Source organism: Oryza brachyantha, chromosome 5 (genome assembly GCF_000231095.2).
Source record: "Oryza brachyantha chromosome 5, ObraRS2, whole genome shotgun sequence".
Taxonomy (NCBI): domain Eukaryota; kingdom Viridiplantae; phylum Streptophyta; class Magnoliopsida; order Poales; family Poaceae; genus Oryza; species Oryza brachyantha.
The window spans coordinates 5422620-5477393 of record NC_023167.2 but is presented as its reverse complement, the minus strand read 5'-3'; the positions used below and the strand labels follow the sequence as shown (position 1 = coordinate 5477393).

The following is a 54774-nucleotide window of genomic DNA, read 5'->3' as shown; positions in this document are numbered from 1 at the left end:
AGTATCCATAAAGATCATAACGGTTGAACCTATAGTGTATCTTTGTATTATCTCTTTGCCTCAAAATATCGATTAAGCTTGAGGCTAGATATGTGTCATCCTCTCAATAGCTCAACCATTCTTTTGGTCCTATAATAGATTACTTAACTTCTGATTAACTGCTCAGTCACCTTTAGCAGAGCCATACACTTCCATAATATATAACATCAAGGGGCCCAGAGATATCTCTCCAATAGCGTGACAAATTCTATCTTGATTATTCACATCCCACCTTCATGGTATGCCCGAAGACTACTTTTGTAACTACGGAGTCACGATGTAGTGTTTAGTAGTCCCTAAGCAATCCATTACACATGTTAACAACCATGATAATATCAAGTTAAATAATTATACATCAACACTTGGTGAAAACATTGATGACACATTATATATAGCTCTCGCAGTGTCCCACGTTGGATCTATCTAACATCATATTCTCCAATATGTGTCCACATGATCGATTTGGTACCTCCACACCATGATCCATGAGATATGATAATCCATTAATACATGTGCTAATCATCTAATCATATTTGTTGCATATGTGATATTTAATCAGGGAACCTTTGATGAAATAGTAACTTACAACATAAAAAGTCTCGTAAACGAATCACATATTCATAACCAAGAATAAGTTATCTATCTCGGAGAGCAATGCATGACAATTATGTAAACATAGTATATAATACAACCATCTTTATGATTGACTCTAGGGCATATCACTAATAGTAGAAGAATAGAGGCACTCCCTGTATGGTCCTATCAGTCCATTCACCATCATTAACCCAACTCAGGATGACTAATGGGCAGCATTAGGCCGGTTGATGGTTAGGCCCCCCGTCACCGATCGGTAGGTCCACCAGTCAAAGATTCGACGGTGTTACTATGAGACCATCCACTACATCTCCATCTTGGGTATGTGGCATGTGGAGGGTTGATAGGCCCCCATGGGCTACCGACTTCTAGCTCTGCGAGTCACATAGCATGTCCCATTGGTAGGGATAGAGTATGCATATTAATGGCTTCCCCAGAAAACACAAGACACATTTAATAGAATGTTGTAGACACACTCTCTCAAAGAACCATTATGGTATCTCCTTAACACTATAAAAGAAGGACCTAGCCCAATAAGAGAGGGGCTGGATCCCAAAAAACCTAGAGAACACGTTAACCTGAACTCACTCAACTTGTATTCGAAATAACATCATAAGAACACCCACTAAATCCGCACAACCTAAACTTATATAGCTGCTTTGTTTTTGTGATTTCTCTATGCCTTCACCACACCACTCACCGAATTCGATGCTGTACCAATTACAACACTCCATGTCTTTGATCGATCTCCCGCTTGAGAGTTTCACACACCAATATGGCGGCGCAGAGGCAGCAGAGAAGTTGATAAGGTTGATGGATACTATAGATGCACGAACCTTGGAACAACCTGAGTTGTCCAATATCTGACTAAAATTTTCTTTGTTTTCAGGCAAAACTGATGAGAACGAGAATTAGACGGTGCCACTGCTAAAACGTGGCATGTTTTGGGACTGTATGTGCGAGTATATATTCTCGTGCGTTCTTCTTAATTAATTACTCTATCTTTACAAACTTAAGTACTAATTAAAGGATAACCTGTTGTGCCCGGCCAAGTAGTACAAATTAAGCTATCTAGTGTGACGAAACAACCTTAATTCATCTTTGAGCATCACAAATATTCCATTCATGCCGGCCGTTGCAGCAATCAATCTAGCAGAGAGAGAGAGAGAGAGCGCTAGCTACTACTACTACCGGATAATTCCAACCCACGATTCACACAATCATTCTGCCATGAGCGCCTCCAACAACCCATTTTGTTCTGACAGGCAAACCAGCTATAGTAGTGTTACACATGCACACACAGACAGCTAGCTCTCATGGCGTCACCAGTGCTTTGCTGCCAAGTCACTTCACGCACAAGATAATATTGAAGCTATCTACACACGTAGACCATGCCACACATAACCATACATATGCATCATATGTAGATGGAACATTCGAGCAGATGCATGTGCCATTAGAAGTGGAGATAGAAAATTAGTTCATCAGGGTCAATAGGATCAAAATATACTGTTCTTAATTAATTTTTAGTATTATATTAGCTACATAAACAATATAACAATGGATTTTATCGGAGTTCATCGGGATCGGCTGACCCCGACCAATACACTATACCTCTGCCCCCCGCCATCATGTGCATGAACACAACACACATGTATACTATATATATATATGGCCTTGATTTGTTAATTTACGTTTAACCATTTGTCTCATCCAATTATTTTTTGCAAATATGAAAAATTTGAAGTTATGTTTAAAGCATCTTCGGTAGTAAATCAAATAAATTAATAATTAATAATTATGTAAATTTTTAAATAAAATAAATGATTAACAGCGTCAAGGAAAAAAAAGCAAGTATGTATATATCTAGCTCTAGCTTGTTGCATTTGCTTGCTTGTCCCCGTTGCATTGCCATGACCCACGTAACGGCTGTTCTACATGATGGCGTAGCTAGACATGTATAGACATAGTTGTAGATAGATGGATAGATACATATATTAGCTTTTGTAGGGTTTCATGTGGTAGCTTGGCCCTACTTACAAGCAAAACGGGAGGCACACGTACCCCACACAGGAAGGTGCATGATCAAGGGCAAACCGTACCCTAACTCTTGCATAAAATTAAACATATGAACTAAGGCCACACGTTTGTTCCTTCGGATTAATAAGCCAGATTCGCTTATTTTTCGTGCACACGCTTCATGAACAGCTAAACAATGTGTTTTTCATAAAAAGTTTATATAGAAAATTTGCTTTAAAAATTATATTAGTCTATTTTATAATTTTTTATATCTAATAATTAATTAATCATGTACTAATTTATTACTACGTTTTTCGCGTCAGATAACCTATTCGCGTCCAAACGCAGCCTAATTACTAAATTAGCATTACCGATGCACTTAGCAATAATGTTTATAATTCTTGCGCATATATAATATATTGTTTGTTTGGTAGTTTCGATGTATATATATATCGCGCGTTGGCCGACAAACGCAGGACATTACGCGTCATTCATCTGAAATGCTATATATATACCTACGTAGCTAATTAAATTAAAGAAAGCAATTCATTAAAGAGACGGGTGTCGTGTCATCACACTCGTGTACGTACGTAGAGTAGCTTTTTTGGTAGTCACCGTCTCATTTACGTATATACGATTAGCTATACGTACGTACGTATACGGTTTCTACACACGACGGTGATACGATATTCTACGTGTCGCGATCCCTTTCTGTTGCCGTTCTTGGTGTTGACCTCTTGCGAAAAGTACCATCATCATATTGATTCTTTCCTGCAAGGCCATCATCAAATTAATTATTCGAACTGTGCTTAATTACACATACAACAATGGCATGACAGCACATATATATTTATGCACAAAGAGAGTGATCGTGAAAAAAATCAAACTGCATATTTACAAATAAAAAATAATTTATAAATAAAATTTTACATACGTATTGTTAGCCAGCGATATAAAAGACAACGCTGAAAAATAAACTTCGGTAAAAAGAAACTTTAAAATCAACTCCAAATTTAATGTTAAAATTTCATAATTTAACTTATAAATATAAGCAGAAGTAAAAGGATGATAGTGAAAAAAATTATAAACCCCATCTTTTAACCTTACATGTACATATTGTTGTCAAAATTTAAATTATAAAACTTATTTTTTGGATCGTTTGAGGCATTTCCATCAAGTTTTTCTCAATATAGTTTTAGATCAATAATAGCACAAGTAAAATAATTTGTTGACGAATTATTTCTATCGCTAATACGTTATTTGACATATTTTCAGCAATTGGCTAATCATGGGACCCACGCAATGTTGATTAATGGAAGTGCACGCGCATGCAAGAGATCGAATATGTGGTCGTTGCCACCTACCACTGAACATATATAACATTATTACTTTGAGAAATATATATACACATCTTGCATAAACGATACATTAATTTGCACATAGTATACATTTGTGTCAGTCACACCGACTTTAGTTTGTTGCTTTCAGAAGCTAGCTACCGTGCCTGCGTGCAAGCTAGCTTCTTGCTTGTGTGAACAGGCAATATATATGTGGTATATATGCTAAATTTGTGTGTGTGTATATACAAATGCCAATTTGACAAGAGCTTGGTACCAACCACGCATGCACGTACCGAATTGAACGGTTATTACCGAAAGCTAGCTAGGTTTTTCAACGAAAATTTCCACAAGAGAGGACCACGTACACGTACACGTATTGATGATGTATGGCGATGACGATGTGGCCTCACGGATTTTGAGGTTTCTAGAAGTAAATTTCTTTTAACGGGTACCAATTACATAGAAAGAATATGTTTTAATGAGCACATGAAATCTGCTTAAAAATTATTCGAGGTTATACCTTGCACAATTATTGAATTTCAGCAATATTGCTCACTCGGTACAATTTATTTAATTTGTGATGAAGACGATTAATTTTTTATTCCTTTGCAATGGAGAATTATAATTTGTTAATTTTTATTTTGTCTCAAAGCATCAGCTGTTTATTTTTTCCAAAGAATCCAATAACACAACTTACTTAGTGTCATATAAGGAATCGATACTGATGAGACTTTGTTGGGGCTTAAATATCCTCTGCAGTGCTACATGTGTATATATATATATATATATATATATATATATATATATATATATATATATATATATATATATATGTGTGTGTGTGTGTGTGTGTGTGTGTGTTCCCATCGGTAGTAAAATGGATCACTGCCACAAGGTATGGGAAAGGATACATTATTAACAGACCCCTCCTGTATCACTATTCCCTTTGTCCGGGCAATTCCATGCAGTGACCATCCCCTAATCGATCGAGATTCGTGTGATTAGATGGTGACGTGTGACTGAGTGAGTGAGTGACGAGTACTAGCCTAAGCTCGCCTGATCATCGATCTATCTCATCCGGTGATCGTAGTGGCGAATATCATCCTGAAGAAACAAGACAAAACCAAAGGAAGAACGCTATGCATGCTAAGATTCCCTCGATAGTTGCAGCTACGAAACAACACAGAGGTCCTGTTTAGTTTCTAAATTTTTTTTCCAAAAACATCGCATCGAATTTTTAGACACCTAAATAAAGTATTAAATATAGATAAAATAAAAAACTAATTGCACCATTATGGAAGAAATGTTGAGACGAATTTTTTGAGCCTAATTAGTCTATGATTAGCCATAAGTGCTACAGTAATCAACATATGCTAATAACGGATTAATTAGGCTCAAAAGATTCGTCTCACGGTTTCTAGGCTAGCCGTGAAATTCGTTTTTTTTATTCATATCTAAAAACCCCTTCCGACATTCGGTCAAATATTTGACGTGACACTTCTCCCAGAACCTTTTCCAATCCAAACCCCCCAGAGTGAAGAGAGAGAAGCAGTTTCAATGCCTGCAGAAGCAGGAAAAGACGGGTTTTCCTTTGGAAAAGACTTGCTGTCCCGACAAAGATTTTGGAGCAGCGTACGGCCGGCCGGTGCCCAGCTTGATGCAGGGCAGGCACCATGCTTTGCTTTATTTTGCCCATTAATCTTGTTAATTAATCCATGCCCATATGATATTGGCATGATAGATAGCGCCAGAAAACACGCCATGCAGTATAGTTGATTGATTATGTTATGCAGAATGGCTAGCTGATCTAGGTTTTACGGTGGTGTTTGGATACCAGGACTAAACTTTAGTCCGTGTCACGGATGAATTTGGAATATTAAATATAAACTACTTATAAAACTAATTATATAAATGAGAGCTAATTCGTGTGACAAAAGTTTTTAAGCCTAATTAATCCATAATTAGCACATGTTTACTGTAGCATCACATATGATAATTATGGATTAATTAGGCTCAATAGATTCGTCTCATAAATTAGTCCAAAATTATATATGAGTTTTACTGCAACTGTTGATTGATCGAACCTAGATGTCTCTAGCTATATAGCTTATTTTTTTTCTCGTGTGTTCCTCCACTTTAATTAATTTACTTGGCATCTAATTACTATATTGCACGGCAGTGGATACATTAGCTAGCTTTGTACCTAACAGATGGGTAAGTAGAGCAGCTAAAATTTGAGATAGCCTACTAGTTAATTAATTTTTATATTTTATAGTCATGTAGACCTAACAGATATATGTACCATACATGTCACTGCTTTAGGGTGTATGATTAAATTTGTATTTACTCTATAGGGTCTGCCCAGATGTAAGTACAGTGAGCCTGGTATATCAATCATTCGTGATAATTCTGAGCTGGCTGTTTAGATTGAGAAAATTTTTGAGAGAAGTGTCACGTCAAATGTTTGATCGGATATCGGAAGGGGTTTTCGGACACGAATGAAAAAACGAATTTTATGGCTAGCCGAGAAACTGCGAGACAAATCTTTTAAGCCTAATTAATCCGTCGTTAGCACATGTTGGTTACTGTAGCACTTAAGGCTAATCATGAGCTAATCAGGCTCAAAAGATTCGTCTCAAGATTTCTTCCATAACTGTGCAATTAATTTTTTGTTTCATCTATGTTTAGTGCTTCATTTAGGTGACCAAAAATTCGATGTGATGTTTTTGGAAAAAAAATTTAGGGAACTAAACAAGGCCTTAATTAACGTACACTTTAAGCCACTTGTTTATTATAACTATAACGACAGTTGGATAAAATAGTTTGCATTATTTAGCTAGCTATGTAGGGTTGTATTGAAGAATATGATTAGTACTAGAAGTTTCTTCCCTCGCAAGCGTGTAGAGCATGGGAATATACACAACAAGAAAATGATAATTAATGATCGTTTTAGTAAATGTCCAACTGTAACAAACAAAAGCACACATTCCAAAAAGTTTCATTTTAATCTTCTTTTTTTCATATAGAGTATATTCATCTGTGGACATAATTACTGAAATTATCATATGTGTTATAATTTTCCTGTGTCATTGGTGATGGTGGACATTTTAAAGGTCTTCAATGGATGAATCTGTTCAAGAGCTTTATCATTAGTAAGAGCTCAACATAAGTTTATCATACTCTTTAATTTGACACATGTGATTAGAGCATTTTATATTATTATACATGTTAGTTTATAATTTTATATGATCATTTCTTTGAGATCAATCACAACAAACATGCACAGACCAATTTGTAACAACAATAAATCAAACAAAATCCAATTGGTAAGCTACAAAGGGAACCACAACTAAAGAGCCATCCATGACGGTCCATATCTGACAAGTTGCAAACCGTACCTCAGATACTCAAATACGATTGAGGTTAAAACAGTTGACATCTCAATGAATTGAGCAACCTCAAATTACTGGAACATTTCATATATGTTCTAAAACAGTCTAATTAAGTTGGTCTACTTTTCATGAATGATTCTTACATAAAACATCTCTAAAAAATTAAATTAAGTACAATCAGTGAAGCAAGATGTTTTTTCGTACATACATCTTTTGAAATTTATAAAGTTAGACAATGGGAAGAAAGCCGCCAATGTCAATTTTATTAATATGTGAGCGTGGTCTGGAGAATCAAACATGGGTTACTAGCAGCACGCCGGCTGCTCTTTATCGCATAACGTGTACTCTCCCCATTCTAAAATATAAGTATTCATGGTAGACTATTACTTATTTAATCAATCACTTCTCATTAAATTTTTTTTTGATTTTATCTCCACCTATTCTCACACACTCATATATCCCTCGTATTAAGGTATACCATAGTTTTTTCTTCTCAATCTTAGTTTATGCTAAACAATATATAAATACTTATATTTTATTAAAATAAAGCCATTATGTCACAAAAACTGCACGCATGGTTTTAAGAATGGGCGGTACCAGGAGTGGGGTAGCTTGGGCTGGAGCCCCACGCCTGGCCCAAAAATCGCATGGAAAAATTATTAATATTTAGTTAAAATTTATTCAAAAGATTTATATTTTATTATTAAGCCCTAGGTTTAATAAATTTCTGGTTCCACCCCTGGTTTTAAGTCATAAAAATGTATATATGCTTTCTATCTACAGCTATGCTAGAATACCACCACAACATTCTGAGGTCGAAAATACAGTTGATCGATAGATAGGACGCATGCATATATTCCATATCATCATATGTGACAATTAATTGTCACATCGATCGATTCGTAAATCACAACCCAAGGAAGGCTTTAAAACACCACAGCACAGCACAGCACAGCTGACCAGCCGGCCCTATGCATGGGTTTTATACATTGGTGCATATATAGCTAGGGAACACTAGCTAGCTTAACACAACGACGACGACAGTGTCAATTAATTGGGAATTTGTTTTTGCATGAACACGTACTGGCACGACAAGTGTGTGCTAATTAACGTATAGGGCTCTATCTATATGTAAGCCAAGATCTCAAAAGCAGAGATGCATGGATCGATCGAGAGAGAGGAGCAAAAAAGCAGGGAGAGAGAGAGACGAGGAGCTTTCAGCTAAAGCGGCTTTCACCAAAAGTACAATCTATCGATACACTCTACGCGAAAAAAGACGCCAAATGTTCCTTCATTCATGTACCCTGCACTTGCTTTCACATCCATGTCCACCTCTCTGACTTCATCAGAAAGTAAAATCATTACACACATATAAAAAATTCTCACCTTGCACCTCAACATGTTCTCCATGGATCTAATTAATCAGGTGGCCTGTATAATTAATTAGCTTCATGCTTAATGTATACACATGGTATACTTTGCTTAGTTATCTTCTCATTTTGTTTTGGCTATTAATTTGGAGGAAGAGAAGTGTTAATTCACTTAATTTTGATGGCTATTTGATTGAAGCAAACCAATAATTGCTAGTTCTATTTTTCTTCATCGATATGTACTAGCTACTTCATAAATATTCTCCCCGGGCTTGCTTAGATTTATTTATGTGCTAATGAGTTTAATTAGACATATTTATGTGGTAATGAATTTATACATAATACATTAATATATGGAAAAAATCTAGACAAACTCAGTAAATCTTATAATATAGAATAAAGTGAACAGTTTACTTTCTGGACACATAATTTGCTCGCTAAAAACGTCATTTGATCAGTATAAGAAAGTCACAGTTCCCAATCAAAGTGTCTCTATTGTAATTTATCATCTATCTGGGCATATGAAAGGTGAAGAACACGCATTTTAGCTAGCTATAACGATATATATTCTATTGCCCTACACGTGCCTTCAGCTTGTTGGCTGCCTTTCCTGATCGACATGACTGGGCGAGGGCCGGAGACAGTGAGGATTACGGAGTGATTAGCGTGTTCTCTACATGTACGTACATGTTTTTATCAGATAGTTCTGGCTAAATCACGCAGCCTTAAAAGTAATTAATGCGTATTAACAAGTGTGTACACATGTACTTCAAAAGGAGTACTGAGTACTACCATCATGAGATCATGTATTGTATATCTTAATTTCTGTACTCTCGTTGACGTGAATTCTACGATTTTAATTTCTTGGAGCCAGATTATTATTTTTTTAAAAATTCTCTGCAGTCGCCACGTAGGATCGACATGATGCTGGAGTTGGCTCCATCACTTCGCCATCAAGCCACCACATGCATGGATACGTGGAGCTTTGCCGACGGTGCTGCCAGTGGCTTGTGCTGTTTTGACTATTAATTTTTGTCCTTGCATGCTTGCAAAAGGAATTTTATTCGAAGGTAGGTGGAGTAACAGAATGTAAGCATGATGTTAACCCTTCCTTTTTGCTAAGAAAAATCATGGTGTTAATTGGCACAGGTAATGGAATTAAATTGTAGATTAAGTACTCCTATATGGTCGTTGATGAAAAACACGTAACCCTGCTTGGGATCCAATTAATAATTCACATGGTCGTGAGCCTTCTACTAGCAAACAACTCCACTCCGAGAGTTCCTAAGGTAACAGTAGTCCATAATTTTTAGTGCTTATCTCTGAAAAGATAATTTATTGGATTTTGCCGGTTTTTTTTTACAACTGATACATTTTTAATATTTGTTTTAAAAATAATGGCCCTAAAAATATTTTCAAATCTATACCATTTGAGCACCACGTTGTCCCTGACGTGGCAGGATAATTAACACTGTCATGTCATAATCTATTGGCAAGGTAGTGTTTTTAGTAAGGATGGGAATGATTATAAGATATGGACTAATCTAAACCTTGTTTTAGTTCATGAACATATAGTTCAATAGGGTCAATCCATGCTGAGCTCATTGTGTGAATATGTGATACTTCCTCCATTTCACAATGTAAGTCTTTTTAGCATTGTCTAGATTTATACAGATACTAATGAATCTAGACACATATATAAATTATATACACTCATCAATGAATAAATTTAGGCAAGGCTAGAAAGACTTACAATAAAACGGAGATAGCATATGGATAACCTAATTTATAGGAGAAGAGACCGATGTGGGTCCCACATATAGAAATGGATCAAAGTTTATAGAAAGTTGCTCTTGTACCGTTTCACCAAATTTTAGCCAAATTTGATAAATTTTGTAGTGTTAACATGAGTTTAAAAATTTTAGATCCGGGTTTATACGTACTAAATAGATATAAATAAAATGGGTAAAATGAGTACAATAGCTAGATGGATCGATCCATAGATCCTAGGTTATTAGGATTAGAACCATTTGGTCCGTTAAATTAAAGGGCACATTTCAAATACAATGAAGCATATTATGGATAGGTTCAAGCGGATAAACAGACTGAAACTAACCATTCCCACACTGAGGTTTTAGCCAGCCAATTTAGCTTACTTTGCAACACCCTTGCCATGCCAAGAGACTTGTACGTGTGGTAGCGTTGTCTTATATACCAGTGGTATGGCGTTACCAAACGGTGTAATTTTGCCATAAGTTTTGGGACTGTTTATTTTTAAAATAAATATAAAAAGTGCAAGAAATAAAAAAAAGTGTTTTCTGTGGATAAAAATAATTAGGCCTGTTTAGTACTGTTCAAGGGCATGTAATGTGTTTTTTCGTCAAACATGCTCTCACTTTGTTTACGAGGGGTTGCATACGTACTGATTCTAAAATTACCATGTACTCTATATTCGATATACCTAATGAGTTTCAAAGATAAATTCATAAAAAATGAAGTTTAGATAACATGGAATGCTTAATTCACAGTCATCACCAGTATCATTAATATTATGTAATTCATTCAAATATTTATATGATTCAAATAAATATCATCTTGAATTTGTGCTTGTGATTGAATACAGTTTTCTTGCGATCGATTCAGATCCATATATCCCATATTTTTTCTGCATTTGTACTATTTGAGTGAGGAAATATATATGTTTTGGGTACTTATAGCAATCCTGTATTGCTTAAAATTTTCATGGAATAACCATGGACTAAATTGAGAAACGCTGAGCATTTGTATGCCTTAAACAGACCAAACTTGCTAGCTAGCAAATTATGAATATACATATACCAGGTGATAATATGTTAATTGAAGTGAATGATATGCCGCATTTATGTTATATGTTACATGCATCTTCGACTAGTTTCCTGGAAAAATAAGTAACATAATGAAATTGAGATATTCCATGTTTTAATAGACTATGAAATGATTTATTGAAAGGGTACTGTTTTATAATTAAACCATTATTATTTGTTTGCACAATTTTTCTTTATAAAAGTGATCCTAGGGCTTTTCAAATAGAAATCAAGAGGGCATATTAATGCTACTATAATATATATGCACTTTAGGGGAAAAATGAGAGCTTAAAAAAGCTGTACAAGTAGCTGGCTGCTTTAAATCAATCAGTTTGTTCTACAAATATGCTTTATCAGCTTTTGGGCGATATTGAGCATCAAATTTTTTCTTAAAACAAACAAGATTTGCTTGGTCCTCACCTGTTCGGTTGCTAGTCAAGCAATCTTTTTGCTGGTGTGGATCCCTTCACTGGCCGAGCTGATACGACCAAATATCGGGAATGCAATATAGCACATTACATCCCAAACAAAGTATGGGTAGTTTTTTATCGTTAGCCTTCAGCTTATAAGCATAAGCAAAGATCTAAGTTTTAAAACTCAATTTTTCTGTTGATTTTGGGGCATTTTCGTCGCAGTATATTTTTCACTATTTGTTTTTAAATCTCTATAGACACATATATGATAGTTTGAGCCAAAAATTATTTTCCAGTCACTGATCAGCCTGCTAGTTAACCACAATGGTGTAAAGTAAATGTGCGTGCATCCCTAGTTAATGCAGAGGCCGAGAGTTAACACATCCCAAAAGAGTTTCATTATTCCAAAGGAAATTGCTATGCGTACGACTCGACTATCTGACTTATGTATAACCCAATTGATCAACGGCTACAATACTACTCACTTGACCCTTTGTGTCATCCATGGTTACAGTGTTTCAGTCGAACGCATGTACTAAAATTGTGTCGTACGTATAACATAACCGTATCACTAATTAAGCCGTATATATACTACCACTTCTGGTATAATGTCCCTTTTTCTCCTCGAAAAAAGCAATAAAACCGTATTGTTTCTGGTGATCCGTGATACAGATACAAATAACGACACATTCATCAGAGGACGAATATATGAAGTAAACGGATATTCTTTCCACTCCTGCACGAATGATCGCTTTCTGTGCGTGCATGCGTGCACTGTTGTTTGTTCCCGCTGCATCTATATATCCCCTGTGTATGTGCGTGTTGCAGAGGTTACTCGCATCTATACACACATGCATGTAATAATGTAACAACAGTACAAAAATGCTAGCTTAATTAGCTCGCTCCATTCCTGGTCTTCATGGCTAATAATCATGCATCGATGATCTCCCACTTAATTAATTGTTATCCTGAAAGGAACAAGCTTGTAATTAACATATCCCAGAGTAATTAACATATCCCAGAGAGAGATTAATTATAGTATTAGCAAGCACCGGCTTCGTCTTTAAACCGCTCCTTTTGGTCCGGAATGGTGTGTCTCACATACCTTTCCTACACCACTTTAATGATAAAGCAAAAGTGACAGGGAAGAATGGAAATAAAGAAAACAAAAATATGAGGGGAAAAATTGGTTATGTGTGAGTAAGAGAGAAAAGAGTGAGAGAGGATGCAGGGAGAGGGGAGGAAAGCAAGGGAAAGTTCACAAATAAAGGAGTGAAGCAAAAGGAAGAGAGGAGAGGAAAACAAAACAAAGCCCAGATTCCTCAACAAACAGGCCCTATGCTTTTTCTTCTTCTTCTTCCTCCTCCTCCTCATCTCCTCTCTCTCCTGCTCCTTCTTGTTGTTGTTGCAGCAGCTGTTCCTCTCCTCTCCCAAGAAAACACACACCCCTATCTCTCTCAGACAAAAAAAAAATTAAGCCACTGGCCTCTTTAAGATTGACCTGAGATTTGCAGTTCACAAGGGTGCATGCAAAGAGATATAGCCACAGCTAGCTAGCAAAACACACATTCCTTTCCCAGCTTAATCGCTGCAAGAACTCGTACATATCCTGGTTACTAATCCTCTGTCAGTATCAGTGACGATGAATAGAGGAGAATTCCAGAGCTCTCTGGTGCAGCAGATGATCTGGAGTGGCAGTGGTACAGGCACGGCCACCGCCGCCGGCGGTTTGATGGGCAGCTTGAAGCCATGCCATGAGCCTGACCAAGAGGCCTCTCCTAACATGCCCTCCTTGTCTTCTCCCTCGCTGATCTTCTCCCAGCAGTTTCAGCACGGCTCTTCAGGTCTAGTTCCGATGAACGGCGCCGGCACCGCCTCTCTTCCGAGCTTGCACGACGGCGGTGGCCAGGAGAACTTGCCGGAGTCATGGAGCCAACTGCTTCTGTAAACACCTCTCTCTCTCTTAATTTCTCCAAGTATTTCTACTTCTATATTGTGTTCACTTCACCCTTGAAAACTCTGCATGACATAAGTATATGCCCAGCCCTGATCATGTTCATGCAGGGAGGAGATCGAATCAACTAATTAAGAAACAAGCCAATCATTTATCATCCATGTAAATGAAACTATAATTAACTGTAACTCTAGGGGAAGGAATAAAGTAGTTAACCCACTTTGTCCTATAGCAGATCAAGCCTTTCCTAATGTTCTTCTCCTCTTTTTCGCTAACCCCCCATCATCAAAAGAGATATATACGCATGCATGTGTTTCATGTTACTAACTCTGCACTTGTTTCCATCTCCATGGACTGATGTGCTTTGTGTTCATCTGTGTGTACCCCAACAACACAGTGGGGGATTAGCTGGAGATCAGGAGAGGTACAGCGCCACTGCAGCTCTCCTGTCAAAGGGGTTAGAGAACTGGGGAGATCACGCCCCAGCTGCGAGCGCTGCATGCATGGCTGCTGCAGGTGCCATGAAGGAGGAGGCCTCCATGGCTCAAGCAGCTACCACTGCTGCTGCTGCCGCTGCCTACAGCTTCTATGGGAGCCACCTTGCTGGAGATCAGCACGATCAGATCCAGGCTGCAGCAGGAGGCGCCAGTAAGTCTCAGCTCAGCCAGATGCTCCTGGCTTCCTCTCCTAGGTCATGCATCACCACCAGCAACATGCTCGACTTCTCCAACACCGCCGCGCCGCCGGAGCTCAGGAGTCACCACCACAACTCTGATAATTCATCCGAGGTAAGATAGATGCATGGTAGATTGATTAATTCCTGTGTGATCTAGTAGATCATATATTAGCAGTCAAGTACTAGTAGATGTTGTTTTGTTTCTTAATTTTGGCATTTTCTTTTTTTAAAGATAATGTTTGGCATTTTTTTTCATGTGGCTTGTTTCAACAGAGATGTTCAATTTAGGTGCTAAAATAATTTATGTAATTTAAGTTTATCTTGTAGTATTATCTTTTATAAAAAATCTACGTAGAATATATGCAATCGATCACCAGGTGTTTCCAAAACGAGAGGTAATATATTGAACTTTACATGTTTGACGACAGATCTTTAGGTTTTCATCGACTATATATATAACATATATTCATCTCCTCTTGAAATGTTGCAGTTTCCAAAGCACACTTCTCTTTCCTCTTATTGCCGTGTTTGGTAGAAAAAGTTTATAATTTTGATCATGTTCTTGCTAATCATCCTCTAGGCCAAGGCTTTTATGGGCTGTCAATAATCAATACAATCTCTTGGCAATGGTGCATTTTGTCTTCCATAGTTCCATGAATTAAAAGTGTTGTTTCATTTATTTTTTATTTCCATGAAAAAGTACATGTTTTCATGTCCCATGGAAATCCAGTCTGGTCAAAGTTACTACTTGATGTTTGCATAGCATGTTCTTTTCATGATCTCTTGGTAAGAGTGTAGGTTATGTACACTCATTGGCAGAGCTAAACTGAGATCTTTAAATTGGTCATATTATTCCTTCACCTTGTTCTTCTTTATGACTGCATGCTGTAGTACATAAGAGGTCAGTGTGTGTACATGTGTTTAGATGGAGCAGAATCACTGGGGAGAAATCACTTTAGGAGAAGCTAGAGAGATGGTTCTTTTCTTCTCGGGACAAGCTGAAATGGGCTCATGATTATTCACGCTTTGTGCTTCTTTGTCTTTCTCTAGTGCAACAGCACTGCGACTGGTTCGGCTCTCAAGAAGGCTAGGGTTCAGGCCTCCTCTTCAGCACAATCTACTCTAAAGGTTTCTTCCTCAGCTCTCCCTGCTTTCCTTGACACACATACACAACTCATTCTCTCTCTCTCTCTCTTGCACGCACGCATAAAGGGCGCTCACTTTGGAAGTTCGTGCACAAAATCACACATTTTGGAAGTAGTTTCCATTGCCGTCAAGTGACATGGAATCTTGGATTAGCATGTTAACCCGTACGTTAAGAGGTTTCTGGCTGTGATGATTTGATTCAGGTGAGGAAGGAGAGGCTAGGCGACAGAATAACCGCACTTCATCAGATAGTATCCCCATTCGGCAAGGTAACTGAAAATTAATATCTGATCTCCACTTAATTAGCAGCCGGCTTGGATCATTTCAGATAAGCAAACAGTTACAATCACTTGCATTCTCTATTGATGCACTATTATACATACGATATATATAGCAAGATCTGAATGTATCTTCATGCACAGTATGGACACACATATAGGCTACATATGGATATGATATAGTAGTAGTTTTATATATGATCATGCTGTTACATGCAGTTATCTATAGTTTGTGCCATGCATATGCATCTATCTTGGCTCCTTTATTTCCTTTTGCTGGTTTCGATCACTCGAGGGGTTGTGTCCAACTAAAGTATATCTCTGACACACGTGCCTCCTTTTACAGACTGACACAGCGTCTGTACTGCAAGAGACCATTGGCTATATCAGATTCCTCCTGAGTCAAATTGAGGTCGTCCAATCTCTCTCTATTCATATTGTTACTATATTACACTATTGGGTGTGTCTATAGAGGGAATATATATATACAGGTCATGTGTGTTGGGCACATCTAGGACCTTGGTGAGATCGAATAAGTATGGACGAACGTAACAGGGAATAATATTGCATGCATGGTAGATCTCTGTGTGCGGTTAGTAGATGACTGCACATGTCCACAAGAGCAGGTACAATAGACTATAAGCCAACTATAAGTATATTTTAAGGTGATAAGAGAGTAGAACAGAGCAGCGGGCTATAAATTTATAGTCAGCTGTAGCACGGACTCTAAGACACATGTATATATGACAGATGTAACCAGATATTAATTATGTAGTATATAACTATTGTATGAATTAACCATAGATAATTTATAACCAGCAGTTGGCTATAGTATTGAAGTTGCTCTAATATATATATAGACATGACTTAATTCGACCATGGTAACAACATTTTCCAACACCTGCTGCTGTCTCCCTGCAAAGTGGAGCCCACAGGGGAATGTCGCCACATGTAAGAGAGAGAGAGAGAGCCGGTACGTACATGATATAGTGCGTGCCGCGCGCGCGGGAAGCGAAAAGATGAGAGGATGGGGGGCCGGGCGTAGTAGGGTCGGAGCGCGCGCGCACGCTGTTAAAGTTAGCGCGCGCGGGGGAGAGAGAGTGTCTCTGCTCCCTGCTGCTGCGTGCATGGGCTCTCGCGCGCGTTTGCAGGAGCTGCTACCTGCTGCTGCTGCTGCGAGAGAGAGAGAGAGATCGATTGATGGAGATCGATGCCGTCGTCGTTCTAGTACTACTACTCCTACTCCTTGATTCGTGTGTTTCAGAGACGAGCAGCTAGTAGAGCAGGCATTGTAGGAGTACATTTCTACTCTCTCTCTCTCTCTCTCTCTCTCTCTCTCTCTCTCTGACTCTCTCTACAACTTATATGTTTGTAACTTTCTGAATGTTCTCTCAAGTCTCTGTACGTCTCTGTGTGGTCTGTGTTCATGGGTCATGACCAAGTGGCTGTTTCTTTCTTGTGTGTGATCCAGGCTCTCAGCTACCCATACATGGGCGACGCCAACGGGACGGGTCCCACGCAAAATGTAAGCTCTAGCTACCTGCATCTTTTTTTTTTCTCTTTCACATGTATTCACGCACCTACAACACTATGGCCACATGGAGCAAAAATGTTTGGAGTGATAGAGGGGGGTGATCGTTTGGGCAAATTTACAAACAAAAATAATCTATGGATAAAACTTTCATATACTTAATGATCTAAAAGCTAAGGCTAAAAAATAAATTATAATAAAAAATTCAAAATTCAAAATTTTGCTTATATAAGCATAAGAAAAAGTGATATATGTAAGAGAGAGAGAGAGGGAAGATTCCTATGCACATGCAGGATGCCCTAGCTAGCTTGAAGCGCCAATGGCCGGCACCAACGTACGTACGTATAGTATGCTATATATATATATATATATATATATATATGCCTGCTTTGCCTTCGGGCTTTGTAGATCATATGTAGGTGAACAAAAATCTTTATCAAAGGCGTTCTAAAAAAAACACTTTCATCAAAGGTTAGGGTGAGTAGGATGATCCTTTTGGTGACCTTTGTGGCCAAAGTCTTTACATCTTTTATACGATCTTTATGCGTGACAGCGAGTTTTGTTCTGATATTAAGCTAATATAGCCTCTATGAATTTATGTGTGCATATCCACAAAAAAAATTCTTTCGCGTTTGCAAATTCCCACGTGGTCAGCACAGGTGGATGTTAGTTTCATGTCTCACGAAATGGTAGATTGTACACACAGATCGAGAATTAATAGAAAAATATATCAACATATTTGCCTTTTTGCGATATCTAGTTTTCCATCTCAAAGCATCACAATAACAAATTAAAATTCTGGATTCAATTAATGTTGTGCATTTTGTCCTTATTTTTACAATATTTAATTTTCTATTTATGAAAATAATCTAGAAACATTTGATAATTTGATAAAAAAATATAACTAGAATAATTTTAGAACAAGTGGATACTTTGATGATTATTTTATTAATATATTAAAATAATGGATCATAAGAACTATATCTTTCCAAATCTTAAGCAATATGTGCCAAACTGATAAAAAAGGAAAGTTCATTTTTTGATGATTCTGTCATTTCAGTTTATCTAATACTTTTGTATTTTGTTATAATTTATTTTTAATACTTTATTAGGAATTATGTACATGATTGGAGTTCTTATCAAATTGAAATACAACATTAAATAATAAATGTATGATAGTAGGCACACAATAACACCTAATTTCTTTGTTTGAAACTAATATAAATATCCATCCTATCATTATACCAGATATAGGTAATGCGAACTATTTTTATCAATTGGATGCATATCATTTTCAAGTACTACAGACTAATTTGTTGTATTAACGGGATAAAAAATGTTCTGTATGCCATTGAAAAATTACCTCTAATCCATAAAGAACCTCCTGCTATCAATGGCATGTGGGGGGCAGAGCCACTTTGTTGTCGACAGAATGAGGATTTTTTGTGGCTGATATACATTCTTTTTAGATTAACACGCATGAATCAAATCAAATATAATATGCTAGCCTCTGAAAATACAAAATCAATGATATCTGACAGAGCTTAACATGCCTTTTCCTACCTGTTAATCTATTTTTGTACTAGTAAATTATGACTATATTAAAACTTATTTTATGTGCTAATATTTATTCATAACATAAAAAATTGTTTATACATATGTGCAAAACTGCATGTGCTATATATTAATTATACCATTTTATTCTAACATATGAAGATGGATAGAAACCTGTGCTTTTCGAATAAGTTTTTATTAATCCAGCATGGAATAAATTGAGAATAGAAAGTCTACCATATTTTTAGGATATCAAAAAGATTAAGACCCTACATAGAGTTGAAATATCTCATGTACTGCTTGAACAGTACTAAGCATGATTCACATCCATGATGTAGACCATTAATATTCAAGGAAAATTCTACCCTTCTTAGTTAATCATTGGTAGTCCACATTTATCATGAAAAATATTGTAACTCTATTGAAATCCATTTTCTCACATATTAAATTAATCTTAGCTAGGTTCACATAAAAATATATTTCTGGACAAAATGTTTCATGCAATATAAATATAATCTCATATTATTTGACTTAAGTTATAACTTATATAAGGAAAATAAAAGGATAATTACCATTTCAGAGTAAAGTAGTCTAATTAATTCAGCTGTTACATGAATAATAAAAATATATAGTTTTGTTGCAGCAAAATTGGCTGTTCCATTTTTAAACATTCAAAAAGTTCACTAGCTACAAGATTAATGGTGCCATTATCAAATGGCATATTAAAAAAATTCAAGCAAAGTACACAAAAATTTATAAGATAGACATTAATTACCACCATAACATTGTTAGTTTAGTTGACATTGGCCATCTGAGACAACCATGGGCCAGTACAACTCATGGGTTCAATTATTTTACCACACCCAAAAAAATATTCTCCCCCAGCTTTTTCGCACGCTTGTACGTGCAACGTTGACATGTGACACAGTCCTTTCTTTTTGATTTATAGGGACCAGGTGGAGAAAGGAACCCTGGCCTCTTCCCGGAATACCCTGGCCAGGTTAGTTTAGATCTGTACATTGCACATGATTCTTTGATCTATATATTTAGGCGGTGATTGTTTGGTTTTTTTATAAAAAAACTAAATAGTATATTTACAAACCAAAAATAATTTATAAATAAAACTTTAATATACGCATTCTTAGCGATTTAAAAGCCAACGATGAAAATAATCTTTGATGAAAAAATCGAAAATCAACTCCAAGTTTAAGTTTGAAAATTTAAATATTAGCTTATAAGCATAAGAAAAATAAAAAAGACAGAGATTATATATTCCATTCCAGCTAGCTAGCTGATCTACTGAAGCAACTTTACCTATATATATCTTTTGCGTGTGGTTCCTTGTGCAGTTGCTAAACCATAATGGCAACACTGGAGCACAGCAGCCTGCAGCCCAACCTGAGCAGCAGGTATGTACACATGCATGCTTTGCTTAGCTTCAAAGCCATTTCTCCAATGATGTATATATACATAAGTACTATGTAGACTAAGATGGCATCATGCTATACACTCTTATGTTTTCAAGGGCAAAAAATAGGACCATACTTAATTGAGTTTTTTTTTCTATTCTTGAGAAGGTATCATGAGATATCATTTTCTTCTATGTAAATTTTAGTACCTTTTAGTACCTAAGTACCAAAATTTACATACAAAAAGTGGTACCTCTTAGTACCTAAAAATGCTCTACTTAATTATTTGCTTCATTTTCCTTTTTCCATTGACAGACTATCATATATATTTTTGCTATACAGAAAATAATTTCATGGCAGTTGATTATATATATAATTGTTAATTAATTAGGGAGTAAACGAAGAGGGAAAGAGGGACCTTAGGAGCCGGGGGCTGTGCCTGGTCCCAGTCTCATGCACGTCTCACTTCGGAGGGGACAACGCCGCTGACTACTGGGCCCCGGCGCCACTTGGCGGGATCCTCCGGTAGAAGATCGATTCATCGAGATTCGTGCATGAATCCATGGCGGCACAGCAGCTCGTGTGTGTCGTCCTCGAGAGTATATGGTGACGAGAAGTTTACACACAAAAAAAAAAACAGGGTCTCTTAAGAATTAATGAAACGGATCAGATACATAACATCATGAGCAGTCATTCTGGTAAGGAATTAGCTACCTGTGTAAGGCTGATTGCTCTTGATGCTATGAGATCAGTGAGAGAGTAGCTAGTATAATTAATTAAGCTTCTGTGTCTGGAAGAAAAAAGAAGCTTTCAGTTCAAGGAGGAGATCAATTACCTCCTTGTTGCAAGTTTTATATATGCCTTTGATTATGTATATGTAAATCTAGCAAGTTAGTGAACACTTTGCTCATACCGTGCTTTGATTATCAGGAGCGACTGCGCGGTGGTCTCAAATATTCCGTCATTTGCGCGGCTGGTGTATGTAGGAAAATTATTAAAGTCCATATCCCCATATATATTATCACATATATGTATATTGACAGTTAATTTGTATCAGTAATTTACAGAGTTAAGTCAGCAATATTATTTGTCTTCCGTGTTGCTGAATCATTTCTTTGCAAAAAGAGAAAAGAAAAAAGGGGACAAATCGTGCAAATTTCAAACCATTCGCACGCTTGCTAACTTTGATTCCATCTCCAGCACCTCCAAGTGCGGTATGGTTTTGGAGGTTACCTACAATACTCTCTGCTGGTTGTGTTCTACTACCAGTATTACCATCAATGTCAGAATCTCGATCGTTGATTTGAAGTTCTACTATTAGTAGTCGTTGTGGTAGTAAAGATAGGTCAAAGCATTGTAGATTAGTTCTCCTACCAGTAAGAGAGCATTGTAGAGCACATAATGTTTTAGAGTTGGGGTGAAGAAGTCAGTGGAGATCCCATATTTAGAGAGGGAGGTTGAGAAGTGTTGGGTGATGGATGTAGGATCCTAGCCTTTAGTTATAAGGAGGTTTACAATGAAGGTAATTAACTAGAAAATACCATACATCAACATGGCACCACTGGAAATTTAGCTCCATATATAGGGCGTGCTGCAGGACATCGAACCATCTTCTATAGAACTGTAACTACCAATATTAGTCTTGAGATTCTACGCTTGTACCCATGGTAACTGAGGAATCATTAAAAAATTGAAACGGTATATACTAGATTATACCTTTTGCCATATTGGGCAGACCCTTACTAGATTATACCTTTTGCCATATTGGGTAGACCCTTAGATGCAATTTAAGCAAAACTCAACTAATCTATATAGCGCAAATACAGTTAATAACTACTAGTAAAAAAGGCCAGCTGGCCTATAGAGCAAATAGGAGTAGCTGTCATACTACTAGTAGTATAAAAGAGGCAGAGGCCTAGAGAGCAAACCAAGCAGCAGCTTGAAGATGGTGGAGGTCGAGTAGATCGATGAGAAAGATGAAACAACTAAAATGACTTACTATGTTGAACTGATGCGAAACGGTATGGTTTGTAAAAAAAAATACGTTTGTTCGTGTGAAACTGTGTTTTTCATCCAAAACAAGATGTTTCGTCTGATACGATGTGTTGTAATGCGACATGGTGCATGCGATCGTGCAAAGCCTTGTTTTTGTCATGCCAAAGCATTTATGTCTACCATCAAATTAATGACTAGAATAATATACCACTAACGGTTCACAACTATATATGAGGTAAATTATACCTATGAAACTACATTAACCATGCTAAAATATCCAAAACATCCATAGACATTATATAACATTGTTTATCAATTTGAACTGAACAATTCAACTTCAAAATATTTGTCCTATATGCTGCAATCTTTTGGAGAGAGAAACTTCAGGTGAAAATGACACGGTTGGGTCTTGGGAGTGCAGCTAAAAGTGACAATGCATTCATTGCAGGCGTCATGTAATTAAGATGACTGCCTCTGACAACAGACTTATCTCATGCGATTGCTTACACACTAGTATAGATCTCCATATGTGACGGCTAAAGATGTCAATGGGGACCCGATACCTGATTTCCCACAGTGAATTCACCTATTAGGGGATGTGGATGGTTGAATACAGTATCCATGGGGATGCAAATGGTGTCAACTTTCCCCGTCGGGAATGGCGCCCTGTCCCCGTTCCCTGCGGTGACTAGTTTATATTGTTGAGGGACCAAATATAGATTTGACCCAAAAAAAAAGCCCGCAAGGCATGCTATATAAGAGCCTAACCCTAACTAACTGAAGACGAGAGCCATGGAGGACAGAAGACGAGAGCCATGGAGGACAGATGGGTCTTGATGTGGGAGGAGTAGTTCGTATACCCGTTGACCGTCTCGGCGATCGCGCTGCTCCGCATCGAGGTGCACGAGTACGACGTGAGCGATGATGACTTCAGCGGTCAGACCACCCTTTCGGTGTTGGAGCTCCGTTCCCTCTCTCCACTTGGCACCTATCTGCTCGACTGAGGAGCTCGACGCGCCGCCATCTTGCCACGCCGATCGGCCACCGCGTCGTCCTCCTGTCGCCCCGTCGCCTCTCCGCCCGATAGCCGCCACCCCAACGCGCCGCCTCCTCTTCGCCCGACGCGCCGCCGCCCCATCCTTCTCTGCCCGTTCACCAGCGCACCGCTTCATGGGGCATGGCTGACCGGCCGTTGCATCTCCGTCTAACAGCTACCACCCCGACGCACCACCTCATCCGCTAGCGCACCGCCTCGTCTTCGCACGATGCACCGCCGCCCAGTCCCTCTGCGCCTGTTCACCGGTGCATCGTTTCACAGGGCGAAGAAAACCACGATGAAAAAATCACCGCAGTAATCGGGGATGGGTTCGATATATGCCCCGTTGTGCTTCGCGGAGACGGGGACGGGGAAATTTTATCACTGCGGGGATTGGGCACTGTGGTGATCCCTGACGGTGAATTCTCTGTTGCTATCTCTACTGACGGCCTAGCTATCACCCAACTAGGCTTTGCGGGTTGTCACAAGGAAGTCATCTCTCAATCGGAGCGAAATAAACACCGTCGTAGATATACTCATACAGATATAAACAAAGTTGCATATGTGAGTGCCTATCACTAATGGTACTCATCTGTGACAGGCATGCATTCAGGCCCAATTGGGATTATCTCCACAATCTTTGTGGGCCCAATACTTGTGCCCGTTATGAATGACCCTTATCGGTGACGGGCTTTAAACAAGGCCCGGTTGAGATAAAAGCAAGACCTGCCACCGATGAGAGTCATCCATGACGAGCTTACTGGTATGCCCGTTTGAGATAACTAAGCACCTGACACCGATGTCCTTTCATTGGCCATTACTAAGATCTAATGTAGTCTATACATACTCCATCCTAGTGTTGTCTGAAGATATCCCACTGTTCACTATTTTGGTGGGAGGTTGAAGGTGGCGATTTTTGTTGTCTTTTTCCAAGAAAAACAAAATCTTGATAAAGTAACTCAAAAATACCAATAAATTCTCATTAATTTAGTAATACTTATGTTATAAGATGTTTCTCTAATAATTTTGTTCATTTCTGCAGCAATTGATCGAAGTTGGATGTATGGGAACATTGTGAAACGTCATAACAAGGAGTATAGAAATGAGGTTTTAAATTTTATAAAATCCACGGAGGAAGATAGGAAAAGAAGAAACAACAATTACATGTGTTGTCTATGTGCAGATTGCAAGAATAAGAATATGTTTGATATCAGAGTGGACGTACATGGTCATCTGATACAACGAGGATTTATGGAGGGCTACACATGTTGGGTGAAGCATGGAGAGCAAGAAGTTGCTACTGCAGACAGAAGTGGTGCAAAAAACCAGGAAGATGAAGATGAGCATGACATGTTTGTACCTTCTCCATTGGAAGGTGAAATGGTTGATGTGGATCACAATCTGCTGCATGACATGTTACATGACTTTGTGGACCCAGCTTACAACAAGAGAGACTCATCAAGTTTAGCAGGTTGGTCAATAACTCGAAGACACCCTTATACGCCGAATGCAAGGTAAAACACACCAAAATTATCAATTACCTTGGACCTAATGAAGCTGAAGGCAAGTAATGGATGGAGACACAAGAGTTTCACACAACGTACGGAAATATTGAAGGCAATGCTTCCTAATGAGAACACATTGCCTGAGATGACATATGAAGCAAAACAGGTTTTGTGTCCTCTTGGGTTAAAGGTTCGTAGAATTCGCGCATGTATAAACGACTGCATATTGTACCACGAGTAGTATGCGGACTTAGATGCTTGTCCTGTCCGCAAGGCTTCTCGATACAAGCGAAAGAAAAGTGCTAACGAGGGAAATAAGTCAAAACGGGGTGGTCCAGCGAAGGTAGTGTGGTATCTACCTATCATTGATTTCAAGAGAAACTTTGTCGACCCCAAGAAAGCAAAGTTACTACGTTCCATGCTATAGCGAGAAGGAAAGATGCATGGTAAGACACCCTGCGGATTTGATTCAATGGAGGAATATCATTGCTATATGCAATGATCTTTAATTATATGAGTGTGACCAAATTTTCCTCCTTTTTCTAAAAGAACAATTTCTCAGGAATTTTGGAGGAATCGAACAATTTCTAGGAAAGTAATGTGGATCCTATAACCTTTCTAGCTTCATTTTGTGTAAAAATTAATAAATTCATCATCTCCAATTGAAAAAAAAAGGGAGAGGTGGGGTCAATAAAACTTTATGAATAAAAAATTATATAGGTATTCTTAGCAATCTAAAAAAATCTGAAGAAAAAACACTTACTTATTTAAAAAACAAATCAAGGGCGGTTATTTAAAACAAACCGCCAGTGATTTTACTTAATTGCAGGCGGTCTGTTAAGGAGATCACCTTCGATGAAGTATCATCCCAAGTGGCCAATGGAGCTGACTGTCCGTGATGTGTGTAACCATAGGTGGTCCACTGAGTCGATCGGTTGTGATTAAGTACCATTGCAAGCGGTTCGTTAGGGCGTCCGCCTGTGATGTGTCTTGTCACAAGCGGTCATCTTAAACCGACTGCCTGTGATTACCCAAGTTGCCGAAATTTTCACTGATGTTTCAAACCGCTGCCAAGCTGCCGAATTTTTTTGTCGTCGCCAGACCGCCAACCGCCATCCCCGGTCGTCCTCTGCCATTGTCATGGCTGCCTTCCCGCCGTGCACCGCCAATGCCATGTGACGCCTAAGGCCACTGCCACCAGCATCGCGGAGGCCGCCGGCCATGTGACGTCTTCCCCGTCACCCATTTCCCCACCGTTGCTGCCGATGTGTTCGACGATACTATTTGTTCCGTTTGTAAATTGTTAAAATTACTGTGGTTGCGCAATGATTTGATGAAAGGATAGTAAACAATCTTCGTGCTGACATACGCCGCTTCCTCCACTACGAATATTGCAACGATCTAAGTGGATTTTTCGATGATGAAGGCGTGTTGGCAAAAGATAAATACAAGGCATTGGCATGGTGGGATCAAGACAAAAATTCACAAAATGTACTGAACACATCATCGCTACTTTGTGTAAGCACTGTGTTCGGTAGTGAACAATTAAGGTGGGATCAAGACAAAAATTGACAAAATATACTGAACACATCAACGCTACTTTGTGTAATCACTATGTTCGATAGTAAACACGGTGAAATCAGGACAAAAATTGATAAAATGTACTTAACACATCATCTGTAAGCACTGTGTTCGGTAGTGAACACGGTGGGATCAAGAAAAAAATTGACAAAATATACTGAATACATCATCACTACTTTGCGTAAGCACTCTATTTGCTATTGAATTTAAACCTATTAAGTTGGGCCAACAATGTAATAAATCTCTATTTTTTTCACAATAGTTCCATGTATATGTATATTAGAAATATTTCATATGTATCTACTAAGTTTAATTACAATTGAATTTCTTTGTGTGATTTCTGTATAAATAGGTTGATATCAGACAAACACAACGTATTTTTTTGCCTAAAAATACGGTTGCAAGTAGTCGATAACACATAGCCACTCACAAAGAGGGTGTATCGCAGGTGGCCCGCGTAAGACGACAATCTATGATACTCACTCTTCATAGGTGGTTCATAATGCCCACCTACAATTGCACCTATTATCATAGACAATAGGAGCTAGGCGAGTGGGCAACCGCCTGTATAGACCCATTTTAACCGTTTGTGCAGTGTTTCTGCTATAGTGAGTGGTGTCTAGTACTAGTTTAGATTTGACTTAAAAGGATATATAAATTATGACTAGTGTTTTGCATTACGATTGCTCTAATGGTCTGGCTTTCGTTGGACGTTTGGCTAGAAGCGCTCTCCCATTTGTTGGGATTCCAAAGTAGAGATAGTCTGATCGATCTCTACCAGAGGATTCTGATGCTTCTCCCACCCTGGGCCATCGGTGTACAGGCCGGAGCAGCCTGAGCCGCAAGCCGGTTTTACTTAACCCATGAGCAAACTGAAAAGCCCACGCATGAGTTTAACGAGGGCTTAGCTGGCTAAAAGACGGCTGCCCTTTCGTCCGTCTTGTTGCAATAATAAATATACAGGTCACACTCTCTCCGTCTCTTTCGTGCTCAACTGACTGCTCTGCTGTTCATAATCTATCGAAAATTCCAGCCCAGTTATTACCATATCTATATGAGTATGACCCTGGCCACAAGGGCACCAGCAATACTTCTAAAAAGAAAAAAAAACCTACACACATACTTTAAGTGCTTCTATTGCCTCCAGTAATTGGTGCGCCGTCCCACATATATTTGTGAAACAAAATCATATAATCAATTGCCATATGCCAATGTAACATTGATCGGCCTATGGTTATGCTCTTTAATTTGTTGTTACCGATTATGGATTCTATATCATGTTCATGTGTCCTATAGTGCCCATATTTTGGCTGATTATAGGAATAAATCATAAGATATATTTGCAAATAAAAATTTAATTTGTCAATAAAGTTTTTATATACATGTTTTTAGTAATCTAAAATCTAAGGCAGAAAAATAAACTACAATGAAAAACCATCAAATCAACTCTAAATTTAAAAATAAAAATTTAAATTTTGACTTATAAACATAAATGGAAATGAAAAGATAGGCCGGGTTGTATGTTTCTAAATACTGTCCGTCTCCGGTGTATTTTACTGGTAATATTATTCTACCAGTAGAAAAGTAGTATTTTTTTACTTTGTTAGTTACTTGATTAGCAATATTTTGCAATTTTGCTTTTTTACAATAAAGATCACAAATAAAAAGGACGATATTACCCCTACAAATTTCTCCTACACCTAATATCGTTGGTAGTATAATTTAATCGCAGCCGTCCGATAAAATAGATCAACGGTATAGATTAAATTCTACTACCAGTAAAATACACCGGAGTCAGCACCTTCTAGATATTGTGTTTCATAAATAAAATGTATGTACATAAAAAACACATACGTCTCTATCTTCCTAAAGTATTTTTTATTTTAATCTTGTAGTTACTCAAGTCGTCTCTTAAATAGCTCTTAGAAAACCAGATAATCTAAAAATCGTGTAAGAAGAGAACACCACTCTATATATACCCCTATTGTTCATCCTCTACAAACCTAACCATTCCTACGACTATACATGTATACATCTAATATCTTGTGTGATTGATCCATCGATTCGTGCTAACTTAGTTGAACATATATATACGGAGTATTAACATGGCTTCAACGCCGTGGTCGCCGGCGGCGACGTCGAGGCTGCGCAGCATGCTGGCCTTGCTGCTGGGCGCAGTTGCTATGGCGCCGCCGTCGTCGGTGAAGGAAGCGGCGGTGCCGGCGGGCACGGCGCGGGACGTCAGCCGCGTGAACCGGCAGGGGCCGTTCGTCGGCGTGGTGGTGCCCAACGGGTTCGAGATGGAGCCGCTCCTCCGCTCGCCGGAGTTCTCACCGGCCAAGAAGCTCCCATACCTCGACGTTGCAGGTAATACGCGCACCTCGATCACGCGCTCCATCGTGCGTGTAGATATATTGATTAGAGATGTTTTACCATCCTTAAAAATACTGAACCATGTTTATAGGTATTATAATTTTACACTAAAATTTTTGGTCCTCAAAATATTATTCAGTGATAGTAAAAAACTCTATTGATTATTATACGATGTGTAGGCAATGTGGAAAATGGAACGAGTTTGTAGAATTGAGAGCTTAGCAACTTGGTGGAATAATGCCAACATATGGTGTTTTGTGAAGATATGCATATACTCCTTCTGTATTTTAATAAATAAGACCGTTGATTATCTTGAACAAGTTTGAGATGCTTGTTTTCTTTAAAAAACTTAGGTTACGTTCATTTATTCTATTATAATTGGATTTTATTAATAAATATACGTGTTTCTTGGGTATAACTTTTGTATGTTAAAAAAATTACTAAATAATATGAATGATCCATATCGTGTGTTAAAAAGTCAAAGGCCCCTTCTATTAAAGTATAAATGGAGTATAGTGTAATATTATTAATTTGTTGAAGATTAAGACACATAAAAATATATAACTAGAACGTGTCTGAATTATTTTTAATTAAACAACTGTAATTTTACATTAACAAAATATAACTTCCAATACTCACTAGTAGTGACAGCGGGTTTAGTTCATATTGGATAAATAGAGCATGAAAAGCACGTAACACAAAACATAAAAGACACTAAACAAGATCATAAAAGAAAACTATGTAACTGCAAATCGATCCTACATTACTACGTTCAATTGTTTGTTGTCAAACTGTTTGAATGTACAAAATATCTAATTTATAATCAGTTAGTTCTATTAATTGAGTATATAAGAGCAAGTTATAAACTCAAATTAGAGCTAGGATGTACAGCAAATTAATTATAAGGTTGACTCTACCATTCCAATCAAAAAAAGGTTGACTCTACCACTTTATCTATCATTTTCTCCCACGTATGCATTTAATGCATTATCTTAGAGTATGTAAAACTAGTTTTTGCATAATAGCCAACACTATTTTCTTTTGGAAAAATTTGCTGCATGAGAGTCAAATTTTGCACTCTTTGCTAGAGGGCACCGCAATATTGCATTTTGGTCTGAAGGCATCCAAAAATAAAGTATTTTGCCACTGGACACCGCCGGCATTAATTTATTATTTCTGCTACATTTAGAGAGAGAAATCTAGACGAAAAGACCAAAATGTACGTTCTTGTCTCACAACCTACTCGTTGTCACCCACCATTGTCGGTCGTCCTCACCGCTGCAACGCCTTCGCCGCCTCCTAGCCCAGAGTCGGCTCGGTGTCGCCCACCCTCGCCAATCGGCCTGGATCTGATTCCAATGAAACTGTGTTGGTTGGATATGAGTTGGACCAAGGGCAATGGCAAATTACCCATTTTTTGGATGCCTTTTAGGCCAAAACACAATCTTACGGTGTCCTCTAGTAAAGAGCATTAAATTTGAACGTCTTGTTGCAAATTTTTCTTTTATTTTTTGTTTTCTCTCATCCTGCTGTAGTTGGTTTATAACCTTCCATTATACTTGATCTAAGCATATAGCAATTATGTTACAAACATTATAGCAAAACTATCTAAAATGTAACGATATGAAACTAATTTAATTTCATGGAAAAAAACTTATTTCACCCATTGTAAGTTTTTTCGATTGCATGAACAAACCTTGGCAGCTTTTATCCCTTTCCTTCGACGACCTGGCCAGAATATAATATGTGATCTAGACAACTGTTGATTTTTTTTTTCGCTGGCCAGTTTACCGGCTGAATTTTGTTAACATTTAACCGGCCGGCTGAATTGACAGGAGGTTGCCAAATACAAATTAACGTCAGACAACAAACCCCAAATTAAACAAGAAGCATATGAGAAAAATAAGTCGTCCATGTTCTTGATTGCGTAATCATGTAGGGAACGGCCGGCTCTTCTAGTATTGAAAAATAGGCCGGTAGCATGTATGATTTCTTTATTTTGATGAACCGTGTGCATATGTGTTGTACAATAAGCATCAGTTTTAGAAATAATTGATGTCATAAATAATTGTAGAAAAATGCATGCTGTATGTACAGATCTGAGATTTGTGTACATAGTTCTTTCTATACGTCGGTATGGGTCATCATGTAATTGAAGAAAATTCAGAAGGATGACAGAAATATTCTACCTCCATTCCTCCCAGATGGAAAATCAACTTGAGGGCCAGGATTCATTCCCCCTTTTTTTTCTAATAAAAGTTGGGTCTTAATTTTTGATACACCTAGATCTCACCAAGGTTTGTCGAAGATATATTTGATGTTCGAACAAATATGCATAATGAATTTCAAATGGATCAGAAATTTCCACGTGGCAAATTTCCTCTCTTTTCGGAAGATATGTACCTAGCTACGCACCGGACTTGTGCTTTAATCATTCACTTTTAAGAGCCCAAACCAGATTAATATTTACGCAGAACCCTCAGTTAACTATTTTGTTTTTCACAAAAACAACTGAAAAGCAATCATGGAGAAGTCATATACATACTCATATGCATGCCGGCCCCGTGTGTCTCAATGTAGGAAGGAGATTTCGTTTCGGGACAATAGCAAACAGGAAGGTGATCATCGTCATGACAAGCCTCGGCATGGTACTTAATTACCTGCTCCCTCCGTTTTTCAATTTAACGTCGTTGACGTTATGATTTATATTTGACCCTACATCTAATTTAAAAATTTTGTGTAAATATCAAAGTTATAAGTCATTTTTTAAATATTTTTAGTAACAAATTAAATCAAAACAAAATAATTAATAATTATATAATTAGAATAATAGTATAGGTATTACCAAAAGTCAATTGTATCAAATAAAAACAAAGCACTAAGTACATTCATTTCATGCATCAATGATTCCTGGATACGTACGCATGAGTGTGTCAACTACGCTGATTGCACCGTGCCGACCTGAACTAGCTACCGTTGGCTGCAGCTCAACTCCGGCGTGACAACCCAGTTCCTCCTCACCCTCTTCGACGTCGAGGGCATCGTCCACTTCGGCATCGCCGGCAACGCCGACCCCAACCTCCGGATCGGCGACGTCACCGTGCCGCGGTACTGGATGCACACCGGCCTCTGGTACTGGCAGGTGAACTAGCTCAGCCTCAGATCGATCGCGCAAGAACAAGCACAAATTTTGATCATCTTATGATATAATTCGGAGATATCGATTGCATTTTGTTGTTGTATGTTTTGACCTTTGACTTTGATCGACACAGCGCTATGGCGATGGGAGGGAGAAGGAGCTCGCGCTGGAGTCCAATGGCGACTCCACGCGAAAGTACGGAGCGCTCAACTTCTCCGACCACACCGCCGGCGCCGGCAAGCCGGCGGCAGGCAACCTGCTGAACAGCGTGTGGTACCAGCCGGAGGAGGTGTTCCCGGCGGACGGCACGCCGGAGTCCCGCCGCCACGTGCTCTGGGTCCCCGTCGACGAGCGGTACTACGGGCTCTCCGAGAAGCTGGAGGCGATGACGACGCTGGAGCGGTGCGTCAATAACGGGACGTGCCTGCCGCGGCGGCCGGCGGTGGCGCGCGTCGAACGCGGGTGCGGCGCCAGCGTGTTCGTGGACAACGCCGCGTACCGGCAGTTCCTGCGGTCCAGGTTCGGCGTGACGGCGATCGACATGGAGACGGCCGCCGTCGCGCTCGTGGCTCTTTCCTCGCCATACGGTCGCTCTCGGACCTCGCCGGCGGTGGCTCCGCAGGGACGAACGAGGCCGGCGTGTACGCCGCGCTGGCGTCGCAGAACGCAGTCGCTGTCACCGTTCGCTTTATATCGTTGTTAAGCGCTAAGTAGCTGCATAATCATTACGGACAATTAAAAATAAGATTTGCTCCGGTCCAACAAAAAATAACAAAAAATAGCTCATGAGTATTTCATGTACCAAATCGTTTTTTATTGTTGGATCTAACCATATCCATCCTGCTCAGCTAGATCTAATTATGAAAAATAATTTCATACCATGAGGTACTTATAATTTGAGATACTTTTTGTTGGACGGAAATAAATCTCATTAAAAATTATTGTAGTTGTTCCATGGAAAAACGTTTAAATATAACTGAACTATACTTCAGTGGAAACTTATATATGTAGGACTATAGCTTGTGTATACAAGTACTACAAAATGTACATCACACTATTTTCTTTTAGATGAGGGGAATGGTTTTTTTGGTGACCACAAAGCATGTGTCGAGGTTGGGGTGGTTATTGGGGTTTCAGCCTAACCACTTTCATCTCCTTAGCAGGTTATTTACTAGTAACAACTATACCTAGGGTTTTATCTTTGATGTCATTTAACTTTTAAACCTATATTTTGATTACTCATCTTATTTATTTTGTTATGAATTGTTTCATAATTAGTAAATTTTAAGCCCAACTTATATTTCTTTTGCATATTTATAAAAAGTAAAATAGAACATGAGGAATGGTCAGGTTGACGACGTCAAAATAAGAGGGAATATTGTCCTGCGCAGCCCGCGTGTAGAGAGGACTCATGGGCTCCAACTGAAGAGGCCTGCGCATGGGCCGCCAGGCGGACCCGGGCTTTCACCATGCGCAATCGGAAAGCCCATTTGGGGCAAGGCCATTTGGTCTTGTTCCTGCCAAGAAAGAAGTCATCTCCTCCCATGGTTTTGCTTTTGCTTTTAAAGAAAAAACAAAACAACTTATTTACAAATATAATCACTTTTAAAATTAAGTCTTAAGATTCATATTTTAGTTTACAAGCAGTTACAACTAAGAAGCAACGGGAGCCATATCTCTGTCACGTCTTGTCTCAAAGAAAAACGTACGAGAACAAGACACACCCACACACATGACAAAAGCTTTCGTGCCAAACTCAACTTTGAAAGTTATCCTAACATCACATCTCACAATATAATGGGCATGCAAACACCAGCGATGGTCCGATGGATGGATGCTTCTCAAATCAAAGTCTAAAACCACGAGCACTATTGACCTACCACGTGCGAGGGGGCGTCGCCGGCCGATGCGCGCGCGTGTGTGTCAGACTCAGATCAGAAAAAATAAAAATCAAACTGACACATCGGCTTACGTGAACGAATGATCAATTAATCAATATGCTTGATCATCGCTGATCGAATATATATAATCCATTGCGATTTGCTAACGCTGCTGGCTGATGGCTGGCCTATATATACTGCACTATTGTGTGATCACGATCCATCGATATATATATATGATCTGTCTTGTGAGTTGATCAATCCATTCGTGACGTGCTAAAGCTTTAGCTGAAGATCCAAAAAAAAAAAAAGATAGTTAGGCTAGCTAACATTAATTTATGGCTGCCACGCCGTGGCCGGCGCCGGGGACGACGATGACGTCGTCGTTGCTGGCGCTCCTGCTGGTGGTGGCGGTGGCGGTGGCGGAAGCGGCGGTGCCGGCGGACACGGCGCGGGATGTAAGCCGCGTAAACCGGCAGGGGCCGTTCGTCGGTGTGGTGGTGCCCAACGGGTTCGAGATGGAGCCGCTCCTCCACTCGCCGGAGTTCTCGTCGGCCAGGAAGCTGCCTGCTTACCTCGACGTCGCAGGTATGTATATATATATATATATACATACATACATACATACGTGCACTAAGATAGTCATGTTTGATGCATCTAACTCATTTTAGAAGACTTTGTTTCTTCAATTTATTTAAATAGTTTACAATTTTTTTTATAAAATGGTGATTTTTTTAACTAGGACAGAAACTAAAATAACATATAATAATATGGAACGAAATTAATTTTTAAATACCAACGAAAGTTTTTTTTAATTTCATCTATCCGGAGCAAACATATATACTATCTTCGTTTCATAATGTAAAATGTTTAACTTTATTGGTTACAGCGTTTGACCATTCGTCTTATTCAAAAATTTAGTACAAATATAAAAAATGACAAGTATTTTGATAATAAAGTAAGTCACAAACAAAATAAATGATATTTCCAAAATTTTTCAACAAAACAAATGGTCAAATTAAAAAAAATCAAACATATCACATTATGAAATGGAGGGAGTAGCTTCTTTTTTTTCACTGGCCGGCCGTGGCCGGCCGAATTTTATTAACAAGTGAGAGGTAGGACCCATATATTGATATACGCAAGAATGGACAGGAGGCTGCCAAATTGAAACGTCAGATAACAAAAAAAAGATAAAAATAAACAAACAAAGACATAAGAGAAGCTCATGCCATGCATACTCTTAATTAATTAATTAATTAGTTACATTACATGATCCTGTAGGGAACAACTCTTCTGGTTTCTTTACTACGTGTAGTGGTAGATCTCTTCACGCATTAATTCGATCCATGTTGTGTGTGCAAATGAACGAAAACAACTGCACGTAACTAAACCGCTAGCTGCATTCATAACGTGTAATCAGAATCAGTGCGTACGTGGGATAGATTTAACATGGTAATTAATTGTTCTGAAAAAAACATGGTAATTATTCAGTATTAGAATATATATGTATAACGATAATATTGAGATATAAGAAAAAAAATATCCGTACATTTTTTACGTTTTCGAACTAAAATTTTTTAGAGTTGTTGATGGTTAAAGTTTTGAAAGTTCGATCAGTAAAGTCAATGGTATTATACACTTAAGTTAATTTACAAGGGGCAAATTTTATCATACAATATCAAAGAGTGCATGTTCCTGTCGTTCAGAAACGGTTTGATCTTTAAAATATCAACGAATGCGTATGGTTGTATATTATACTCCTACTTGCGCATGCAGAGTTGAACATATACAAAAATATTTCATCCTGATATGATTCGATCGATATCGATCAGTTGCGACCAATCTTCCCTTCGATTCGCTGCACATGGATGCATGGTAGCTAGGATCAAATGATTAATTATACAAGCATATACTCTATTCATTCTAAAATATGGCCAAGATCATACACAATGCATAGTTTTTGGATAATGAAATAAATATCCTGGCATTGTGATGGACACAGCTATGCGTACTTGCAAAATTTTCGGATAGAAGAATTATATTGAGACCTTATTTATTATTGTGATACAATAAAATAGAGATAGCGATGCCTCTCAATTGGTACAGTAGCATAAGACCGATATTAACGGTTCTTTTACGGTATACCATCTCGTGAGGATAGGAAGGCACGGATAAAATCTAACTACTCATTTATGGGTATATTTGTAAATAACATAATAGTTTTAGAATCTCTGTATAAAAATGTGAGCAAGTAACTTCACTAATATGACCCATTAACAACGACAGTTCTAGCCAATAAAATTAGGGAGGTCTGAATAAAGTAGATGGAGTTTTATCCCTCTTCTATTAATCTTTATCATAAAATTTTAGAGAGGTTTTCATGGGAAAGGCTCCAATAGCTTTAACGGGTTCAAGCTTCCGCTGCCCGTACGTTGGATCCGCCTCTACCCATTAATATATAATCCAGTATATAACATTGTTTACAGTAATAAAGCAACTCCGTACGTATAGATCGTAATGGGAAGAGATCGAGATAAATGAGGTGTGATGCGTGTTCTTTGTACGTACATGCCAATTTCTCATTGAGCAGTCTCTTTCTGACGCACGCAGTCTCATTGAACATGCTCCTAATACCAAGGACATGCCGTATACCAGGTACAAACCCATCTACGTCCTCAATAGTTTTCTGCCAATAGATGATGAAAAGTTGATTAAGCCATGTGGCCAAGTTGCATAGCCTATATCTTTTCACCATTTTTTTTCTCTTATACTTATAAACTAAAATTTAATTTAATTTTATATGGTTTTTTTATCAAAGTATATTTTCCAGACTTAACTCGTAGATCACTGAAAATACCTATATAAACGTTTTATTCATAAATTATTTTTCTTTTACAAATATGCCGACAAACAGACCACTCCTTTTACTGCTAGTTCGTTTCCTCTACTAATTAATCTCCAGCTTTAATTTCAACTCGTTTAAGACAGAGAAAGGTGTGTACGCACGTAGTTACGTAGTACCATTGGCCGGCAGCTAGAGTCAGCCTGCAGGAATTAAAATCGATCAGATTTCATAACCTGTGTTCGTGCATATATAAATGCAACTAGTCACAAGTTGATTAGTCGTGTCCGTAGGTCTATCACAATCGACGAATAAATTGGGCCCCCACATGTACAAAATAAAATTAGGTCCGTCGCTATCAATTAATGAATGGAATTTTTGTAGTGTTATGCTCCCTCGTGCGACCGTGGTTAAATATTTGACGCCGTTCACTTTTTTATATATATTTGATTATTTAATTTAAATTATTTTAAATATGTAAAGCTATATATATGTATAAAAGTATATTTAACAACAAATGAAATAGTATAAAAATAATTAATAATTATGTAAATTTTTTAATAAGATAAATAATTAAATATGTATAAAAAATTTAACGTTGTTAAATATTTAGTGACTGAGGTAGTATATTACTCGCATGCATACATGCACATACCTGCGAGCTGAACAGCAACTTGCCTGCCATGGTTCATTTTCAACACGGCAGAGTGAATGAATATGTTCGGATTTTTGAACAAATATGCACCAAAGTGAATGGATTTTCAACCTAATTAATTTAAACTGAAGAATTTATTTTCACATGGTAGAGTTTCTATCGTACGTTATTGCCAAGATTTTGCTATACATATGCAAAAGGAGTGATCTTTAATGATTATTTTTTAGATCCGAAACAACCCTCCAAAGTCTCGAACTAAGGCCCATTGAGAGCCCCAAACTCAAAACCCATAAGCCAAAAATTAATCTTTCTGTAAAATGGGCATCAACTTCAGTTAAATATTTCTCACAAAATTAACACCACTGGATGTCTGGAGGCACCCAAAGAGAAGTCACATTTTTTTTAGATAATGAAAGAAAAGTCACATAATCACGTCTTAATTACTCCAGTTTACTATTCCATTTAATTAGGAAGGAGATTTCGCTTCGGAACAATAGGAGAGAAGAAGGTGATTGTCGTCATGACAGGCCTTGGCATGGTAAATCCTTTTGATCACCCACAGTAGATGATCGTAATTCAGATCAGATCGGATCAACCACGCCGTAAAATTTCTTAATCTGAAGGTGTTGTTGTTAATTTAATTTTGCAGCTCAACTCCGGCGTGACCACCCAGCTCCTCCTCACCCTCTTCGACGTCGAGGGCATCGTCCACTTCGGCATCGCCGGCAACGCCGACCCCGACCTCCACATCGGCGACGTCACCGTGCCGCGCTACTGGGCGCACACCGGCCTCTGGAACTGGCAGGTGAACAGCTAGCTCAGATCGCGCTAAAACGAGCACAAATTCTGATGATTTTATGATATAGTTTTGAGACATCGATTGCATTTTGTTGTTGTTTGTTTGGAACTTTTTGATCGACACAGCGCTATGGCGATGGGCCGGAGAAGGAGCTCGCGCTGGAGTCCAATGGCGACTACACGCGAAAGTACGGGGCGCTCAACTTCTCCGACTATAGCGTCGGCGGCGACAAGCCGGCAGCAGGCAACCTGCTGAACAGCGTGTGGTACCAGCCGGAGGAGGTGTTCCGGGCGGGCGGCACGCCGGAGTCCCGCGGCCACGAGTTCTGGGTCCCCGTCGACGACCGGTACTACCAGCTCTCCCGGAAGCTGGAGGCGATGACGCTGGAGCGCTGCGTCAACGGCTCGGGGGCGGGGGCGACGCCGACGCCGACGTGCCTGCCGCGGCGGCCGGCGGTGGCGCGCGTCGAGCGCGGGTGCAGCGCCAGCGTGTTCGTCGACAACGCGGCGTACCGGCAGTTCCTGCGGTCCAGGCTCGGCGTGACGGCGATCGACATGGAGACGGCCGCTGTCGCGCTCGTGGCGCTGCAGCAGAGGACGCCGTTCATCGCCATACGGTCGCTCTCCGACCTCGCCGGCGGCGGCTCGGCGGAGTCGAACGAGGCCGGCGCGTTCGCGGCGCTGGCGTCGCAGAACGCCGTGGCCGTCGCCATCCGCTTCATAACGCTGTTAAGCTAATTAGATATGTACTCTTTCGATTCTTTTTACAGTACACCAAAGTAGTGTGAGCCATCCATTAAACATTGTTATTATTAATCATTGCAACAAAATAAGGAAAAGAATCATGTTTTCTTGCATGTACACCAAATCACAATGAATACATTGAAAAATATACTAAAAATATTCAAATTTCAGCCAAAAATTTTAATTGTTACTTTCGTCAAATTATATTCCCATGTTTCTTTCAGTTTGTACTGAAAGTTTTGAAATGAATTCAAAAGTTTAATTTTCATTTTTTTTCATGCGTAACAACTGTCAGTAAAATTACAAATATTTTGAAGTTTCCTTTGTTTTTATCACTTTCTAACTCATGGGAAATGAATCAAGGAATTTTCTACATTTCTAAGTACATTTGGTCTCGATATATTTCATATAGAAATAACCGATGACTTAGCGTTACATCAATTTGAAAATAAACTTTGCAGTGCAAATAATATGACACAGTGTGTGTGTGTGTGTATATATATATATATATATATATATATATATATATATATATATATATATATATATATATATATATATATATATATATATGAAAATTAGATCTTACGTAGCTACTTCCTACACGTCTATGATGAAAAACATTTTCATAACGGTTTCTGCTCTCACCCAGCAGAAAGTATAGACACTATTAAATCTCATGTGAATGATACAACTGCATGTATAAAGTTTGTACTTTCTGTTGGAATAGAGAAGAAATATGTATAGAGGTGTTTCTGCACCTTAGACGTGAAGTGAGTAGCTACAACTGGTAGTAGGATTAAGGCTTCCTATATATATATATAAATATAATAGACTAATACATGCAGCCCTTACTATAAGCTATTCTATACCCTTTCCCTTTCAAGGCCTCCCAAGTCCCATCATACCTCTCACCACTCTTCTAGGCTCAAAAATCATCCCCACCTCAATTAAAGGGTAGTGAAAGAGTTCCCTGTGGGTCAACTCCCGATGGGCTTCCCCTCGTGTTTATCTTAGCCCATCTCTCGTCAAACACGAAGGCAAAAATACAGTAACACGACAAGTAATTCACGGTAACAACGTCAAAACATACCCATGAGGAATCTAATTTTTTAAAGCATTTTTCTAACAACGTGGTACAAACGTTTTCAAAAAAATAATATATGAGGCGAGAGATAAAAGTTATTTAAAGTTTAAAATCTTAAGAAATATCTATAGGATTTGTATTAGTATACACTAATGCTATAGCAATAGCAGCATGTTGACGCTGAAAATAACAATTAACGATAACATACGTAGGTTTGAGAGTCAATCTTAGACAGCTCTAGTGCAGGACCTAAATTTTTAAAATGATGTGTGGGCATGCCAGTCAGTTTAATCCTGCAACTAACAAGATGAACAATAAAACAAGCCGATAGGTAACTAATAATCCAACCAACCGGATGTTGATGTTATAACGGTTGGCCGATAAGATGATAGATCGGCTGTAAAAAGCTTGGATTGGCTAGAAACTTGATCAAAATAAACTTGAAATAAATACTAGACCAACATAACCCGCCAATTCACTTATTAATCTTAGTCGATCAGACAAGCCCCTATAACCAGATCGAACTAGACATACAGAGAATAGACTTAACCAAGACAGTATGCAGTCGAGCACGATAGGATTATAGGAAACATGAAGATCGATAAGGCTAATAAATAAACCAACCAATTACATGGAATAAGCAATGAATCATATCGGCTAAAACCAATTTACATGTAATTCTCATAAGCCGATGCAACATAAATAACTGCCGATCTAACTAAATCAAGCCGATTGGTACATAAATAATGCTGTAAAGCCATCGGCTACTCTATTGATATAAATATGACAAATGTGTAGATTGGCACAAATCATCGGCTATAGACGGTGGACAAACAACCAAGATCTATAAAATACCTGGCCCAGATTGCTAAGAATAATCATAGAAGATCGGACCCAACCGAGACAGTTCAAGATTAAACCTAGCAATGTCAGGCTAGATACGAAACAGATCTAGATTGCTATCAAGCCGATGATTAATAACTATCGGCTGGTACTCTGATAGAACAATGAACAAAATACATCGATCTGATATTAACCATCTGACAAACGCAATCTACTAGATCGGACCTAACTGAGACAGGACTAGATTGAATATGTCAAGCGGCAAATATTAAACCAATACAGATCGCCCAAAGTGGCCGACCAGATCGACTCAAAACACGAAAGTGCACTAAGTTGAAACTGATACGATAACTAGCAATCGCACAACTAGATTAGAAGATTAGATTGAATCGAGACAGTTCTAATCTAGTCGAACGATTACCGTGGCCCGGCAGAACGTAGGACTTACCCCTCCGTCGGAGATCGAGACGATGCAGCCACACGTTAGGTGCCAAGTTCCGCCAGAGTTGAAACCTCGGAAGAGGGTGGCGATGCACAGAAGGAAGTTGATCTAATTGATTGGTAGATGATTTACAATAACCTAGGGCATACAATTTATACCCTCGGGTGGATGCTAATCTGTGTCGTACTCGACTCCTAACAGATAAAAAAATAACAAACTCTATCTCTAACACGACACGGTTTCTAATAGATAAAAGAAAACAAATAAGTCTCAATCGGACTCTAATCTCTTAGAGAAAAAAATAAAAATCCTAACTAACTCTAATTAATAGATAAATTTGTGTCGCCAAGCCCTGGGTCTTCACGGTTCCTTCTCGAATTCGGCTTCTTGTGGATAAGATTTTCTATCGGCGATTGCACTTTTCCTTATCCGAATCCAATACGAAAATTTACCAAATTTTAGTGTTAACACTGCAGTAAAGCTATAAAGTCATGTTATTATAAAATACGTGTATTGTTACTGCATAATTGGGATATAAGTACAGTAACATATGCGTTGTTACTGCACAATTATAGTAATGTACCTGATACAAGTATAATAATATTATGATCAAAATACAGTAACACAAGGTATGATTGCATACTATTGCTATAATACAACTAATACATGTGGGATATCTAAATATTGTATTCCTAATCTTTAGAGAACAATATCTCATTTGTCTTATATTATTTTTTAAAACGTTTTCACTACAGTGGTTAAAAAATTATGATTTAAAAAACTCGACCCGTCATGGTATTGTTACTGCATTTTATAAGATATGTTACTGTATTTTTTTTGCCTTCGTGTTACTACACTTTTTAGATAGACGGGAATAAAGGTGGGGTGGGGAGGAAGGTCAAAAGATGGGTTTGACCGACGGGGAAGAGATTTGACCAGTCCAGGAGAGAGCTTTTGGGTCCTTGGAAGGGGTTGGAGGTGGGTTTGGACCATGTGAGGGGAGGGGGACATACAATAGCTTATTCTAAGAGGGCGCACATATTAGTTTTGCTATATATATATACAGTGGCTACACAGCGCGACGTAGCACGTCACACAGCGATCAACCAACCAACCTCCACGTCATTCCACCCCCTCCCACCACCCCAACAAAGCCAGTGGAGTTAAAAAATATCTAACAGATACGGGTGTTTATTTAAAAAAGAGTGAAGTACACCAGTGGTCCCTAAACTTGTGTGCATGTGTCATCTAGGTCCCTGAACTCTCAAAATGCATTTTTGGGTCCCCGAACTTGTCTGGGGTGTCATATAGGTCCAAGCGTGCTCTGACCCGCTCAATCCGCTGACGTGGCATGTCACGGTGGCGCCTACGTGTTGGTGGTGCCATGTAGGTCCCACATGTCAGTATCTCTCTCCTTCTTATTATTTTCTCTCCCTTCTCGTAGGCGCCACCGTGGCATGCCACGTCAGCGGATGGAGCGGGTCAGAGCCCGTTTGGACCTATATGACACCCCAAACAAGTTTGGGAACCTAAAAATGCATTTTGAAAGTTCAGGGACCTAGATGACTCATGCAAACAAGTTTAGGGATCACTGGTGCACTTCACTCATCAAAAAAATACCAAAAAATACCAGGCGAGGCCCATGTATGTAAAAAGAAAAAGGAAAATCTTATGTGTAGAGACAAAAAACTATAATTTACTTTTGATCATTTTCTATACTTTTATTGTATATTTTCGTATTACCGGTGTGTTGCAACAGGTGCAAGCACGAGATCTGGTGGAACATAAATGGTGAAAACAATAATTTAAGAGAAAATCTAACAAATGTCTTAACAAACACTTAATTCTAAAAAATACCATGGACAAGTGTAAGTTATAGGAAATGCCATCGTACAAACTAATTTGTCTATAAAATGCTATTACCGTTAGGGTTCCGTCAATATTTCCCCATTAAGTTCGATAGTGTGTACAGTGTATTTAACGGCAAAAATGGATGGAATCCTAACGGCAATGGTATTTCTCAGACAAATTTGTTAGTACGATGATATTTTCTAAAACTCGTATTCGTCAATGGCATTTCTTAGACTTAGAAATTTGTCAGTGATATTTTTTAGATTTTTCTCATAATTTAACAACCTTTTTGTGTAACGATCCGAGGCATAGTTTACTAAACACTCGTTCCAGAGCAAGAGGGTTTACTACATTTGCATGTTAAAATAAGATAACCATCTGGCATGTAAGAACATCAGCAATTTTCTTATAGAAAAGGAGTCATTTTGGTATTGAAAAGACTTATTGTAGTTTATCACATATTCATCGAAATATAGTTAGTTAGTTTTATATATATATATATATATATATATATATATATATATATATATATATATATATATATATATATATATATATATATATATATATATATATATATATATATATATATATATATATATATATATATATATATATATCATCTATCCTACTACCAGGTGTAGCTACTCCCTTCACGTCTAAGGTGCAGAAACACCTCTATACATATTTTTTCTCTCTTCCAACAGAAAGTACAAACTGTATACATGTAGTTATATTATTCACATGAGATTTAATAGTTTCCATACTTTCTGTTGGGTACGAGCAGAAACAATTATGAAAATGTTTTTCATCATGAACGCGCAGAGAGTAGCTACACTAGGTAGTAGGATCTAATTTTCCTATATATATATATATATAAATATGAATATAAATAATATGTAGTATTTTTAATTAGTGGGATTCATTCGGGGTCAATTTTAGTCTTTAAGAATTCTTGATATGCACTGAGGTCAACATCTTCGATTTGTCTTGAATAGTATCATATATAAGTGATTGAAATTAAGCCAACTCATCAAATAGACAAAACTAAAATACACATACATATGCTATGTATGCATGGACCATATGTTTTTCGAGGGATAAACTGCCAGTGGGTACAATGCGATAATCAACATAAGGTGAGAGTAGAAAATTCAGAAGTTTAATCTAAGCTATATATTGTATATAGTTCATCTGAACATGTTTTGCAGCCTACCCACCCATTCATAGAAAGAAAAATACAAATAGGACCACATAATATTGTCGGTTACAATTCAAGTAAAGTTTAGCTAATTAAATTGCATGCAAAACTAGCAAACTTCTTATACACAAGCACAAAATATGTGTTATGATGAGCATTACAAGAGAGAGCATTGGGAGATGCAACAAGAATATAGCAGAGCGTTTGCTGCTCCCCGTCAATAGCGGTGACGCTGTGTGGCTAAGGAATCCTACCCGAGATTAGCTAGCAATGTTGAAGTAGCGCGACTACGAAGGACAAACCAAAAAGCGGATTGGATCATGGATGGCGGACAACACAATCAAAGGGATCAATGGACCCGACGCATAATCGGGTTGAGATCGGGAATTGCTCATGGGAATAACAGAGCCAGGTCCGTTCATTACCTTAAGAATTTCTTGGAACATTTCTAGATGCGAAGTCATCAATGAAGGTGTCAGTATCAATCTGATGCAATAATTTGTTCTCGATGACATGATAGCAAGGATGGGCTGATATTTGTAAAAAAAATAATGTTGTGATTAAACTCATATAAATCACAAACTATATATGCAAAAGAATTGGATTAACAAATTGAAATATTCCCAATTAGTTGATGTCAGCGTTGGGTGATTGGGTCCTGACATTGCAACAAGACTGTATTGGAGTGGAGATGTGGTGCACTGGTGCATGAACTACTCGCATGTGTTTAGGGTTTAGAGTTGCTGCTGACATGAGTCAATTTGATAATTTCATGTCAATTTCACATGTAAATCAGATCATCAATACATCAATGCAGGCATCCAGCAAACAATGGTAGCTTTGGGCAGGGCTCCTCCAGTATTGTTGTAGTCGCATCGGTGATCTGTCACTTCGCGGGGGCGCGGCGACGGTGCTGTGACCGGGCAACGATGACGACGAGGAGGAGAGTCATGGAGGCGGCTATCTCTCACTTGTTGGGTTGGAGCAGAAGATCAGTGATCGCTACTCACAGCGGATGGTGGTAATCATGGCCGTCTCTAGAAATTAGAGGCCAGTGAGTAAAATGCAAATAAAGGTGAGATATGTAGCGATACGGCAACACGGATGGACGTCAGAGTAATCGCTGAGACGTGACGTTTCACTGGTAATCGCGTGGCATGGGTTGAATCTTAAAAATATGGCCTTACCATTCGCCATAGTTGCAAATAAAAAATATTTTTTTCAATGATCTGGATTGGCAGTAATATATGGAGTAGCTAACGAGAAGCAGTCGCATAGAGAACGATGGAAATATGAAGACACGGGGTTATCTAGTTTCAGGCTCTCGGTATACCGTATACGAGATAATACCCTGCTTGGCGATTCTATTAAGTGGAATCTATTATTAAGTGGAATCTATGTGTGTGCCCTGGGGGTGCCACTATCCTCCTTACATAGTGGGGGTTTACATATAGAGTCCTAATATAATAAGATTAAGATCTACTCGACCTAGATACGGTAGAATCTAGTATTCTCGGCATGCAAACCGGGTATTACTAAACTCCTAACTGATCTGGTACAAGATAATGTTGCTTTCCTATTCGGTACCCCTAACCTATACGAACATGTATGTCTGAAAAAAAAACTACAATGAAAAACCTCAAATTTTATATACATATTCTTAAGATTGAAAATTAAAATTTTAGCTTATAAGAATAAGTAGAATCGAAAAGATGAAACTTACTTAAACCTTCGTGGTAGACTTAGGGGGGCTCTAGTTTAGGGGCCTTGAGCGGTCGCTCGGACTAGGGATGATAACGAGTGGGTTGGACAGGAACAAACCCGAACCCAGACCTAATTGGAGAAATGAGTAGAATTTCATCCTCGTACCTGACCGGGTGACCTGCTCACCCGCCACCGGCTCGGCGCCCCGTCTCTCCCACCGCATGCGTCGTCGGCTAGAGGGAGAGAGACCGGGATCCGGATGAAGTTTGAGGTGCTGCAGTGCCGCCGCCCACCCAATCGCCTGTCTACGTGAGGACCGAGGAGGAAACAAAGAAAAGAGGAAGACAATCTAGGGTTCTTTATATATATGGGCTTAGTACTAGGCTTTTGCATATTTTATGGGCTACGATTTACGGGGTTATAGCTAGTCTAATATACCCCCGTGGGTAGGACTTCATCCCGTCCCCTCACCCGCCCATATGCGGGGCCTCGGACCCGGTCACCCATGGGTCAAAATTTATACCCGTTCCGTACTCGTAGGGACGGGTATCCGCCGGGGACCCGAACCCGCGCGTGGAATTGTCATCCCTAGCTCGGATCGCTCATAGACTTGGATGGCCCTGACGGCAATCTCGCTTCACGTATGGTCATCATTTTGCCTAATAATGAAAGACTAGGTGACGACCCCTTCAACGCTTGTTGTGCTGCCTCCATAGGTTGAGTTTAGTTCTTGTGGGTTGAGTGCCAAGGGAATAGGTGGGGGCATGGGATTTGGGGTAGCCCGGACAGAGCACCACCGATGGGAATGATGGTGAAAATGGACATTGTGCCACGTTCAAATGGTGGTTTCACTAGAATGTCATTCTAAAAACGCGTTTCTTTAAAATGCCATATCGAGTGAGTGCTTCCAGCCACTTTGCCATTTTTTCTGGTTTTTTGAGTTTTTCAATTTTTTTGGCTTATCAGCCGGGTGATGTGACGAAAATGCCCCTAGTTCCAGTTGAATGAAACGTGTTCGTCGCCATATGAGCCGACGTCTTCTTTCTCCCAGGACAGCGATTAAGACGGGGGCACGGGCACGGGCAAGGGGGCACGGGGGCGACACGACGGCTGGGGATACGTTTCATTCAACTAGAACCAGGGGCATTTTCGTTACATCACCTGGCTAATAAGCCAAAAAATTTAAAAAACTCAAAAAACTAGAAAAAAATGACAAAATGGCTAGAAGCGCTCATTCAATATGACATTTTATAGAAACGCTTTTTCGAAATAACATTCTAACGAAAGTACTATTTAAACGTGACGCAATATCCATTTTCTCGGAACCATGGATGATGGGACTTGCACACTATACGAACCAGGGGCTAAACGACGAACGGTCAAAGAGAGGCGACCGGGATCGAATTGGACGTGAGGATGGGACTGGACTTTGTAAGGCCCTCCTCATCCACGCGATCCAAGCAATGAACCACAAAAGCACTTCTTATATTTATATTTGTAGTATTTAATAAAAAGTACTACTTCATATTTTTTTTATATGACGCCCTTAAGTTTTAGGTTGATCTTTCGTCTTATTCAAAAAATATATAATTATTAATTATTTTGTTATAATATGATTATTATTATAGGAACTTTAAGTATGTTTTATAATTTTGCATATTTAGATATAAATTTTGAATAAGACGAACGGTTAAATGTAGATTCAAAAGTCAACGGTGTCATATAAAAAAATATGGAGCGAGTATATCATTAAACTACTCATAACAAAAATCGTGGATGCGCCAGTGACGGTCGAAATTGTAGTTCCCACTTGTGCCTCATCTATATATACAAGAAAATAATAAGAATGGACCTGATTAAGATTGACTGAAAGTAAAGCTCAACCGTTTATATGCACTCTGTTTTGATTCCATCCTCTGTTTCTAGCTTGCTTGGTGATCTTCTGTATATACGAGGCACTGAAAGAATTGCAATCCTATGCTATCCTTCAGTTGTTTCTATAGTGATTACCCTCTTATGCCATAGTGAAATACAATAACTCAACTGCATACTGTGACAATATGGCACTAGTTACCAAAAAAATAGTCGTGGCATTACAGTTTTCTATGTTGCAACCTTCAACGGTTAACTTTGTTGTTTCGAGAACTCATATATGTTGGGATGGAACTATAAAGTTTCTCATAAATGAAATGTCACAACTTATATAATGTTGCAAAATTTTTAAGGACCGGCCATACTGTTTTATTAATATATTTATATAGTCCTTACGGTCTTTATACATTGGGAATTAGCTTATTTTACTTATGTTGAACTAATATATTTTGCTCTAAAATAATTTAAGTTACACAACAAAACATCCCATTTAACTTAATACTGTATGTACAAAAAGATAACAGTGCACATGTCACGCCCTGAGTTTTATCCTAGCCAAGAATTAATTAAATAATACATTAAAAATAATTTGTTAATTAAAGTTCAGGAGAAAAACCCTATGTAATTTAATTTAATTATTTAGAAGCTCTTCGGAATATTCTAAAATGTCCCGAAAACATTTTAAATTATTAACAGGATTTATATTTGAATTGCAGTCGATAAAATTTTTCTCTAATAAACTTAATAAAAATCGGTAAAATTGAAGGCAATTTTTTTTTCCTCCTTCCTTTTTTTTTCTTTTTCCCCCTCTTTCTTTTTCCCTTTTTTCCTTTTCTTTTTTCTTTTTTTCTTTTTTTCCCTCCGGGCCGAACCCCTTCCCCTGTGCGATCTCCCCTTTTTTCCCTGTTGGTCGCATGTACTCCCCCTACCCACATGCAGTGCCGCACGCACATCTTGCCCCCTGCCAACCCTGAGCCCCCCACCTTCTCTCTCACGGTAAAATCAATTCCAAACAATTAGAACTTTAATTTTACCTCTTTGAAACCTTATCTATTCTTTTTAATAGGAGATGGGTAACAAGATTTATCTCTAGCTCTCCCCTATAAATACCCTCTACACCCTTGCCTCTTTTCCCCGTCTCCCTCTCCTGTGCTCCTCGAGCCGCCTCCTGTCACCCCTCTCCTAGCAGCAAGTCGCTACCAGCCCTGCTGCTCCCTGTTTGCAGCAATCATTCGTCGGTTTTCTCCACCGAATCTCAGATTCGTATATATTTTATTCTTGTGAATCAATCTAAATTCATCTACCATTTAATTGTTTAGGTTTTCTAGCCGAACAGCGAGCAACATCCGCAATCCGTCGCTGATCTCTCCACCAAATCTCAGGTTCGCATACATTTTGCTCATGCGAATCAATCTATTTTTGATCTACCGTGTAATTGTTTAGATTTTCTAATCTATTAGCTAACGTGAGATTGATCTATAGTGCGGACTTTAATTTCGTACACGTAGATTGATTTTATGTTAAAGTCGTATAGTTTCAGTTTAGCGAGTCGTTAAACCACAGTTTAACGAGTCGTTCAATCCCGTCGTCTTCCTGCTAACAGTGCACAAGTTCGTGTTGCGGATCTGATTTGTCGTGCGAATCTCTAATTCGTGTACGTTTTAGTTCCGTTTTGCGAGTGCGTGTTCTGTTCGCGATTTCCCGAGCCGCGACCCAACCCGCGCTCAAAGTCCGCATCGCCTCCCTCGGTTCACTCCTTTTCCCTCTCCTCTCGGCCAGCAGGCCGCCGGCCCAGCCAACCGGCCCACTCCCTCCGCTCGGCCTGTCTCCTCCCGCGCCCTCCTTTCCTCCCTCTCCTTTACCTAGCCCGGCCCAGTCCTTCTCCCGGCCCAGCTCGCCCCTACCTCTCTCCCTCCCGCACCGGGCCGAGCCAGGCCACGGCCCAAACCGCCGAGCCCGAAGTCCTCAACACCTCCCTCCTCCTCGAGACACTGACAGGTGGGCCCCACCTGTCAGGCCCATCCCTAACCTCCAACCGGCGTCCGCGCGCGCTGCCGCTACCTCTGCTGTGCCGCGCCGCTCACTTGTGCGCTCGCCGCCTTTGCCGCACCGCGTCTTGGTCACCGAGTTGCGTCCCCGCCTCGCGTGCGCCGAGCCACCTCGCCACCGCGCCGGCGCCCTTGCACCGCCGCTCTGCCGTGCCTCGCCGTCGTTCCGCGTCCGCGCCGCTTCGCCCGTACCGGCCCAACGCCCGCGCCGTTTTTCCCGGCCGTCGGCCGTCGCACGTCGCTCACCACCGCCCGCAACCACCGGCCACAATCCGGGCACTGCCGTCCTAACCACCTCCCCGCCCAATGCGTCGGCCGCCACCTATAGATCCCCTCCTCTCGGCCGCCGCCACCCCGTTCGATCTCCCTCACGCCCGCCTCTCGCTGGCGCTCCGTGTCGTCGCCCATCGACGATCTTCACCGCCGGATGCTGATCACCGCACGTGCGTCGTCATCTCCTCTGCCGCCGCCTTCCTTCTTCCGGTCGTCGCCGCCTCTCCACCGTCGAGCGCCGACGTCCGCCGCCCGCACATCCCGGCGCCACATCTCGGCCACGCCGCTAACCACCTCCTCGCCCTAGCCAGCGCCGCACTCCTATAAACCACCTCTCCTTGTGCGCCGCCGCCGCCTCTTTCCGCAAGCATCGCCACGCCACCGTCGCCCTGCCGCCGATTGTCGTGCGTCACCGCCTCCGCCTCGTCGACGCCGACTTGTTGTCACCCTCTGCATCACCGGTGAGCACCCCCTTCGCCTCTCCTCATCACTTTTCCTTCAGTCGCCGCCGATCTCGGGTGCCGCCGCCACTTGGTTGCGCCGCTGGCATCCCGTCGCGCCGTCACCGTCACCTACCTGACCCGACTGGCATTTTCGGACGTGGCCACCGTGCCCGTCGCTCGTCGGTCGTGCCGTCCCGCCGGTCTCCGTCGCGGCGGTGCGCCACCGCTCGCCGGTCGTCGCCGCCGCCAGTCGCGTGACCCCGTGGTGCACCGCCGTCCCTCGCACCGTCGTCGTCGCTACGGCTTCCCCTCCCTCCATCCTCCTTTGTCTCCCCTCGCCGCGCCGCCGCTTAGCCGCCGCGCATGCATGCGTGCCAAGCCGCCGTCGCTCGGCCTCGCTGTCTCCGGCACCCGCGCGCACGCCCGCCCTTACCTAGCGTCGCCGTCCCGCGTGGCGTTGCGTCGCCGCTCGCCACTTGGCGCCGTCGGCCATCGTCGCCGGTTGGTCGGTCATCGTCGTGTCGCGCCGCCGCAACCTCCCTCGCGCCAGTCACCACCAAATCCGTCGCCCGACATAACCACCGCCCGCTTCTCCTGACGTCGCTGCGTTCGCGCCACCCTTCCCCGGCCGCTGCCACTCCTCTCCCATCGAGCCGCCATGGAGGTGACGCCACCGTCGCTAGCGCGCGCCGGTGCCCGCCACGCCATGCCGCCATCTCCCCGGGCCGAAGCCGCCTCCCATCTCTTGCCACCGCTCCCGCCACTGTCCGCCGGTCGTTGCTGTCACCGTCCTCCGCCGTTGCCAGGCGTCCGCCGCAGCTGGTCGCCGAACCCCACCACCGCCGCCGCCCGGTCGCCCGCTCCCTTCCTCTGTTCCGCTGGAGCAGAGCTTCCTCCCCCTCCTCTGCTCTCCCCCTCTGTCAAGTGGGCCTGGCCCGTCAGTCCTCCCCTCCCCTCTCTCTCCTTTGACGGGTGGACCCCACCCGTCATACTCCCTCTCCTCATTGCCTTGCGGGCCCCCTTGCGCTAGCTCTCTCTCTCCCCCCACCATGGGCAACACCTGCCCGTCACTCTCCCTCTCTCTTCCGAGCTGTGGGCCTTGCCCGACAGCCTCCCCTCTTACTCCCTCTCTCCCTCCTCGCGGGCCCCAGTTGTCATCCCCTCCACTACTCCTTTTCCCTCCGTGACTCACTGCCGAGTGAGGCCCACCTGTCAGCGCCAGCTTTTACTCCGCTGCCGTCATCGCCTCCAATAATTGCGCAATAATTCATTAAGGTTTTCTGTTTAGTTTAAAACATAGTTAATCTTCTAAAATTCACAGCTAATTCATCTAGTCTCCGTTTAGGTCCATTCAAGTTTCATTAAATCCAGAAAAATGTCAAGAATCCATTAAAAATATTTTCTTTCTCTATTTCAGTAGTTTTATAGCCTGTTTTTGCTTGTTTTGCCTTGTTTGTCGTAGGTTTTGACCCCATTGAAGTGCTTTTCGTTCCCAAGGTCGTCGCCGAAGTTCCTCGTGGGTCTGAGCAAGGCAAGTTGCACCCTTCTTTGATCATATTGAACCTATGTTTATAAAATTCTCGTTTTACATTCAAACATGCATTGTTTCATGGCAATCTATTTATTGTATTTATCTATTGGGCAATTACCTTTATACCCGTCGATCCCCTCTTACTATTATTGTTATCTCAGGGTTAATTTGACTAGAAATAGGTTTAGACAATGCTTAGCCATGCTTAGTTCAACTAGCTCACGAATTATCATTTAATTATTGATCCGACTTGATAGACCTTTAATGGTTGTGATGATTATTAATTTCCCGATACAGATTAATACAACTAAAATATTGCTTATGGTGGGCCGTGGGTGCATGCTTTTGAGAGTCGTGCCCATGGCAATTAAGGACCGGTTCTCAGGAAATCCTGAAAGTCTTACACGTATTAACCACAAGCCAGAGTGGGCAACGTTGAGACTTGTAGTCTAGCTTGTCTCTATTTGACGTACCCAGGCAAGGGTGGGCGTGATGGAGTATGGATAGGAATCGTGGTGTAACGATGGTCCTATGCTGCTTTCGGATTCACCTAGGCACAAGAGGGGGTTGCCCGACTTGGTATAAAGGAGGGGACCAAACCTGAAGTTTGGTGCGGTTGTCTAGGGAGAGTTAGGTGAAAGGTCTTATTATAGTTTCCGTACTGAGGTATCGTGGTGATACATTGGGGCATGATAACATGCTTGGGAGCCATGTCTTGTGGGTAAAGTTGTACACCTCTGCAGAGTAAAACTATTTGAATAGCTGTGCTCGCAGTTATTGGGCGAACTGACAGATTCACTCGGATTAGTTAACCTTTAATAACCTGATTAATTTGAAACTGGTTTGACCCTGCTCAATGTGGTGTAACGTTCTGCTCAATGTGGTGTAACGTTGGCAGTGGTTTGGGTCTATCACAATGTGGTGTAACGTTAGACAGTGGATGATTATTTTAAATGTTTACTTTACTTTTATTCAGTCTATTTTATTTACCGTTTTGCTAAATCTGCCGCTTTTGTGCAATCTAACCTTAGCCTATCCTTGTTACCCAATTGCATCAAGAATGCATGTGGTGTGGAGCCGTCATCGCCAGCTGAAGCTGAAGATTAGATGGTCTAGTCTTATTTTTAAGTCGTGGAACTGTATATTAATTTGTCATAGTGTGTGCTCGGACTGATACTTGGACCGAGATTTAATACATGCTATTGTTCAGAAATTGATGTAAATTTCTGGCCGTGACAGCACATAACTGAAATAAGGTTCACACACACCAAGATAATCTATGTTTCGCACAATATAATATTCCACAAATGATATTAGATTTTAGGATATTATGGTCAATGACGAACCCAGAACAAAAATTATCAAGTGTCCTATATATGTCCTAACACATATAATATTCTTATTTTAAACTAATAATATGATTAATATAGACTAAAACAACTAAATATTAGAATTCTACCCAGGTCCTATGACCCCCGTAACACTATATAGGAACGTCCCTGATTGTGGTTCATACAAGCTCAACATAATCTATTAAATCGTCGAGTCATGATCTCATCCTGCAAGCTCTTGTAATATTGTTGTTGTAGCCCAGACATGCCAGTAATATCCATAGTCATTATTCTCTCTTCTTCTAACATTCTCTTCAAATCTATCTCTTTACTCTTCAATTCTAATTCTTTGCTCCTCACATCAAGATTTTTTGTCTCGTTAGCAACCCTCACTTGTTCTAGTGCAACCTTCTGTTGTTCTAGGGCATATATTTGTTGATATCGCTCATCTTTCTTGAACACTTTCTCTGCATCTGCCTCTATCTTATTTGCACATAGATAATCTAAATCCTCCCTATAGACAACATCTCTACCTTGTCGTAGTATTTCTTTCTCCTCATCTCCACTTTGTCCTAGTTTTTCTTTCCCCTTACTATTTTCTGGTCTCTTCGGTAACTCATGTTCTGGAGTAGCAGCAGCCCCCATTGCACTGCCATCATCCCAATCTAGTGAGTTGTTTTTCTCAGCCAATGGGTTACCACGATATTCGTCTTCACTGTTTTCATATTCTGGAGTAGCAACAGCCTCAGTATCATCAGAAGTAGTAGTAGTAATTAGACTTGAATTGGAGGTTGTTTTCTGTTTTTTGTGACGTGACATCTGAGATGGCCTATCAATCCATTTTTGCTGGTTTCTCAACAGATTCCAACAATGCAGCAAATGAAATGATCTATGATTCTCATCTTTGGCCTTGTACAGAGCACAAGCATGCATAATCTGCACATGTAAAAATGTCATTAACTCTATAGTCTCCATATAAAGTGAGAGCTAATTTTATGGACACAAGAGCAAACCTTATCTTGACTTGACACCCAACTTT

General features: G+C 39.9%; 3 protein-coding genes and 1 pseudogene across 5 annotated transcripts in view; 3 read left to right on the top strand and 1 right to left on the bottom strand.

The window, feature by feature from the left end:
- Positions 1-13252: 13252 nt before the first annotated feature.
- Positions 13253-21691, top strand: LOC102707217 (transcription factor bHLH68-like). 2 transcript variants are annotated; one of them, XM_006655051.3, is made up of 9 exons: positions 13254-13954; positions 14362-14752; positions 15691-15768; positions 15990-16055; positions 16411-16476; positions 17536-17589; positions 20099-20149; positions 20499-20558; positions 20950-21087. In XM_006655051.3, the coding sequence occupies exons 1-9, from the start codon at positions 13653-13655 to the stop codon at positions 21085-21087; spliced, it is 1206 nt and encodes a 401-aa protein (XP_006655114.2). In that variant the 5' UTR covers positions 13254-13652. The 2 variants fall into 2 exon arrangements, with proteins under 2 accessions (XP_015692830.2, XP_006655114.2); XM_015837344.2 differs by lacking the exon at positions 20099-20149 and having other exon boundaries at positions 13253-13954; positions 20950-21691.
- Positions 21692-28780: 7089 nt separating this feature from the next.
- On the top strand, positions 28781-32901 carry LOC102706944 (annotated as a pseudogene).
- A 1353-nt stretch (positions 32902-34254) lies between these two features.
- On the top strand, positions 34255-39273 carry LOC102706660 (bark storage protein A-like). Its single transcript, XM_006655050.3, has 4 exons — positions 34255-34655; positions 38038-38105; positions 38217-38372; positions 38492-39273. The coding sequence occupies exons 1-4, from the start codon at positions 34406-34408 to the stop codon at positions 39101-39103; spliced, it is 1086 nt and encodes a 361-aa protein (XP_006655113.2). The 5' UTR covers positions 34255-34405; the 3' UTR covers positions 39104-39273.
- Positions 39274-53619: 14346 nt separating this feature from the next.
- Positions 53620-54774, bottom strand: part of LOC102705072 — a 2858-nt gene continuing 1703 nt past the window's right edge. For both annotated transcript variants that reach the window (XM_006654102.3, XM_015837660.2), the window contains 2 exons: positions 54749-54774; positions 53620-54671 (listed from right to left, as the gene is read on the bottom strand). The exon at positions 54749-54774 is cut by the window's right edge and continues 616 nt beyond it. In XM_006654102.3, coding sequence (XP_006654165.1) covers positions 53925-54671; positions 54749-54774 — 773 coding nt within the window. In that variant the 3' untranslated portion in view covers positions 53620-53924. The remainder of the gene's footprint in view (positions 54672-54748) is intronic.

Excerpts from the sequence above, each read along its gene's own strand:
- LOC102707217 (XM_006655051.3), top strand. The coding sequence starts at position 13,653 with ATGAATAGAGGAGAATTCCAGAGCTCTCTGGTGCAGCAGATGATCTGG. Across the intron at positions 16,477-17,535 it reads TCCTCCTGAGTCAAATTGAG|GCTCTCAGCTACCCATACAT; the intron begins GTCGTCCAATCT and ends TGTGTGATCCAG. Across the intron at positions 20,559-20,949 it reads CAGCCCAACCTGAGCAGCAG|GGAGTAAACGAAGAGGGAAA; the intron begins GTATGTACACAT and ends TTAATTAATTAG.
- LOC102706660 (XM_006655050.3), top strand. The coding sequence starts at position 34,406 with ATGGCTGCCACGCCGTGGCCGGCGCCGGGGACGACGATGACGTCGTCG. Across the intron at positions 34,656-38,037 it reads TGCTTACCTCGACGTCGCAG|GAAGGAGATTTCGCTTCGGA; the intron begins GTATGTATATAT and ends CCATTTAATTAG. Across the intron at positions 38,373-38,491 it reads CCGGCCTCTGGAACTGGCAG|CGCTATGGCGATGGGCCGGA; the intron begins GTGAACAGCTAG and ends TGATCGACACAG.